At 45.9% G+C, this 71,756-nt stretch overlaps 9 non-coding genes across 9 annotated transcripts; all 9 read left to right on the forward strand.

The window, feature by feature from the left end:
* Positions 1 to 21,423: 21,423 nt before the first annotated feature.
* Positions 21,424 to 21,497, forward strand: trnan-guu (transfer RNA asparagine (anticodon GUU)). The gene has a single exon. It is a non-coding gene; the product is annotated as a tRNA-Asn (tRNA).
* A 2,229-nt stretch (positions 21,498 to 23,726) lies between these two features.
* trnan-guu (transfer RNA asparagine (anticodon GUU)) lies at positions 23,727 to 23,800 on the forward strand. The gene has a single exon. It is a non-coding gene; the product is annotated as a tRNA-Asn (tRNA).
* A 2,229-nt stretch (positions 23,801 to 26,029) lies between these two features.
* Positions 26,030 to 26,103, forward strand: trnan-guu (transfer RNA asparagine (anticodon GUU)). Its single transcript has one exon. It is a non-coding gene; the product is annotated as a tRNA-Asn (tRNA).
* Positions 26,104 to 28,332: 2,229 nt separating this feature from the next.
* On the forward strand, positions 28,333 to 28,406 carry trnan-guu (transfer RNA asparagine (anticodon GUU)). The gene has a single exon. It is a non-coding gene; the product is annotated as a tRNA-Asn (tRNA).
* Positions 28,407 to 30,635: 2,229 nt separating this feature from the next.
* On the forward strand, positions 30,636 to 30,709 carry trnan-guu (transfer RNA asparagine (anticodon GUU)). Its single transcript has one exon. It is a non-coding gene; the product is annotated as a tRNA-Asn (tRNA).
* A 2,229-nt stretch (positions 30,710 to 32,938) lies between these two features.
* On the forward strand, positions 32,939 to 33,012 carry trnan-guu (transfer RNA asparagine (anticodon GUU)). The gene has a single exon. It is a non-coding gene; the product is annotated as a tRNA-Asn (tRNA).
* Positions 33,013 to 35,241: 2,229 nt separating this feature from the next.
* On the forward strand, positions 35,242 to 35,315 carry trnan-guu (transfer RNA asparagine (anticodon GUU)). The gene has a single exon. It is a non-coding gene; the product is annotated as a tRNA-Asn (tRNA).
* A 2,229-nt stretch (positions 35,316 to 37,544) lies between these two features.
* On the forward strand, positions 37,545 to 37,618 carry trnan-guu (transfer RNA asparagine (anticodon GUU)). The gene has a single exon. It is a non-coding gene; the product is annotated as a tRNA-Asn (tRNA).
* Positions 37,619 to 39,847: 2,229 nt separating this feature from the next.
* trnan-guu (transfer RNA asparagine (anticodon GUU)) lies at positions 39,848 to 39,921 on the forward strand. The gene has a single exon. It is a non-coding gene; the product is annotated as a tRNA-Asn (tRNA).
* Positions 39,922 to 71,756: the final 31,835 nt, after the last annotated feature.

Consider the following 71,756-nt stretch of genomic DNA (forward strand, 5'->3'; position numbering starts at 1 on the left):
CTTCCCTTTACTGTAAGGCTGTGCCTTCAGGTTCTTGTCTCTCCTACCAATGGAAACATCTTCCCAACGTCCAGTCTGTCCAGGCCATTCAGTATTCTGTATGTTTCAATTAGAGTGTGGGCCTGTGGATCAACATGAACCAAACCCTTCAGGATGAGATGCAGCAGGAATTAGGTTCAGCAAAGTGAGAATGGAGGGAATGTGTGTGGGAAGGAGATTTTCAGCTTCTAGGGAATAAGAGAGGAAAGAGAGTTTGCTATAAATGGGAATTGAGCAGATGGGTCATTGGGCCAAGGAGTGGGAGATGGAGTTTAATTTAGCCAAATGTGAGGAGTTGCATTTTGGTCAAGCAATCCAGGCAGAACTGACACAGTTGAGGGGAGTGTTGCTGAACAAAGACCTTGGAGTGCAGGTTCATAATTCTTTGAAAGTGGAGTCTTGGGTAGCTAGGGTAGTAAAGAAGGCATTCGGTATGCTTTCCTTTATTGGTCAGAACATTGAGTATGGGAGTTGGGAGGTCATGTGGCCGCTGCACACGAAATTGGTTGGGCCACTTTTGAAACACTGCATTCAAGTCTGGTCTCCTTGATATAGGAAAGATGTTGTGAAACTTTGAAAGAGGTTGGAAAAGATTTACAAGGCTGTTACCAGAGTTGGAGGGTTTGAACTACTGGGAGAGGCAGAATAGGCCAGGGATATTTTTCCTGGAGCATCAGAGACTGATGGATGACCTTATTGAGGTTGTAACGGGCATGGATAGGGTGAGTACCCAAGATCTTTTCCCCAGGATGGTGCAGTCCAAAACTAGGCGGTGCATATTTGAGGTGAGAGGAGAATGATTCACAAGTGTGGTTGTGAAGACTGGACCTTCAGAACAGCTGTCAAAGATGTTTTGCCCTGACTGGGAGCAGAAGTTGTAACAGTGAAATCTTTCATTTAAGAGCAAACAACTGAGTGAGTCCGTCTATCCCAGATTTTGGTGGAAAGTGGGAATTCGTTGCTGTTGGGCGAGATAACACCTCAAGATTAGGGGGAGTAGCTTTCAAACAAGGATTAGGAGGAACTGTTTTTCCTGGAGAGTAGTGAATCTGTGGAATTTTCTGCCCAGTGAAGCAGTAGAGGCCACTTCAGTATATTGAAGACACAGTTGGATGGGTTTTTGCATGGTTGGTGAATTAAGGATAGCTTTGACAATGCAGGGAGGAGGAACTGCGATGGTGGATTGATCAGCCATGATCTTAATGAATGGCAGAGTAGGCCTGACAGGACAAGTGGCCTACTCCTGCTTTTTTTACTGTGGAACTATAACCCTGCATTTCCAATGGCTAACCCAGCTTCAGGATGACAAGGATTGTATCCTGAATATTGAGGGGATAGTCAAATGGGAAGCGAGGTAAAGGTCGAGGGTTGGCACAGCTAATCAAAGTATTGATCCCAGGGTAGTCTGGTGTCAGCTCAGATTTCAGGTCCTGATTTCTCTCTCCTCTGTTGATCTCCCTGTTCGCTAAGAATAAGATGTTAGTCTGTCAGCTCTGCTGGATTTCTGCTGAAGCTTTGACACCCATTTTACACCATTTGGAACAATAAAACATTGAAGTCAATCGAGACCCAACACACCATCTCAGCCTGTCAACCATCCAGATACAGTGTTGTCATGGCAGGGAATCAAACAAGAAAAACGAAACAAAATTAGAAATAAATAGATACTTGTGCTTAATGTTTGTTCACTAGTAAGTAAACCAGAATAGGGTTCTCCCACGTTACTTATAGTGCCCTATTTTGAGGAATTCTGTCCCTTACATCTACTATTAGTACCCAGCTATAAATTACAACAACATTTACAACCACAGAAATAAAGCATCTGTTATCTCAATGTCTGTGTGATATGCAGCACAGAAATAGACATTTTATTTCTGTCATGCGTTTGTGTGTACACACAAGTCCATGGCAATGAATTTGTGTTTGCAGCATTATATTTGCTGATTCATTCTATTTTGCTCCTAAAATGAACAATCTCCAGGTAGTCAATACATGTAGTATTATGTAAATTCAACTTTGAAAATAGAACCAGGCTGACTCAAGGTTAGGATAGACAGGCTCTGATCTCACACCTTTCATGCATTGTCTGAGCTGAAACAGAGTCGTAGAGATGTACAGCACAGAAACAGACCCTGCGATCCAACTTGTCCATGCTGACTAGATATCCCAACCTATCTCGTCCAACCTTCCCACACCCAGCCCATATCCCTCCAAACCTTTGCTATTCATATATTCCATCCAGATCCCTTTCAAAGGTTGCAATTGTACTAGCCTCCACCTCTTCCTCTTGCAGAACATTCCATACACGTACCACCCTCTTTGTGAAAAGGTTGCCCCTTAGGTCTCTTTTATATCTTTCCCCTCTCACCCTAAACCTATGCCTTCTAGTTCTGCCCTCCGGTTCGGGTGGATTAGTCAGAGGGTGAATGTAGAGGAATGGGTGTGGACTCGTTGGGCCGAAATGCTTGCTTCCACCCTATGGGGATTTGTTGAAGGGAAGAGATTTTCCCAACTGTGCAGGGCAGCGCAGGTCCTGCGGCGGCCGTCTGGAGCGGGCGTAATGCGGGTCAGTCTGACACCGACCGCAGCAGGCGCAGTGAGGGCCAGCCGGATGCCGTCCGACCGCAGCAGGCGCAGTGAGGGCAGCCGGACGCCGGCCGTCTGGAGTAGGTGCAGTGAGGGTCAGCCGGATGCTGCCGTCTGGAGTAGGCACAGTGAGGGTCAGCCGGATGCTGCCGTCCCTCCGGAGCAGGTCCGTCGGATGCCGGCCATCTGGACCAGGCGTAATGCGGGTCAGTCGCACGCCGGCGTCCGGAGCCGGTGCAGTGCGGGGCTATGTGTTGGCCTAGGTCTGATCTTGTGAATCATTATTAATGTCACAACGTGGAAGTGGCCCTGTAAGTTTCAGAGTGAAATTCTTTCCGTCTGGGTAACTCTTTATCCTGGGGGCGAGAGAGAGAAGGGAGGGACCTTTGTTCACTTGAGCAACTGGAGTGAATTCAGGGAGGGAGCAAACTCAGGTATGAATCTTAATTATCCGGGTGAGTGAAGATGGAAGTATAGGATGGGGTTGTTTTCCCTAGTGCGGCAGAGTCTGAGGGGTGACTCACTGAGTAGAATTGCTTGTTCGGAGTTTCTACTCCGACTGACAGTGATGACATTTATAATCTCTTTTTACAGAGTATTTGAAGATAGAAGTTTCAAATCAACAGATGAAGGACTTATGCCCAAAACATCAACTCTCCTGCTCCTCAGATGCTGCCTGACCTGATGTGCTTTTCCAGCACACTTCTCGACTCACTGTACAGCATCTGCAATCCTCGCTTTGACATCAATATCTGAAAGTCACTCAATCCATCAGACCTCAGCTATTTTCAACTTAGATTCTGTGAGAAGGAGCAAAGCTTTTTGGTTCCTGTTTCAATACATTTTCAGCATCAGTGGGACTGGATGAGAGACCCGACTGTTGAACTGCACTGAGTGTGGAGCCTGGAAGAGTGATACGGCCAGGAACGAGGAATTCACGGCGGGGAGGAGCTATACACGTGTTTGTGTGCAGCTGAAGCTTTGGCCATGGAGAATCCCGAGGAATCTCGCCCTGTGGAGAAACCGTGGAAGTGTGGCGACTGTGGAATAGGCTTCCGTGTCCCGTCTGCCCTGGAGATTCATCAGCGCAGTCACACCAGGGAGAGGCCATTCTCCTGCACGGCCGCCACCCTGCTGAGGCACCAGCAGGTCCACACGGGGGAGAGGCCATTCTCCCGCCCCGAGTGCGGGAAGGGCTTTACCCAGGCCTCCTCCATGCTGACCCACCAGCGGGTCCACACAGGAGAGAGGCCCTTCAACTGTCCCGAGTGTGGGAAGGGATTCAGTCAAGTGGGCACCATGCGGGAGCACCATCTGCTCCACACCGGGGGGAGGCCCTTCAGCTGCCCCGAGTGCTGGAAAGCTTTCAGTGATTCCTCTGCCCTGCTGAGGCATCAGCTGGTCCACACGGGGTAATGGCCTTTCAGTTGTCCCGAGTGTGGGAAGGCCTTCAGCGATTCCTCTAATCTTCAGACCCACCGGCGGGTTCACACGGCATCTGCAATTCTTTCAGATTTTTATTGAGAGAGAGTTGGAAATTGTTTCGAGAGACCTAAAGAGAGGGGGGAGAAACAGAACAGACATGAACTGTTGATCTCCGTTTTTACTCATAACGTAAAATCATTGTAGTGCGATCACTTCCCTCAAGCATGAAGAGAGGCCATTGGTGATACGTGAGTTTGTAGCGCAACGGTAGTACGTCTGACTCCAGATCAGAAGGTTGCATGTTCAAATCGTGTCAGGCTCACAAACAATCAGCTTCTTACCTTTCAAATCAAGGAAGGATTACATTCACTCCGCATATCTGTTGAGCCAAGTCTTCTTTGTGGAAACTTTCGATCACACGTGAAGCTTTGCTGTCAGTTTGATTTGTGAACACTGTGTCAGGGAGGTGGTGTGCCCAGTGTTTGGGTAAATGCTCAGCTCTCCCCAATGTGAGAATGAAAACACAAGCTGTTCATCACTCGATTTAAACACAAAGCCGCTTCCCTCTGCTGGTGACTGCGTGGTGTGAATAACATTATACCGATATTTTTACAACATAATCAAGAGATTACCAGTTTTGTGTTTCAATCTATCAGGGGGTTCCAGCTCCTCCTGTCATAGCAGAGTGACAGCGAGTTGATGTATGTTATTTGTTAACTTCCATGGAGCAGTTTCTCATCGGCCCTTTCGTTTCTTGGTCCAGAAAGAGTTATTGCTGACTCATGAAGCTATCAAAGTTCTGGAGTTTACAGGACCACACCACATTCCTCTCTGCCTCCGCCAGGAATAACGATTGCTCCTGAGACACTCGCATTTCCTGACATTCCTTGGTATCCCCAAATACAATCCATATGTCAGGAAATCACTGGTGCTGCCCTGACATCAGATAGTCACTGTTGGAACAGAGGAATTATGGGGAGAAAATGAAGAAATCCGAAGTGCAAAGAGACTTGGGAGTTCAAGTCCAGTGTTTTCTCAATGTAAACTTGCAGGTTGAGATGCACTTTCGCCTGCAACTGCCGAATGTGTGACACCAGCCCATTTACCTATTCCCTCCTCGCTATCTAAGGGGCCAAACTTACCTTCCAGGTGAAGTGGCACTTTACCTGCACTACCCACAACTCAGTGTACTGCATTTACTGCTCACAATATAGGCTCATCTCCATTGGGGAAAACGAAGCATAAACTGGGTGACTGCTTCGCAGAACATCTACGTTCTGCCTGCCAAAAAGACCCTGAGCTTCCAGTTGCCTGCCAATACCACACCCCATCCTATTCCCTGGCCAACATCTCTGTCTCAGGTTTGCTGTGTTGTCCCAGCGAAGCTCAGCACCAGCAGAACGAAGAGCACCGAATATTCCACTTGGGGACCATACATCCCTCCTGTCCCAATATCGAATTCAATAATTCTAGGGCCTGAACGAGACTCTTTTCACTGTCCCGCGTCAGTAAAAGTCCCTGAGAACATCAGAGACACGTCGCAGCGCTGTCAGAGGAGGGGAAGCTGAAATGGAACCACACGCTGCTCATGGGCACATTTCACTTTCCCCAACTCACCGCCGCAACTCTTGGGAGAGGAAAGGGAACAAACACCAAAACGCAGTCTCCGTTTTGTGAATCTTCAGAAAATAAGAAACTTATTCATCCCTTCGGATTTTCTATCCTTGGCTGACAGGAATAGGTTTGTCACTCTTTTAGGAGAACATTGCAAGTGGATGCTTTGCAGAAAAGCACCACAATACAATCTGACAGTGACACCTGGTTAATCAGGACCTGGATGTTTTCGATCTTTGAATGTGATGTGCTCCAGAACATTGTTGTTCACAGTTTATATTACTTTTCTTCCCAGTCCCCTGTATCACTTGCTGAAAATGTTTAATCTGCGTCTTGTAATCCTTTCACTGTCTGCTAATGAGAACAGCATTTCTTTGCTTTACCTAAATTACTTTGATCTTGCATACGTCAAGCCTCAAGCTAATTTTACGGGAAACCTCCTCCAGTTCAAAAGCCACCTGTTAATGATAGCTCTGTTTTCTGTCACGTAACAAATTTCAGATCGATGTTGTTATTATCGCTTTTACTACTTCAGGTCCCGATTTCGCTCACAGGGCTAGAACAGAACAGTTATAAAATACATTTACCAATCTACGTTCATCCTATCGATTGTATTCACATCATCAACACTTCTCATCAAAATAACTCCAGAGACTTTCATCACAATTTTCTGTGAACATTTCTACTTTAGCTTTCCTGAAAGAATCCTAAATTTCTTTATGTGTTTTCTTATTTTCGGCCCTAATTATTAATCTCTCTTTACATGGAAATGGATCTTTCCCACCCGCTCTACCTCTCATCAATGTGTGCAGTTCAGTTCAGTTTTCCATTAGCCTCCGCTGTTCTGATCAAATCCAGCAGAACAGGAAGCATTGGGGTTATGGTGCAGACATGACAAGCCCAATACTCACCTTTCCTGTTGGACCCATTCCATGAGAAATATTAGACCACAACTTGGGGTCTCTGGTTGTGGCTGAAAAACGTTGCTGCCTTAGACATCCTTTGAGATTCCCCCGACCAGGTTGGAATCCTGCTGAATTTGTTTACTTCGCTGGCGATTTTCAATGACTTCCTGTTGGCTGCATCATCGCTCAAACTTCACAAAACTCTTCTCAATAAAGCCATGTTTTCTCACATCAGGGAATTTATTGCCATGCAGGAAACTCGAGTTCTGAACAAAAAACATAGCACACACAAAACGTCAGCTCCGTTTACCTTTCCACAGATGCTGCTCGACCCGTTTGCTTTCTGTAGTATTCGCTGTGTTTGTTCTACACAAATGCTGAATTCCATTAAAGAACTTCAAACCCTGTACTCTGGTAACTGACCCTGGTCAGTGGCAATAGGTTCTTCTGTCCATTCCCACCACTTCTTCTCCCATCATTGTCAACAGCCCCTGGATATCTCCAGTTAAACTTCTTCGCTGCAAAGAGAACATTCCCAAACTTGGGAATGTCTCCACAAAGTGGAAATGCCTCATCCATGAACATGATGCAAGTGTTACATGAGGGAAGAGATGTTGGCAAAAAGTTGTCAGTTAGCAGATGTTAAAATGTTCAGGAAATGAAACAGAAATCCCAGTCTCCAGCTTTGTGAATCTTGAGAAACTCTTTGCGAAGTGGAATTAGAGGAGAATGAAAGATGAACTGTCCGACTGAGCAGAGACAGTCCAGACATCATCCCCTTGTTTAAGACACCGGGAGATTGACTCTATTATTCTCGGGACATGAACTGAACAGAAACATTGAAAAAATTCTCGTTCATGCACATCAGGAAAACAAACCCCTTCTTGGCTCCAGATCAATGTGAAAAGTCAGGAACAGGCAAAACACTGAAAGGCACGATGGGCGATGGCCCCGGTGTTGGAGGGCTAATTCCTCGTGACATGGATGTGCCTGCCGATGGTGGGATCAGATTGTCCACCCCACCCACCCCCCCCCCCCCCCCCCCCCCCGCCCCCCGTCTTCACAATGAAGGGCGTAGGATTTATTATACAAAAGTAGAGGGCAATGATAATTCTGGGCACGGGAGGCTGAATTATGAATGAAAACAGCCTCCTCTAAGAGATTGTGCAAGCGGCAGTAAGAAGACTTTCACCAGTACATAAATCAATGTAATGTTTTGAAACCAAATGCTCGCGATGCGATCTCTATCACATTGGGGAGACTGGAGAGTCAAGTCACATCTCCGGGACTCACCTGCGCGCCTTTATTGGAAAAAAGCACGGACCGGACCCGGAAGCTGGTGTAGCGCAAGCTTACCTGGGTAGGTTTTTTTTCCGATAAAGGCGCGCAGGAGAGTCCCAGAGATGTGACTTGACTCTCCAGTCTTCCCAATGTGATAGAGATCGCTTCGGGAGCAATGGATACAAAAATATTAAATTTAAACTGTTAAACAAACATAACCGCGTCTACAAACAGACACTGCCAAAAAGCCCTGACCTGCTCCGCTGAGAGAGTGAGGATTGTTCACTCTTTTGTAGCTGCAGAAGAAATCATCCCAACACATGCAAACAAATCTGCATCAGGATGCTATTTCAACGAGCTACTTCACATTGCAGTGCCCAGGAGCAACGAAGATCAAGAAACAACTGTACAGCGCATTAAGACCCGTTGAAAACTGTTTCCCTGACCGGGAATCGAACCCAGGCCGCGGTGGTGAAAGCGCCAAATCCTAACCACTAGACCACCAGGGAGACGTAAATCCTCTCTTGTAGCTGTGCTGAAAATTGCCTCGCTGCCCGGGAATCGAACCCGGGCTGCGGCAGTAAGAAGACTTTATCCGATCTCGAGAACATTGGGGAGACTGGAGAGTCAAGTCACATCTCGGGACTCACCTGCGCGCCTTTATTGGAAAAAAGCGCGAAGCGGACCCGGAAGCTGGTGGAGCGCAAGCTTACCTGGGTAGGTTTTTTTTTCCGATAAAGGCGCGCAGGAGAGGATCCCGAGGAACTACAGTGATAGTGCCTCCCACCCGCCCTCCTCCTCTAACCTTATAATAAGACCCATTGTGGTAAGCAGGTCAGTGCTGCATTTTGCTTGTTCTATTCTTCAGACCTAGTTTTTCTTAAAGGTTACTTTTAGAGGGATGGCAGTGAAGACAGTGCAATGTTCCTCTTGCAACATGTTTGAGGGGAGGGATGCCATGGTCGTCCCTGATGATTACACTTGCCGTAAGTGCACCCATCTCCAGCTCCTCCAAGAGCATGTTCGCGAACTGGAGCTGGAGTTGGATGAATTTAGAATCATTCGGGAGGCAGAGTGGTCATAGATCGGAGCTTTAGGGAAGTAGTAACTCCAAAGATTGCAGACAGATGGGTGACAGTGAGGGTCTTGGAGAAAGCAGCCAATGCAGAGACCTCCTGCGGTCGTTCCCCTCAAGAACAAGTATACCATTTTGGATACTTGTTGGTACGACGACTTACCGGGGTAAGCAGTGGGGTTCAGGGCTCTGGCACGGAGCCTGTTCCTGTTGCTCAGAAGGGAAGGTTGGAGAAGAGCAGAGCAAGAGTTATTGGGGACTCGATAGTTTGGGGCACAGATAGCCGGTTTCGTGGGGGCGAGAGAGACTCACTTTTGGTATGTTGCCTCCCAGGTGCAAGGGTAAGTGACGTTTCTGATCGTGTTTTCCGGTTCCTTAAGGGGGTGGGGGAGCAGCCCGAAGTCGTGGTCCACATTGGCAGCAACTACATAGGTAGGAAGAAGCATGAGGATGTTAGGCAGGCTTTCAGGGAGCTAGGTTGGAAGCGCAGTGTTCGAACAAACAGAGTTGTTGTCTCTGGTTTGTTACCCGTGCCACGTGATAGAGAGTCGAGGAATAGTGAGAGAGAACAGTTAAATGCGTGGCTACAGGGTTGGTGCAGGAGGGAGGGATTCCAGTATCTGGATAACTGGGGTTCTTTCTGGGGAAGGTGGTATCTGTATAAACAGGATGGTCTCCACCTGAGCCTGAGGTGCACCACCATCCTTTGGGGGAGGTTTGCTAGTGCTCTTTGGGAGGGTTTAAACTAACTCTGCAGGGACATGTAGACTGCAGCTTTAGGGTGCAGGACCTTGAGTGTAGGGAGGTTAGGAACATGGCATCAATCTCGAAGGAGGTTGCCTCTAAACAGGCAGGTGGCTTGAAGTGTATATACGTCAATGTGAGAAGTATACGAAATAAGGAAGGTGAACTTGCAGTGTGGGTTGGTACCTGGGATTTCGATGTTGTGGCTATCACGGAGACATGGGTAGAACAGGGACAGGATTGGCTGTTGCAGGTTCCAGTTTTTAAATGTTTTAGTAGGGTCAGAGGTGGGGGTAAAAGAGGGTGTGTGTGGCATTGCTTGTAAAGGATAGTATTTCAGCGGTGGAAAGGACGATGAATGAAGACTCGCCATTTGAGGTAGTTTGGGCTGAGGTTAGAAATAGGAAAGGTGAGGAGTTTTCTACAGGCCTAATAGTCCTAGAGACGTAGAAGAAAGGATTGCCGAGGTGATTCAGGAGAAGAGTGTAAGTAATAGGGTGGTTGTTATGGGGGTCTTTAACTTTCCAGATATTGACTGGGAAAGCTATAGCTCTAGTACGTTAGATGACACAATATGTTGACAGGCCAACAAGAGATGAGGCCGTACTAGATTTGGTTCTGGGTAACGAACCAGGCCAGGTGTTAGAATTGGAGGTAGGTGAGCACTTTGGGGACAGTGACCACAATTGGGTGACTTTTACTCTGGTGATGAAGAGGGATAAGTGTGCACTGTAGGGCAAGATTTATAGCTGGGGGCTGGGAAATTATGATGCGGTGAGGCATGACTTAGGATGCGTGGCTTGGAAAACTAGGCTTCAAGGGAAGGGGACAATCGATATGTGGAGCTTGTTCAAGGAGCAACTATTGAGTGTCCTTGATAAGTATGTACCAGTGAGGCAGGGAGGAAAGGGTCATGTGAAGGAGCCATGGTTTAATAATGAATTGGAATCCCTTGTTAAAGTGAAGAGGGCGGCCTATGTAAAGATGAGGCGTGAAATTCAATTGGGGCGATTGAGAGTTATAAGTTAGCCAGGGAGGATCTAAAGAGAGAGTTAAGAGCAGCAAGGAGGGGACACGAAAAGTACTTGGTTGGTAGGATTAGGGAAAACCCAAAGGCTTTCTATAGGTATGTCAGGAATAAAAGAATGACTCGGGTAGGAATAGGTCCAGTCAAGGATAGTAGTGGGAAGTTGCGCATGGAGGCCGAAGAGATTGGGGAGACACTGAATGAATACTTTTCATCAGTATTCACTCAGGAACAGGACATTGTTGCCGATATGAATATTGAAAATTGATGGCTTTGAAGTATGTAGGGAAGAGGTATTGGAATTTCTGGAAAGGGTGAAAATAGATAAGTCCCCTGGGCCTGATGGCATTAATACTAGGATTCTCTGGGAAGCAAGGGAGGAGATTGCAGAGCCATTGGCCTTGATTTTTATGACCTCGTTGTCTACAGGAATAGTGCCAGAAGACTGGAGGATAGCAAATGTGGTTTCCTTGTTCAAGGAGCAGAGTAGGGATAACCCTAGTAAGTATAGGCCGGTGAGTCTCACTTCTTTTGTGGGCAAAGTCTTAGAGAAAATTGTAAGGGATAGGATTTATGAACATCTGGATAGGAATAATGTGATCAAGGATACTCAGCATGGTTTTGTGAACTACGAAGAGCAGAAGAGAAAGATGTATATAGTGTATTTAAGGAGAACAGGTACCTAATAAACCCAGTCCGCTGATTTCTCAATGATGCTTCCAAGTTGACTTCAAAAATTCGGTTTGTCCTTCCCTTTTTTTCCTATTTTATTTTGCGAGTTTTAAAAACTTTCACAATCCTCTAACTTGAGTATAGGAGTTGGGAAGTTTCGTTGTGGCTGGACAGGACACTGGAATATTGTGGAATACATTTGGAATATTGTGTGCAATTCTGGTCTCACTCCTATCAGAAGGATATTGTGAAATTTGAAACGGTTCTGAAGCACCAATGAGTCCACAGTGAGGAGAGGCCCTTCTGCTGCCCTGAGTGCGGGAAGGCCTTTAGTGATTCCTCTGCCATGCGGACGCACTGGTTGATCCACACCTGGGACAACTGTTCTCAAGCCCTGAGTGCGAGATGGCCTTTAGCAGTTCTTCCCACCTGCTGAGACACCAGTGGGTCCACACCGAGGAGAGGCCGTTCTTCTGACCCGAGTGCATGAAGGGCTTTGCTCTTTCTTCTGACCTGCTGGCCCACTCGTGGGTCCACATGGGGGAGAGGTTGTTCAGTTGCTCTAAGTGCAGGAAGGCCTTCATCAAACCTCAGACCTGCATGTCTTTGGACAGGACCACCCAGAGAAAACCCACGCAGACACTGGCAGAATGTGCAAACTCCTCACAGACAGTCACTCAAGGCTGGATCAAACCTGGATCTGTGGCACAGTGAGGCTGCGGTGGTAACCACTGAGCCACTACCTATTGCAACCCGAAGTAGGCAAGCAGGAGGTGGGGAGAATACAGCAAGCCAGGCAGCACCAGGATGTGGAGTAGTCAGCATTTTGGGTATTAACGCTTCTTCAGGGCTGAAACGTTGACTTCTCTATGAGAAACGATTTACGAAATGTTGCTGGGGGTTGGAGGGTTTGAGCTACAGGGAGAGTCTGAATAGGCTGGGGCTGTTTTCAGTGGAGCATCGGAAGTAGAGAAGTGACCTAATAGAGGTTACAAATTCATGAGAGGGATGGACAGGGTAAAAGACAAGGTATTTTCCCTGGGATGGAGGAGTCCAGAACTAGAGGGCATAGGTTTAGGGTGAGAGGCAAAATATATTAAAGGGTCAACTTCTTCATGCAGAGGGTGGTACATACATGAAATGAGCTGCCAGAGTATATGGGTCAGGTGCTGTCAAATGGGACTAGATTAATTTAGGATATCAGGTCAGCATGGAAAAGTTGGACTGAAGGCTTTGTTTCCATGTTGTATGTGTCTCTGACTACTGGTCCCGATGTAAGTTTAAAAGAGAGTCCAAGTAACTTTGAATACTTCAATCTTGTTGAACTCACCTCCTCAAATATTTCAAATGACTCCCTGCGAGCGATACTGTTTAAACATGCTGAGTTGGACAAAATATCCTATCAAGTTCAACACAAACCCAGAGTTGAAGATGTCAGAAATCACACGATACCGAGGGGACCAAAACTGATCACAATATTCCAGGTGCAGCCTCATCAACGTTCTGTATAACTACACTATATCTTGCCAACATCTATACTCAATTCCCTAACTGATGAAGGTTAGTGTGATTAAACCTTTCTTCACTGCCTTGTGCAGCGATGTTATCAGAGATATAGGATCGACTTTAAACTGATCCACAATCCTGCGACTGGGAGCACTGAAGCAGAGTAGTGCAGTATGAGTGTGCTGGGCGCATAACCGAGGGGTCAAGACCATGTGATGCTATTGCTCAATGTCTCCATAAGCTGCTTTCCTTGGCAAAGGTGCTCTGTTCTGTATCTTGCCTTTGCATCTGCTTCCCAAAGCTTCTTCAGTAGAGCAGTGGCAGCTAGAGCCCAGGAGCTCAACAACCCCCCGGAGCTGGAGAAAACTCCGAGTTCCAAAAGGGGGGCTGGATTTGCTCAAGGCTTGTATCTATTAACTTATTTAAATGGTACCTACTGTATGGGGCTTTGGTTCACATTAAAACCGGAGGGTCATGTCAGAGTGTTTGTTTATATTTAGCAGTTGTAGTTCGTAAAATACATTCCCTGGAGGAGCACCTTCTTTGATGCTGCATTTCTTGCTTTCTGCCCTTCCCCCATTTATTATCTCCCATCTTGATTGTGTATTTTTTTGGTCAAATTTGATTTCATATTTATCAGGCTTGGTATTCACTGTGTGCTACTAATTTGTTTGTTCGAATATTGTCAGTCAAAATTAATGTTGTAATTTCATTTCTGATGTCAGAGTTTGACATTGAATGTGCAGGTGTGAATACCAGTAAGTTGTGAAAATAAATCAAAAACTTGTGGTTTTACAGCAAAAAGAGCAGTTCACCGCTATCAATGGCATTGTCTCATTTCAAGGGGATGAGTTGAGCCTGACCAACAAACCGTTTCAAACAGTCACCCAATTTTATTAATATTTTCGTTATCTTCATTAAAGATAATAACTCCAGCATGCTAAAATTTATACAATTTGTTTATAAAATTTATTTATATGTCCATTGCTCTGCCACATTGGGGAGACTGGATGCCAACTTGCAGAACATTTCAGGAAACTGCTCTCGGACTCCAAACCTAAACGACCCCACCGCCCTGTGGCTGAATACTTTAACTTCCCCTCCCAATCCGTCAAGGGCATGCAAGTCCTGTGCCGCATCCCCCTCCAAGCTCTAGCTACCTGACGCTTGTAGGAAGAACACTTCATCTTTCGCCTTGGGATCCAGCAACTACATGGGATCAATATCGATTTCACCAGTTTCCATATTTCTCCTCACCCTCACTCCCACACCACGCGCCTTGTCCCAGATCCAACCTTCCAACTCGGCATTGGTCTCTTGAGCTGTCCTACATTTTCATCTTGCTTCCCACCTATTCGCTCCACCCTCCTGTCTTACCTCTCACGATAAATCAGCACCTCCATCGACCTATTTCATTCACAGCTACCTCCCCTCCATCCCCATCCCCTTCCCAATTATCTCTCAGCCCCGTTGGACCAACCTTCATTCCTGATGAAGAACTTATGCTCTGAACCAAGACTGTGGTGAAGGAACATCCTTAATAAGAAAGAGTTCCCAATTCAGATTTATTCCCCATTTGTTCCCCCGTTCTTCGAGAATTAAGAAATGTCTTTTTCTTCCACTAGAAAGTGATCTTACACTTTGCGGTGTCTGAAGTGTTATACCACTCCACTTTGTTGCCCACCTTTTAAGAATCCTTTCAACATCTTTTTCAGACAATGGTGGCGGTGACCAAAAGCAATCATTTCACTCCTCTTCAATGCCCCATTTCTCCTCCTATGAACCACTTTTACAAGTTGTCTGAGTGTACTTGGTTTTCAAAATGTAATTTGGCCATTGAAGTAAACAGGGTTAGTCTTTATCGATCGCTAGCTTTGTTTGCACTAACTGAAATTATCCACCAATTTGCTGTTTTTTTGTTCCACCAAAGCTGGAAACAATGATCTATATTTATTTTGCACTCAGGTGTGAAAAATCATCCCAAGAATCGTCATATTATTATAGTTGATTGAAGGTATAACAGGAGGAATTGTGTGGCAGTTTCAGACTAAAATCTTGGCTGGAAAGAATGTAGATTGATGATGAAAGTCAAAAAGCAGAATCTCTGGCCACAATCTATCATTCTGGCTTGATTAATTGGTGGCTCTTCAAAAGCCATCACCTCAACCACCAAGAGCAGGTAAGTGTGAACACAGCATTCCAACTGTGAAATATATCGCATTGCTTCTTTGTTATTGATCAAAAACCTGGAACTCGCTCCTGAACATTATTGCAGACCAAATCATAATGTGAAGCAATTTAAGTGGCAGCTCAGCGCCACATTTTCAAGGACAGTTTGGGAAGGGTTGTTGGCAGACCCAATGATATTCACATCTCATGAAATAATAAGCAAAGAGGCATGGATAGAGGATTGGCTAACCAATGATACAATTGGGATAAGGGGCATGTTCAGGATAGCAAATTGTAATCAGTAGTTTGCCACAGGGATCAGTGCTGGGGCCAAAATTATTTACAATATGTATTATTTACAATTATTTACTTGGATAAGTAAAGTGAATGCATTATTGTCAAGATTGCAGAAAAGATGGTTGATAGGAAGGCAGGTGGTGAGAAGACATGAAATATCTGCAGAGGTATATAGACAGGTTAAGCAAATGGCAAATGGAATAGAATTTGGGGAAAAGAGGTTGTGCACTTTGCCAGGACGAACAGTGCTGAATGTTAAATGGAGAAAGCTGTTGAATTGAGGGATTTGGAAGCCCATACCCATGCATCGCTTCATCCAAGTTCAGTGAGTAATAGGGAAGGCAAATGGGAGGTTGACCTTTAAATAGAGTATAAAAGTCGGGAGGTTATAGTGAACCTCTATCAGGCAACAGTCAGGCCAAAACTGAACACTGGGTGGGTCCTTTACCCAAGGAAAGATATACTGACTTTGGTGGCAGTCCAGAGAAGTTTGACCAGGATGAAAAGAATATCATATGAAGAGAAGTGAATTGGTTGGGCCTATACTTATTAGAAGTGAGAAGATTTAGAGGTAACCTTATTTTCACATAAACGATTCTGAGGAGACTTGACAGGCTTGATGTGGAAAAGTTTACCTTTGTGGGTGAGTCTAGCACCAGAGGGAATAACCTGCAAATGAGAGATTGCATGTTGAAGACAGATAGGAATTTTTACTGGGGGCAGTAAATCTGTGGAACATGTTACTACAGGGGGTTGTTGAGCTTGGGTCGTTAAGTACATTCAAGGCTGTCAGTTTTTGTTTAACTAGTGAGGGAATCGAGGATTATGTGGAAATAGCAAGAAAGTGGAGTTGATGTTTACCAGAGCTAACGTGATCTGAATAAATGGCAGAATTGATTCAATGAGCTGAATTGAATAGTTAATAATAAAGGGGCCAGTAAATCCTTCCTGAGATATGGAGCCCAAAATTGCGTTCAATACTCCAAATGCGGCTTGACCGGAGCCTTACAGAGCCTCAGAAGTACATCCCTGCCTTTATATTCAAGTCTGATCAAAATAAATGCCATCATTGCATTTGCCTCCCCAACTAGTGATTCAACCTTCAAGTTTACCTTGAGAGAATCCTGGAATAGAACTCCATCGTCTCTTTGCACATCTGATTTCTGAATTTTCTCCCCATAATCCTTCTGTTCCAGAGTAGCAGCAGAGATTTTCTGACAAACCGATTTTATTCAGGGATACCAAGGTAGCTCTGGAATTTCCAATATCTCAGAAGGAATAGTTATTCCTGGACAATGCAGAGAGGAATATGGTGTGGTCCTGTAAACTCCAGAACTTTCCAAACTACCTGAGTCAGCAATAACTCTTTCTGGACCAAGAAACAAAAGGGCCACTGAGAAACTGCAAAATCATAAGCCCTCAGAAGCAGAAATTAGGCAATTCAGCCCATTGAGTCTGCTCCACCATATAATCATTCTTAAGTATCAAGGGTTACGGGGAGAATGGGGATGAGAAAGTTATCAGCCAGGATTGAATGGTGGAGCAGATTCAATGGGCTGAATGGCCTAATTTCTGCTAGTTAACTATCCCTGGGAAGAAGGATGTATAACAACAAGCTGTTTCCTGGGACAGATGAGATAAGTTTTTAATAAACTCGTGACAAAAGGACAAGTTAGTCTGTCTGTGGAAGGATGGCCTTGACACCAAGAGGTTAATTGCAGGACAGGCTGTTTCAAACAGACAGCTAAACCTCAAGGCTAAGAAGGTATGCTACACACTGGAGGTCTCTAGCAATGTGGGGAGGTGGTGTTAGAATCTAAAGAAATATCACACCACAGATTTCAAAGTGAGGAATCTCCACCAGAATTTAAACCCAGAAAGATGCAGCAGCAGTACTTGGAAGAACAACACTGCAGTGAATCCCTGAACACTTCCAGAGACAGATATTGTCGGTGGAAAGTCAGTTAAATTCTGCCATCAATTGGGTGATCCCCAAGTTGGGAGTGAGGTTGAACTTGGTGACTTGATGGGGGGGGGGGGGTTATCTTTGGTTGCTACATACAATAAAGTGTAAATCATTGTTTCAGCAGTTGATTCTCTGCGCAGTTTCTGAGTCAGGAGCCAAATTAAGGCAATTCACCCACAGCCACAGTGAGGCTAGGATTAATATTGACTCCATTGCATTCAGCAGGACATCACAGCAGCATTCAAGATCTCAAACAGAAACACCCAGAGGAACATGTTGCCCTACATTAGGTAAAATTAGCCTGAAAAGTGGTGTAACCTGTTCTAGTGATAAAAATAAATCCCCAACACTTTAAAATCAATTATCAGCAATTTTTTTATCCAATCGTTACAGTTAAAAAATAAACACAACTATTAACAAACTGGTTATAGGCCAGGAGCAGACAGGTGGCATTAGTTTAGTTGGGGATCATGGACTGGTTGGTCTGAAGGGTATGTTTCTGGCCTACATGACTCCATAGCACTGAATGAATGGAGATCCATCCCAAAGATGATAAAAATTTCGAGCACCACTTTACGCAAATATGTGGACCCCCCTCCTGAGGGCAGTAGGGCACTGAGGTTCAGTAGTTCAGACAGTCAGCCAGCAAGTTCTCTCTGGGAGACTTGTCTCAAGAAAAGAAGCGGTTTCCTGTCACATCAGTTAGATTATCCAGTTTGGAGCAGGTCCGATATGTCCAACAAAATAGGTAGACAGGGCAGTGAAGAAGGCTTAAGCCTCACTGGCCTTCATCAGTCAGGGCATTGAGTATAGAAGTTGACAAGTTATGTTGCAGTTAATCAGGATATTGGTGAGGCCACACTTGGAGTATTGTGATTCGTTTTGATCACCTTGCGAAACAAAGATGTTATTAAACTTGAAAAGAGTGCAGAAGACATTTACAAGAAACCAGGACTCAAGGTCTGAGTAATAAGGAGAGGTTGGACAAGCTAAGACGTTTTTATTTCGAGCATAAGAGCATCGGGGGTGGGGGGGGGGGTGTTGGGGCGGGCTTATAGAGGTGAAGAGATCCTGAGAGGCATGGAGAGGGTGAATGCACTCAATCTTTTTTCCCAGGATTGGGGAATTTCGAATATCAACATGCATTGAGAATCCCCATGAATACACGCAGCCTGCGTGGGAGTGCTCAAGGGCTCTAATTGCAGAGAGAACTTTAATTCTTTGGCGAAATGTGGACTAGTGTTCTCGCTGTAGACGAGCCTTTCATTGGATTGTTGAATCTGGCGGGTAACAACGACCCCTGCCCCGTGGAAACTCTATGGAAGCAAATTGATTTCCTCAAACTGACTGGAGTGTCACCAGGATTGGGCAGAAGCCAATCGGTTGCCGAGTGCTGGAGAGGGGATTCCTTGCAGCGCCAGGGACCTGGGTTTGAACCCACCCTCATGGTGACAGTGTGGATTTTGCCCTTTCCTACCCCTCCCTCACTCCCTGTCTACGTGGGTTTCCTCTGGGTGCTTCGTTTTCCTCGCATGTTCCAAAAATGTACAGGCTAGAATGGATTGGGCGTTCGAAATTCAGGGATAAGCTGTGGGGGTTATCGGGTGGGTCGGGGAGGGTATGTTCTTCCGAGTGTCAGTATGGACTTGGTGGGCCAAACGGCCTGTATCCACAGTGATTCCCCCAACGTGTCTCCAGCCTGGCTTCCAGCTCCATCTCTCTGTGCCGAAGGTCCTCCAGTGTGTGTTTTCCCTAGTTTCCAGCACCCAGAACGTCCCACCTTCTGCAAATCGAAAGACAAGTCCCACCCTGCCCTCTCCCATGTGTGTTGTGTAACTGCTTAATCACTTTTAGTGGCCCAGCAAAGGCTAATAGCCAATTTGGCAAACCAGGAGGATGGCCTCAACCGCGACCTTGGGTTCATGTCACATGACAGGTAACCCCACTTCACTGTTATGCTCTCTCTCTCTCTCTCTCTCTCACTCACACACACACACACACACACACAAACACACACTTACACACTCACACGCTCGTGCAGAGCCTTTCCGGTAGACATGCTCTCTCTCAGACACACAATAATATGTCCCTCCACTCACACCAATGCATACATCTTCGCACATGATTATAATCCATCTCAGACACACACTTTACCCAGCATGCACACGCACTTACACACACACTCTCTCTCTCATGCACACACTCACGCATTTGGAGTGAATTTGCATTTGCAGGATTATATATTTGGAAGTAGAACCAGTCTGACTCAAGATTGGGTTACAGACAGACTCTAACCTCACAGCTTTCATGCATTGTTTGACGTGAGGTGCTACCTCCTTTTATAAAACATTAAGTTTCCTGGAAAACGTGACTTAAAAGAAGTTCTGGAATGTACAGATTAATTAGCCGAAATCTGCAATCCATTTTGAAAGATGAATGATTTAACAGAAATCTAGGTTTCTTCAATTCATCACTTATGTTGCATGACACTATAATCTTTTTGCACTATATTCTGTGCCTTGTGATCCTACTCCACAGCTACCTGATGAAGGAGCAGCACTTCGAAACCCAGTGCCTCCAAATAAACCTGTTGGACTATACCCTGGTGTTTGTGAGATTTTAAAACTTTATTTCCAGTGAATACAGCCCACACCTCAAACTGTTGCCAGTAAACTTTGCAATGCAAATGAAACAATGAACCTGTAGTCCTGAAAAATATACAATTTCTAACAAGATTAGCTACTCATTCACTGATCCTTCTGAGACATGACACTAGTGCTGGAGGCTGAAAGAAATGAGCAGCTTTAAAACAAAAACCTGTTGGACCTCGCAGAGTCTGAACCTGGCGGTATGTTCAGGTAACCTTTACTACGACCTTATTTTATTACAGCTTCAGAATTCCCCAGGAAAAAAGGTATACAATAAGTGCTTTTAAAAGAAAACACCTCCAGCTCAAAGTGCACCCAGCCCCCCGACCCCACTTTCTTTGTTGGTCAGCTGAAATGTCCGTTTGTTACTGGATCCCTGGTACAGCAGGTAAAGCATGCAGCTGGGATGACTGAGTGGACCCTTTCCTGCAACGGCAGTTTCCTTCACTAAAAAGGGACAGGAGTGAATCAGATGGTGTTTTTCTCCCCCACTGCGGCTCCTGGGAGTGGAAAGGAAACAATCACTAAAACCCAGTCTTAGCTTTGTGAATCTTCAGAAAATAAGCCAACGTTCATCCCTTCAGATTTTCTATCCTGAGCTTTGTCACTCTTTTGTAGGACATTACAAGTGGAAGTTTTGCAGAAGAGCACCACAATGCAATCTGATTAATCAGGACCTGGATGTTTTCAGTCTTTGAATGTGTGAGTTGTACTCCAGAACTTTGGTGTTCACAGTTTATATTACTTATCTTCCCAGTCCCCTGTATCACTTGTCGAAAATGTTTAATTTGCGTCTTGTAATCCTTTCACTGTCTGCTAAAGAGGCAAGTGTTTGCGTGTTTTCCCTAAGTTATGTTGACCTTGCATACCTCGAGCCTCAAGCTAATTTCACGAGAAACCTTCTCCAGTTCAAAAGCAAACTGTTAGTGATGGCTCTGTTTCTTGTCACGTATCCAATTTCAGATCGATGTTGTTAATGACCCTTTTATTCCTTCAGATCCACGTTTCGCTCACAGGGCTAGAACAGAACTGTCACCAAATACATTTACCAATCTACATTCATCCTACCGATTGTCCAGAGACAGTCCAGCCATCGACCCCTTGTTGTAGAGGCCGGGAGGTTGGCTCTGATGTCCTCGGGGTATGAACTGATCTGAGACATTGAAAGAATCGTCGTTCCTGCACATCAGGAATTCAAACCCCTTCTCTCCTCCGAGCCAATGAGAGAACTCGGGAACAGGCAAAACACTGAAAGGCTGGAAGGGCGACGGCCCCGGAGCACAAAGCTAGTTCCTCGTGACATGGATGTGTCTGCAGACTGTCCCCGGTGTCTCCACAATGAATGTCCCAGGCTTTATTATGTAAAAGTAAAACTGATAGACGACAATTGTAATTCTCGGTGGGGCCGGCTGAATTATGAACTCACTAACAGCCTCCCCTAAGCGATGGTGCAGCCCACACTCGCACCTGCCTCAGGGGCGCAATTGGTTAGCGCGTTCGGCTGTTAACCGAAAGGTTGGTGGTTCGAGCCCACCCAGGGGCGGTGTGTTTGCTGCCCGTTCTTGGCTTTGAAACCGTCCGCTTTTAATGGGGTCAGGAAAATGTTCCCCAAACAGAAATCCTTTCCCCAAAGGGGTTTCTGGATTGAATTAATGTCTGACGTGAGGGAATGCGGATGCTGAGAAGCCGAGACAAAAAGAGAAACTCGACAGTCCCTGTCGGAGAAAACGGAATTCTGAAACGCTGTCTCTGATTCTCATTCCACCGATGTTGCCTGACCTTCTCAGTTCCTCCTGCAGTCTCGCGTTTTGTTTTTGACTGAAAGTTCATTTCATCTTTTGCGATGAAACACCTAGACTCGCCGTGTGCAGATATTTAACCCTTTCGAATCACTGTGAAATGATTGGATTCAAACAAACTCTGCGATAATTCACTCTTTCTCTGCTCCACAGGCAGACAGACCTGGGAGGTGAAGCTGTCAGTGTGGTTCTGTATTCGTGGGCGGAGTGGTTAATGCGATGGACTTGAAATCCATTGCGCTTTCCCCACGCAGGTGTGAACCCCGCCGACTACAAAATGAGAAATGTCGCCGAAAAGAAAGGGAGCTTGCTCCCCGGCTTCTTCTTTAAGATTCAAATCAGTGGAGGGGGAAAAATATTTCACTCACATTGGGAGTGGTGGGAAACTGTAACCCACTGCCTGTTCGAGTGGAACAAGCAGATACACGCAGAGCTTCTTTTGAGGCTATGAGCCAAGTGTTTGGAAATGAGACTAGAACAGTGAGGGGCTGGAAATCGTGATCGAAATGAAGCAGGCACCTGAGGACACGGGTGTTTCCTTTGCCAGTGAAAGATACTGCTTCACAAAGTTGTGACTGTGGAAGGGAAGCAGTGACGCTGATTATCTTTGGTTGTTGACCTTGTGACTGTTCCCATTGCTGCGCATGTCCGTGTTAACGTCAGAACTCTGCAGCATGGTGGCGTAAGATACGCAAAGGGCCGGGGCGCAATGGATGACGCATCTGAGTCCACCTAACTGTTTGAAATGCAGCTCACAGCTTCTTCACACACCCCAATTAATCTTTCTCATTGTCCTGAAGCCGGCAAACGGTTTGAATTCCCGATCTGCGGGAATGAGAATCTTCTCATTGTCTCGCGTCAATAAATATCTCTGAGAACATCGGAGTCAAGTCACAGCGTTGTCAGATGAGAGGAAGCTGAAATAACCCCACACGCTGCTGACGGGCACGTTTTACTTTTCCCAACCCACCGCCCCAACCACTGCGGCTCCTGGGAGTGGAAAGGAAACAATCACCAAAACCCAGTCTTGGCTTTGTGAGTCTTCAGAAAATAAGCAAACGTTCATCCCTTCGGATTTTCTATCCTGGGCTGACAGGGATGGGTTTTGTCACTCTTTTGTAGGACATTACAAGTGGAAGTTTTGCAGAAAAGTACCACAATGCAATCTGATTAATCAGGACCTGGATGTTTTCGGTCTTTGAATGTAAGTATTGTGCTCCAGAACATTGGTGTTCACAGTTTATAATACTTATCTTCCCAGTCCCCTGTATCACTTGTCGAAAATGTTTAATTTGCGTCTTGTAATCCTTTCACTGTCTGCTAAAGAGGCAAGTGTTTGCGTGTTTTACCTAAGTTATGTTGACCTTGCATACCTCGAGCCTCAAGCTAATTTCACGAGAAACCTTCTCCAGTTCAAAAGCAAACTGTTAGTGATGGCTCTGTTTCTTGTCACGTATCCAATTTCAGATCGATGTTGTTAATGACCCTTTTATTCCTTCAGATCCACGTTTCGCTCACAGGGCTAGAACAGAACTGTCACCAAATACATTTACCAATCTACATTCATCCTAACGATTGTCCAGAGACAGTCCAGACAACGTCCTCTTGTTGTAGAGGCCGGGAGATTGACTCTGATGTTCTCGGGGTATGAACTGATCTGAGACATTGAAAGAATTGTCGTTCCTGCACATCAGGAATTCAAACCCCTTCTCTCCTCCGAGCCAATGAGAGAACTCGGGAACAGGCAAAACACTGAAAGGCTGGAAGGGCGACGGCCCCGGAGCACAAAGCTAGTTCCTCGTGACATGGATGTGTCTGCAGACTGTCCCCGGTGTCTCCACAATGAATGTCCCAGGCTTTATTATGTAAAAGTAAAACTGATAGACGACAATTGTAATTCTCGGTGGGGCCGGCTGAATTATGAACTCACTAACAGCCTCCCCTAAGCGATGGTGCAGCCCACACTCGCACCTGCCTCTGTGGCGCAATTGGTTAGCGCGTTCGGCTGTTAACCGAAAGGTTGGTGGTTCGAGCCCACCCAGGGGCGGTGTGTTTGCTGCCCGTTCTTGGCTTTGAAACCGTCCGCTTTTAATGGGGTCAGGAAAATGTTCCCCAAACAAAAATCCTTTCCCCAAAGGGGTTTCTGGATTGAATTAATGTCTGACGTGAGGGAATGCGGATGCTGAGAAGCCGAGACAAAAAGAGAAACTCGACAGTCCCTGTCGGAGAAAACGGAATTCTGAAACGCTGTCTCTGATTCTCATTCCACCGATGTTGCCTGACCTTCTCAGTTCCTCCTGCAGTCTCGCGTTTTGTTTTTGACTGAAAGTTCATTTCATCTTTTGCGATGAAACACCTAGACTCGCCGTGTGCAGATATTTAACCCTTTCGAATCACTGTGAAATGATTGGATTCAAACAAACTCTGCGATAATTCACTCTTTCTCTGCTCCACAGGCAGACAGACCTGGGAGGTGAAGCTGTCAGTGTGGTTCTGTATTCGTGGGCGGAGTGGTTAATGCGATGGACTTGAAATCCATTGCGCTTTCCCCACGCAGGTGTGAACCCCGCCGACTACAAAATGAGAAATGTCGCCGAAAAGAAAGGGAGCTTGCTCCCCGGCTTCTTCTTTAAGATTCAAATCAGTGGAGGGGGAAAAATATTTCACTCACATTGGGAGTGGTGGGAAACTGTAACCCACTGCCTGTTCGAGTGGAACAAGCAGATACACGCAGAGCTTCTTTTGAGGCTATGAGCCAAGTGTTTGGAAATGAGACTAGAACAGTGAGGGGCTGGAAATCGTGATCGAAATGAAGCAGGCACCTGAGGACACGGGTGTTTCCTTTGCCAGTGAAAGATACTGCTTCACAAAGTTGTGACTGTGGAAGGGAAGCAGTGACACTGATTATCTTTGGTTGTTGACCTTGTGACTGTTCCCATTGCTGCGCATGTCCGTGTTAATGTCAGAACTCTGCAGCATGGTGGTGTAAGATACGCAAAGGGCCGGGGCGCAATGGATGACGCATCTGAGTCCACCTAACTGTTTGAAATGCAGCTCACAGCTTCTTCACACACCCCAATTAATCTTTCTCATTGTCCTGAAGCCGGCAAACGGTTTGAATTCCCGATCTGCGGGAATGAGAATCTTCTCATTGTCTCGCGTCAATAAATATCTCTGAGAACATCGGAGTCAAGTCACAGCGTTGTCAGATGAGAGGAAGCTGAAATAACCCCACACGCTGCTGACGGGCACGTTTTACTTTTCCCAACCCACCGCCCCAACCACTGCGGCTCCTGGGAGTGGAAAGGAAACAATCACCAAAACCCAGTCTTGGCTTTGTGAGTCTTCAGAAAATAAGCAAACGTTCATCCCTTCGGATTTTCTATCCTGGGCTGACAGGGATGGGTTTTGTCACTCTTTTGTAGGACATTACAAGTGGAAGTTTTGCAGAAAAGTACCACAATGCAATCTGATTAATCAGGACCTGGATGTTTTCGGTCTTTGAATGTAAGTATTGTGCTCCAGAACATTGGTGTTCACAGTTTATAATACTTATCTTCCCAGTCCCCTGTATCACTTGTCGAAAATGTTTAATTTGCGTCTTGTAATCCTTTCACTGTCTGCTAAAGAGGCAAGTGTTTGCGTGTTTTACCTAAGTTATGTTGACCTTGCATACCTCGAGCCTCAAGCTAATTTCACGAGAAACCTTCTCCAGTTCAAAAGCAAACTGTTAGTGATGGCTCTGTTTCTTGTCACGTATCCAATTTCAGATCGATGTTGTTAATGACCCTTTTATTCCTTCAGATCCACGTTTCGCTCACAGGGCTAGAACAGAACTGTCACCAAATACATTTACCAATCTACATTCATCCTAACGATTGTCCAGAGACAGTCCAGACAACGTCCTCTTGTTGTAGAGGCCGGGAGATTGACTCTGATGTTCTCGGGGTATGAACTGATCTGAGACATTGAAAGAATTGTCGTTCCTGCACATCAGGAATTCAAACCCCTTCTCTCCTCCGAGCCAATGAGAGAACTCGGGAACAGGCAAAACATTGAAAGGCTGGAAGGGCGACGGCCCCGGAGCACAAAGCTAGTTCCTCGTGACATGGATGTGTCTGCAGACTGTCCCCGGTGTCTCCACAATGAATGTCCCAGGCTTTATTATGTAAAAGTAAAACTGATAGACGACAATTGTAATTCTCGGTGGGGCCGGCTGAATTATGAACTCACTAACAGCCTCCCCTAAGCGATGGTGCAGCCCACACTCGCACCTGCCTCTGTGGCGCAATTGGTTAGCGCGTTCGGCTGTTAACCGAAAGGTTGGTGGTTCGAGCCCACCCAGGGGCAGTGTGTTTGCTGCCCGTTCTTGGCTTTGAAACCGTCCGCTTTTAATGGGGTCAGGAAAATGTTCCCCAAACAGAAATCCTTTCCCCAAAGGGGTTTCTGGATTGAATTAATGTCTGACGTGAGGGAATGCGGATGCTGAGAAGCCGAGACAAAAAGAGAAACTCGACAGTCCCTGTCGGAGAAAACGGAATTCTGAAACGCTGTCTCTGATTCTCATTCCACCGATGTTGCCTGACCTTCTCAGTTCCTCCTGCAGTCTCGTGTTTTGTTTTTGACTGAAAGTTCATTTCATCTTTTGCGATGAAACACCTAGACTCACCGTGTGCAGATATTTAACCCTTTCGAATCACTGTGAAATGATTGGATTCAAACAAACTCTGCGATAATTCACTCTTTCTCTGCTCCACAGGCAGACAGACCTGGGAAGTGAAGCTGTCAGTGTGGTTCTGTATTCGTGGGCGGAGTGGTTAATGCGATGGACTTGAAATCCATTGCGCTTTCCCCACGCAGGTGTGAACCCCGCCGACTACAAAATGAGAAATGTCGCCGAAAAGAAAGGGAGCTTGCTCCCCGGCTTCTTCTTTAAGATTCAAATCAGTGGAGGGGGAAAAATATTTCACTCACATTGGGAGTGGTGGGAAACTGTAACCCACTGCCTGTTCGAGTGGAACAAGCAGATACACGCAGAGCTTCTTTTGAGGCTATGAGCCAAGTGTTTGGAAATGAGACTAGAACAGTGAGGGGCTGGAAATCGTGATCGAAATGAAGCAGGCACCTGAGGACACGGGTGTTTCCTTTGCCAGTGAAAGATACTGCTTCACAAAGTTGTGACTGTGGAAGGGAAGCAGTGACACTGATTATCTTTGGTTGTTGACCTTGTGACTGTTCCCATTGCTGCGCATGTCCGTGTTAACGTCAGAACTCTGCAGCATGGTGGCGTAAGATACGCAAAGGGCCGGGGCGCAATGGATGACGCATCTGAGTCCACCTAACTGTTTGAAATGCAGCTCACAGCTTCTTCACACACCCCAATTAATCTTTCTCATTGTCCTGAAGCCGGCAAACGGTTTGAATTCCCGATCTGCGGGAATGAGAATCTTCTCATTGTCTCGCGTCAATAAATATCTCTGAGAACATCGGAGTCAAGTCACAGCGTTGTCAGATGAGAGGAAGCTGAAATAACCCCACACGCTGCTGACGGGCACGTTTTACTTTTCCCAACCCACCGCCCCAACCACTGCGGCTCCTGGGAGTGGAAAGGAAACAATCACCAAAACCCAGTCTTGGCTTTGTGAGTCTTCAGAAAATAAGCAAACGTTCATCCCTTCGGATTTTCTATCCTGGGCTGACAGGGATGGGTTTTGTCACTCTTTTGTAGGACATTACAAGTGGAAGTTTTGCAGAAAAGTACCACAATGCAATCTGATTAATCAGGACCTGGATGTTTTCGGTCTTTGAATGTAAGTATTGTGCTCCAGAACATTGGTGTTCACAGTTTATAATACTTATCTTCCCAGTCCCCTGTATCACTTGTCGAAAATGTTTAATTTGCGTCTTGTAATCCTTTCACTGTCTGCTAAAGAGGCAAGTGTTTGCGTGTTTTACCTAAGTTATGTTGACCTTGCATACCTCGAGCCTCAAGCTAATTTCACGAGAAACCTTCTCCAGTTCAAAAGCAAACTGTTAGTGATGGCTCTGTTTCTTGTCACGTATCCAATTTCAGATCGATGTTGTTAATGACCCTTTTATTCCTTCAGATCCACGTTTCGCTCACAGGGCTAGAACAGAACTGTCACCAAATACATTTACCAATCTACATTCATCCTAACGATTGTCCAGAGACAGTCCAGACAACGTCCTCTTGTTGTAGAGGCCGGGAGATTGACTCTGATGTTCTCGGGGTATGAACTGATCTGAGACATTGAAAGAATTGTCGTTCCTGCACATCAGGAATTCAAACCCCTTCTCTCCTCCGAGCCAATGAGAGAACTCGGGAACAGGCAAAACATTGAAAGGCTGGAAGGGCGACGGCCCCGGAGCACAAAGCTAGTTCCTCGTGACATGGATGTGTCTGCAGACTGTCCCCGGTGTCTCCACAATGAATGTCCCAGGCTTTATTATGTAAAAGTAAAACTGATAGACGACAATTGTAATTCTCGGTGGGGCCGGCTGAATTATGAACTCACTAACAGCCTCCCCTAAGCGATGGTGCAGCCCACACTCGCACCTGCCTCTGTGGCGCAATTGGTTAGCGCGTTCGGCTGTTAACCGAAAGGTTGGTGGTTCGAGCCCACCCAGGGGCGGTGTGTTTGCTGCCCGTTCTTGGCTTTGAAACCGTCCGCTTTTAATGGGGTCAGGAAAATGTTCCCCAAACAGAAATCCTTTCCCCAAAGGGGTTTCTGGATTGAATTAATGTCTGACGTGAGGGAATGCGGATGCTGAGAAGCCGAGACAAAAAGAGAAACTCGACAGTCCCTGTCGGAGAAAACGGAATTCTGAAACGCTGTCTCTGATTCTCATTCCACCGATGTTGCCTGACCTTCTCAGTTCCTCCTGCAGTCTCGTGTTTTGTTTTTGACTGAAAGTTCATTTCATCTTTTGCGATGAAACACCTAGACTCACCGTGTGCAGATATTTAACCCTTTCGAATCACTGTGAAATGATTGGATTCAAACAAACTCTGCGATAATTCACTCTTTCTCTGCTCCACAGGCAGACAGACCTGGGAAGTGAAGCTGTCAGTGTGGTTCTGTATTCGTGGGCGGAGTGGTTAATGCGATGGACTTGAAATCCATTGCGCTTTCCCCACGCAGGTGTGAACCCCGCCGACTACAAAATGAGAAATGTCGCCGAAAAGAAAGGGAGCTTGCTCCCCGGCTTCTTCTTTAAGATTCAAATCAGTGGAGGGGGAAAAATATTTCACTCACATTGGGAGTGGTGGGAAACTGTAACCCACTGCCTGTTCGAGTGGAACAAGCAGATACACGCAGAGCTTCTTTTGAGGCTATGAGCCAAGTGTTTGGAAATGAGACTAGAACAGTGAGGGGCTGGAAATCGTGATCGAAATGAAGCAGGCACCTGAGGACAAGGGTGTTTCCTTTGCCAGTGAAAGATACTGCTTCACAAAGTTGTGACTGTGGAAGGGAAGCAGTGACACTGATTATCTTTGGTTGTTGACCTTGTGACTGTTCCCATTGCTGCGCATGTCCGTGTTAACGTCAGAACTCTGCAGCATGGTGGCGTAAGATACGCAAAGGGCCGGGGCGCAATGGATGACGCATCTGAGTCCACCTAACTGTTTGAAATGCAGCTCACAGCTTCTTCACACACCCCAATTAATCTTTCTCATTGTCCTGAAGCCGGCAAACGGTTTGAATTCCCGATCTGCGGGAATGAGAATCTTCTCATTGTCTCGCGTCAATAAATATCTCTGAGAACATCGGAGTCAAGTCACAGCGTTGTCAGATGAGAGGAAGCTGAAATAACCCCACACGCTGCTGACGGGCACGTTTTACTTTTCCCAACCCACCGCCCCAACCACTGCGGCTCCTGGGAGTGGAAAGGAAACAATCACCAAAACCCAGTCTTGGCTTTGTGAGTCTTCAGAAAATAAGCAAACGTTCATCCCTTCGGATTTTCTATCCTGGGCTGACAGGGATGGGTTTTGTCACTCTTTTGTAGGACATTACAAGTGGAAGTTTTGCAGAAAAGTACCACAATGCAATCTGATTAATCAGGACCTGGATGTTTTCGGTCTTTGAATGTAAGTATTGTGCTCCAGAACATTGGTGTTCACAGTTTATAATACTTATCTTCCCAGTCCCCTGTATCACTTGTCGAAAATGTTTAATTTGCGTCTTGTAATCCTTTCACTGTCTGCTAAAGAGGCAAGTGTTTGCGTGTTTTACCTAAGTTATGTTGACCTTGCATACCTCGAGCCTCAAGCTAATTTCACGAGAAACCTTCTCCAGTTCAAAAGCAAACTGTTAGTGATGGCTCTGTTTCTTGTCACGTATCCAATTTCAGATCGATGTTGTTAATGACCCTTTTATTCCTTCAGATCCACGTTTCGCTCACAGGGCTAGAACAGAACTGTCACCAAATACATTTACCAATCTACATTCATCCTAACGATTGTCCAGAGACAGTCCAGACAACGTCCTCTTGTTGTAGAGGCCGGGAGATTGACTCTGATGTTCTCGGGGTATGAACTGATCTGAGACATTGAAAGAATTGTCGTTCCTGCACATCAGGAATTCAAACCCCTTCTCTCCTCCGAGCCAATGAGAGAACTCGGGAACAGGCAAAACACTGAAAGGCTGGAAGGGCGACGGCCCCGGAGCACAAAGCTAGTTCCTCGTGACATGGATGTGTCTGCAGACTGTCCCCGGTGTCTCCACAATGAATGTCCCAGGCTTTATTATGTAAAAGTAAAACTGATAGACGACAATTGTAATTCTCGGTGGGGCCGGCTGAATTATGAACTCACTAACAGCCTCCCCTAAGCGATGGTGCAGCCCACACTCGCACCTGCCTCTGTGGCGCAATTGGTTAGCGCGTTCGGCTGTTAACCGAAAGGTTGGTGGTTCGAGCCCACCCAGGGGCGGTGTGTTTGCTGCCCGTTCTTGGCTTTGAAACCGTCCGCTTTTAATGGGGTCAGGAAAATGTTCCCCAAACAGAAATCCTTTCCCCAAAGGGGTTTCTGGATTGAATTAATGTCTGACGTGAGGGAATGCGGATGCTGAGAAGCCGAGACAAAAAGAGAAACTCGACAGTCCCTGTCGGAGAAAACGGAATTCTGAAACGCTGTCTCTGATTCTCATTCCACCGATGTTGCCTGACCTTCTCAGTTCCTCCTGCAGTCTCGCGTTTTGTTTTTGACTGAAAGTTCATTTCATCTTTTGCGATGAAACACCTAGACTCGCCGTGTGCAGATATTTAACCCTTTCGAATCACTGTGAAATGATTGGATTCAAACAAACTCTGCGATAATTCACTCTTTCTCTGCTCCACAGGCAGACAGACCTGGGAGGTGAAGCTGTCAGTGTGGTTCTGTATTCGTGGGCGGAGTGGTTAATGCGATGGACTTGAAATCCATTGCGCTTTCCCCACGCAGGTGTGAACCCCGCCGACTACAAAATGAGAAATGTCGCCGAAAAGAAAGGGAGCTTGCTCCCCGGCTTCTTCTTTAAGATTCAAATCAGTGGAGGGGGAAAAATATTTCACTCACATTGGGAGTGGTGGGAAACTGTAACCCACTGCCTGTTCGAGTGGAACAAGCAGATACATGCAGAGCTTCTTTTGAGGCTATGAGCCAAGTGTTTGGAAATGAGACTAGAACAGTGAGGGGCTGGAAATCGTGATCGAAATGAAGCAGGCACCTGAGGACAAGGGTGTTTCCTTTGCCAGTGAAAGATACTGCTTCACAAAGTTGTGACTGTGGAAGGGAAGCAGTGACACTGATTATCTTTGGTTGTTGACCTTGTGACTGTTCCCATTGCTGCGCATGTCCGTGTTAACGTCAGAACTCTGCAGCATGGTGGCGTAAGATACGCAAAGGGCCGGGGCGCAATGGATGACGCATCTGAGTCCACCTAACTGTTTGAAATGCAGCTCACAGCTTCTTCACACACCCCAATTAATCTTTCTCATTGTCCTGAAGCCGGCAAACGGTTTGAATTCCCGATCTGCGGGAATGAGAATCTTCTCATTGTCTCGCGTCAATAAATATCTCTGAGAACATCGGAGTCAAGTCACAGCGTTGTCAGATGAGAGGAAGCTGAAATAACCCCACACGCTGCTGACGGGCACGTTTTACTTTTCCCAACCCACCGCCCCAACCACTGCGGCTCCTGGGAGTGGAAAGGAAACAATCACCAAAACCCAGTCTTGGCTTTGTGAGTCTTCAGAAAATAAGCAAACGTTCATCCCTTCGGATTTTCTATCCTGGGCTGACAGGGATGGGTTTTGTCACTCTTTTGTAGGACATTACAAGTGGAAGTTTTGCAGAAAAGTACCACAATGCAATCTGATTAATCAGGACCTGGATGTTTTCGGTCTTTGAATGTAAGTATTGTGCTCCAGAACATTGGTGTTCACAGTTTATAATACTTATCTTCCCAGTCCCCTGTATCACTTGTCGAAAATGTTTAATTTGCGTCTTGTAATCCTTTCACTGTCTGCTAAAGAGGCAAGTGTTTGCGTGTTTTACCTAAGTTATGTTGACCTTGCATACCTCGAGCCTCAAGCTAATTTCACGAGAAACCTTCTCCAGTTCAAAAGCAAACTGTTAGTGATGGCTCTGTTTCTTGTCACGTATCCAATTTCAGATCGATGTTGTTAATGACCCTTTTATTCCTTCAGATCCACGTTTCGCTCACAGGGCTAGAACAGAACTGTCACCAAATACATTTACCAATCTACATTCATCCTAACGATTGTCCAGAGACAGTCCAGACAACGTCCTCTTGTTGTAGAGGCCGGGAGATTGACTCTGATGTTCTCGGGGTATGAACTGATCTGAGACATTGAAAGAATTGTCGTTCCTGCACATCAGGAATTCAAACCCCTTCTCTCCTCCGAGCCAATGAGAGAACTCGGGAACAGGCAAAACACTGAAAGGCTGGAAGGGCGACGGCCCCGGAGCACAAAGCTAGTTCCTCGTGACATGGATGTGTCTGCAGACTGTCCCCGGTGTCTCCACAATGAATGTCCCAGGCTTTATTATGTAAAAGTAAAACTGATAGACGACAATTGTAATTCTCGGTGGGGCCGGCTGAATTATGAACTCACTAACAGCCTCCCCTAAGCGATGATGCAGCCCACACTCGCACCTGCCTCTGTGGCGCAATTGGTTAGCGCGTTCGGCCGTTAACCGAAAGGTTGGTGGTTCGAGCCCACCCAGGGGCGGTGTGTTTGCTGCCCGTTCTTGGCTTTGAAACCGTCTGCTTTTAATGGGGTCAGGAAAATGTTCCCCAAACAGAAATCCTTTCCCCAAAGGGGTTTCTGGATTGAATTAATGTCTGACGTGAGGGAATGCGGATGCTGAGAAGCCGAGACAAAAAGAGAAACTCGACAGTCCCTGTCGGAGAAAACGGAATTCTGAAACGCTGTCTCTGATTCTCATTCCACCGATGTTGCCTGACCTTCTCAGTTCCTCCTGCAGTCTCGCGTTTTGTTTTTGACTGAAAGTTCATTTCATCTTTTGCGATGAAACACCTAGACTCGCCGTGTGCAGATATTTAACCCTTTCGAATCACTGTGAAATGATTGGATTCAAACAAACTCTGCGATAATTCACTCTTTCTCTGCTCCACAGGCAGACAGACCTGGGAGGTGAAGCTGTCAGTGTGGTTCTGTATTCGTGGGCGGAGTGGTTAATGCGATGGACTTGAAATCCATTGCGCTTTCCCCACGCAGGTGTGAACCCCGCCGACTACAAAATGAGAAATGTCGCCGAAAAGAAAGGGAGCTTGCTCCCCGGCTTCTTCTTTAAGATTCAAATCAGTGGAGGGGGAAAAATATTTCACTCACATTGGGAGTGGTGGGAAACTGTAACCCACTGCCTGTTCGAGTGGAACAAGCAGATACACGCAGAGCTTCTTTTGAGGCTATGAGCCAAGTGTTTGAAAATGAGACTAGAACAGTGAGGGGCTGGAAATCGTGATCGAAATGAAGCAGGCACCTGAGGACAAGGGTGTTTCCTTTGCCAGTGAAAGATACTGCTTCACAAAGTTGTGACTGTGGAAGGGAAGCAGTGACACTGATTATCTTTGGTTGTTGACCTTGTGACTGTTCCCATTGCTGCGCATGTCCGTGTTAACGTCAGAACTCTGCAGCATGGTGGCGTAAGATACGCAAAGGGCCGGGGCGCAATGGATGACGCATCTGAGTCCACCTAACTGTTTGAAATGCAGCTCACAGCTTCTTCACACACCCCAATTAATCTTTCTCATTGTCCTGAAGCCGGCAAACGGTTTGAATTCCCGATCTGCGGGAATGAGAATCTTCTCATTGTCTCGCGTCAATAAATATCTCTGAGAACATCGGAGTCAAGTCACAGCGTTGTCAGATGAGAGGAAGCTGAAATAACCCCACACGCTGCTGACGGGCACGTTTTACGTTTCCCAACCCACCGCCCCAACCACTGCGGTTCCTGGGAGTGGAAAGGAAACAATCACCAAAACCCAGTCTTGGCTTTGTGAGTCTTCAGAAAATAAGCAAACGTTCATCCCTTCGGATTTTCTATCCTGGGCTGACAGGGATGGGTTTTGTCACTCTTTTGTAGGACATTACAAGTGGAAGTTTTGCAGAAAAGTACCACAATGCAATCTGATTAATCAGGACCTGGATGTTTTCGGTCTTTGAATGTAAGTATTGTGCTCCAGAACATTGGTGTTCACAGTTTATAATACTTATCTTCCCAGTCCCCTGTATCACTTGTCGAAAATGTTTAATTTGCGTCTTGTAATCCTTTCACTGTCTGCTAAAGAGGCAAGTGTTTGCGTGTTTTACCTAAGTTATGTTGACCTTGCATACCTCGAGCCTCAAGCTAATTTCACGAGAAACCTTCTCCAGTTCAAAAGCAAACTGTTAGTGATGGCTCTGTTTCTTGTCACGTATCCAATTTCAGATCGATGTTGTTAATGACCCTTTTATTCCTTCAGATCCACGTTTCGCTCACAGGGCTAGAACAGAACTGTCACCAAATACATTTACCAATCTACATTCATCCTAACGATTGTCCAGAGACAGTCCAGACAACGTCCTCTTGTTGTAGAGGCCGGGAGATTGACTCTGATGTTCTCGGGGTATGAACTGATCTGAGACATTGAAAGAATTGTCGTTCCTGCACATCAGGAATTCAAACCCCTTCTCTCCTCCGAGCCAATGAGAGAACTCGGGAACAGGCAAAACACTGAAAGGCTGGAAGGGCGACGGCCCCGGAGCACAAAGCTAGTTCCTCGTGACATGGATGTGTCTGCAGACTGTCCCCGGTGTCTCCACAATGAATGTCCCAGGCTTTATTATGTAAAAGTAAAACTGATAGACGACAATTGTAATTCTCGGCGGGGCCGGCTGAATTATGAACTCACTAACAGCCTCCCCTAAGCGATGATGCAGCCCACACTCGCACCTGCCTCTGTGGCGCAATTGGTTAGCGCGTTCGGCCGTTAACCGAAAGGTTGGTGGTTCGAGCCCACCCAGGGGCGGTGTGTTTGCTGCCCGTTCTTGGCTTTGAAACCGTCTGCTTTTAATGGGGTCAGGAAAATGTTCCCCAAACAGAAATCCTTTCCCCAAAGGGGTTTCTGGATTGAATTAATGTCTGACGTGAGGGAATGCGGATGCTGAGAAGCCGAGACAAAAAGAGAAACTCGACAGTCCCTGTCGGAGAAAACGGAATTCTGAAACGCTGTCTCTGATTCTCATTCCACCGATGTTGCCTGACCTTCTCAGTTCCTCCTGCAGTCTCGCGTTTTGTTTTTGACTGAAAGTTCATTTCATCTTTTGCGATGAAACACCTAGACTCGCCGTGTGCAGATATTTAACCCTTTCGAATCACTGTGAAATGATTGGATTCAAACAAACTCTGCGATAATTCACTCTTTCTCTGCTCCACAGGCAGACAGACCTGGGAGGTGAAGCTGTCAGTGTGGTTCTGTATTCGTGGGCGGAGTGGTTAATGCGATGGACTTGAAATCCATTGCGCTTTCCCCACGCAGGTGTGAACCCCGCCGACTACAAAATGAGAAATGTCGCCGAAAAGAAAGGGAGCTTGCTCCCCGGCTTCTTCTTTAAGATTCAAATCAGTGGAGGGGGAAAAATATTTCACTCACATTGGGAGTGGTGGGAAACTGTAACCCACTGCCTGTTCGAGTGGAACAAGCAGATACACGCAGAGCTTCTTTTGAGGCTATGAGCCAAGTGTTTGAAAATGAGACTAGAACAGTGAGGGGCTGGAAATCGTGATCGAAATGAAGCAGGCACCTGAGGACAAGGGTGTTTCCTTTGCCAGTGAAAGATACTGCTTCACAAAGTTGTGACTGTGGAAGGGAAGCAGTGACGCTGATTATCTTTGGTTGTTGACCTTGTGACTGTTCCCATTGCTGCGCATGTCCGTGTTAACGTCAGAACTCTGCAGCATGGTGGCGTAAGATACGCAAAGGGCCGGGGCGCAATGGATGACGCATCTGAGTCCACCTAACTGTTTGAAATGCAGCTCACAGCTTCTTCACACACCCCAATTAATCTTTCTCATTGTCCTGAAGCCGGCAAACGGTTTGAATTCCCGATCTGCGGGAATGAGAATCTTCTCATTGTCTCGCGTCAATAAATATCTCTGAGAACATCGGAGTCAAGTCACAGCGTTGTCAGATGAGAGGAAGCTGAAATAACCCCACACGCTGCTGACGGGCACGTTTTACGTTTCCCAACCCACCGCCCCAACCACTGCGGTTCCTGGGAGTGGAAAGGAAACAATCACCAAAACCCAGTCTTGGCTTTGTGAGTCTTCAGAAAATAAGCAAACGTTCATCCCTTCGGATTTTCTATCCTGGGCTGACAGGGATGGGTTTTGTCACTCTTTTGTAGGACATTACAAGTGGAAGTTTTGCAGAAAAGTACCACAATGCAATCTGATTAATCAGGACCTGGATGTTTTCGGTCTTTGAATGTAAGTATTGTGCTCCAGAACATTGGTGTTCACAGTTTATAATACTTATCTTCCCAGTCCCCTGTATCACTTGTCGAAAATGTTTAATTTGCGTCTTGTAATCCTTTCACTGTCTGCTAAAGAGGCAAGTGTTTGCGTGTTTTACCTAAGTTATGTTGACCTTGCATACCTCGAGCCTCAAGCTAATTTCACGAGAAACCTTCTCCAGTTCAAAAGCAAACTGTTAGTGATGGCTCTGTTTCTTGTCACGTATCCAATTTCAGATCGATGTTGTTAATGACCCTTTTATTCCTTCAGATCCACGTTTCGCTCACAGGGCTAGAACAGAACTGTCACCAAATACATTTACCAATCTACATTCATCCTAACGATTGTCCAGAGACAGTCCAGACAACGTCCTCTTGTTGTAGAGGCCGGGAGATTGACTCTGATGTTCTCGGGGTATGAACTGATCTGAGACATTGAAAGAATTGTCGTTCCTGCACATCAGGAATTCAAACCCCTTCTCTCCTCCGAGCCAATGAGAGAACTCGGGAACAGGCAAAACACTGAAAGGCTGGAAGGGCGACGGCCCCGGAGCACAAAGCTAGTTCCTCGTGACATGGATGTGTCTGCAGACTGTCCCCGGTGTCTCCACAATGAATGTCCCAGGCTTTATTATGTAAAAGTAAAACTGATAGACGACAATTGTAATTCTCGGCGGGGCCGGCTGAATTATGAACTCACTAACAGCCTCCCCTAAGCGATGGTGCAGCCCACACTCGCACCTGCCTCTGTGGTGCAATTGGTTAGCGCGTTCGGCTGTTAACCGAAAGGTTGGTGGTTAGAGCCCACCCAGGGGCGGTGTGTTTGCTGCCCGTTCTTGGCTTTGAAACCGTCGGCTTTTAATGGGGTCAGGAAAATGTTCCCCAAACAAAAATCCTTTCCCCAAAGGGGTTTCTGGATTGAATTAATGTCTGACGTGAGGGAATGCGGATGCTGAGAAGCCGAGACAAAAAGAGAAACTCGACAGTACCTGTCGGAGAAAACGGAATTCTGAAACGTTGTCTCTGATTCTCATTCCACCGATGTTGCCTGACCTTCTCAGTTCCTCCTGCAGTCTCGTGTTTTGTTTTTGACTGAAAGTTCATTTCATCTTTTGCGATGAAACACCTAGACTCGCCGTGTGCAGATATTTAACCCTTTCGAATCACTGTGAAATGATTGGATTCAAACAAACTCTGCGATAATTCACTCTTTCTCTGCTCCACAGGCAGACAGACCTGGGAAGTGAAGCTGTCAGTGTGGTTCTGTATTCGTGGGCCGAGTGGTTAATGCGATGGACTTGAAATCCATTGCGCTTTCCCCACGCAGGTGTGAACCCTGCCGACTACAAAATGAGAAATGTCGCCGAAAAGAAAGGGAGCTTGCTCCCCGGCTTCTTCTTTAAGATTCAAATCAGTGGAGGGGGAAAAATATTTCACTCACATTGGGAGTGGTGGGAAACTGTAACCCACTGCCTGTTCGGGTGGAACAAGCAGATACACGCAGAGCTTCTTTTGAGGCTATGAGCCAAGTGTTTGGAAATGAGACTAGAACAGTGAGGGGCTGGAAATCGTGATCGAAATGAAGCAGGCACCTGAGGACAAGGGTGTTTCCTTTGCCAGTGAAAGATACTGCTTCACAAAGTTGTGACTGTGGAAGGGAATCAGTGACGCTGATTATCTTTGGTTGTTGACCTTGTGACTGTTCCCATTGCTGCGCATGTCCGTGTTAACGTCAGAACTCTGCAGCATGGTGGCGTAAGATACGCAAAGGGCCGGGGCGCAATGGATGACGCATCTGAGTCCACCTAACTGTTTGAAATGCAGCTCACAGCTTCTTCACACACCCCAATTAATCTTTCTCATTGTCCTGAAGCCGGCAAACGGTTTGAATTCCCGATCTGCGGGAATGAGAATCTTCTCATTGTCTCGCGTCAATAAATATCTCTGAGAACATCGGAGTCAAGTCACAGCGTTGTCAGATGAGAGGAAGCTGAAATAACCCCACACGCTGCTGACGGGCACGTTTTACTTTTCCCAACCCACCGCCCCAACCACTGCGGCTCCTGGGAGTGGAAAGGAAACAATCACCAAAACCCAGTCTTGGCTTTGTGAGTCTTCAGAAAATAAGCAAACGTTCATCCCTTCGGATTTTCTATCCTGGGCTGACAGGGATGGGTTTTGTCACTCTTTTGTAGGACATTACAAGTGGAAGTTTTGCAGAAAAGTACCACAATGCAATCTGATTAATCAGGACCTGGATGTTTTCGGTCTTTGAATGTAAGTATTGTGCTCCAGAACATTGGTGTTCACAGTTTATAATACTTATCTTCCCAGTCCCCTGTATCACTTGTCGAAAATGTTTAATTTGCGTCTTGTAATCCTTTCACTGTCTGCTAAAGAGGCAAGTGTTTGCGTGTTTTACCTAAGTTATGTTGACCTTGCATACCTCGAGCCTCAAGCTAATTTCACGAGAAACCTTCTCCAGTTCAAAAGCAAACTGTTAGTGATGGCTCTGTTTCTTGTCACGTATCCAATTTCAGATCGATGTTGTTAATGACCCTTTTATTCCTTCAGATCCACGTTTCGCTCACAGGGCTAGAACAGAACTGTCACCAAATACATTTACCAATCTACATTCATCCTAACGATTGTCCAGAGACAGTCCAGACAACGTCCTCTTGTTGTAGAGGCCGGGAGATTGACTCTGATGTTCTCGGGGTATGAACTGATCTGAGACATTGAAAGAATTGTCGTTCCTGCACATCAGGAATTCAAACCCCTTCTCTCCTCCGAGCCAATGAGAGAACTCGGGAACAGGCAAAACACTGAAAGGCTGGAAGGGCGACGGCCCCGGAGCACAAAGCTAGATCCTCGTGACATGGATGTGTCTGCAGACTGTCCCCGGTGTCTCCACAATGAATGTCCCAGGCTTTATTATGTAAAAGTAAAACTGATAGACGACAATTGTAATTCTCGGCGGGGCCGGCTGAATTATGAACTCACTAACAGCCTCCCCTAAGCGATGGTGCAGCCCACGCTCGCACCTGCCTCTGTGGCGCAATTGGTTAGCGCGTTCGGCTGTTAACCGAAAGGTTGGTGGTTCGAGCCCACCCAGGGGCGGTGTGCTTGCTGCCCGTTCTTGGCTTTGAGACCGTCCGCTTTTAATGGGGTCAGGAAAATGTTCCCCAAGCAGAAATCCTTTCCCCAAAGGGGTTTCTGGATTGAATTAATGTCTGACGTGAGGGAATGCGGATGCTGAGAAGCCGAGACAAAAAGAGAAACTCGACAGTACCTGTCGGAGAAAACGGAATTCTGAAACGTTGTCTCTGATTCTCATTCCACCGATGTTGCCTGACCTTCTCAGTTCCTCCTGCAGTCTCGTGTTTTGTTTTTGACTGAAAGTTCATTTCATCTTTTGCGATGAAACACCTAGACTCGCCGTGTGCAGATATTTAACCCTTTCGAATCACTGTGAAATGATTGGATTCAAACAAACTCTGCGATAATTCACTCTTTCTCTGCTCCACAGGCAGACAGACCTGGGAAGTGAAGCTGTCAGTGTGGTTCTGTATTCGTGGGCCGAGTGGTTAATGCGATGGACTTGAAATCCATTGCGCTTTCCCCACGCAGGTGTGAACCCTGCCGACTACAAAATGTGAAATGTCGTCGAAAAGAAAGGGAGCTTGCTCCCCGGCTTCTTCTTTAAGATTCAAATCAGTGGAGGGGGAAAAATATTTCACTCACATTGGGAGTGGTGGGAAACTGTAACCCACTGCCTGTTCGGGTGGAACAAGCAGATACATGCAGAGCTTCTTTTGAGGCTATGAGCCAAGTGTTTGGAAATGAGACTAGAACAGTGAGGGGCTGGAAATCGTGATCGAAATGAAGCAGGCACCTGAGGACACGGGTGTTTCCTTTGCCAGTGAAAGATACTGCTTCACAAAGTTGTGACTGTGGAAGGGAATCAGTGACGCTGATTATCTTTGGTTGTTGACCTTGTGACTGTTCCCATTGCTGCGCATGTCCGTGTTAACGTCAGAACTCTGCAGCATGGTGGCGTAAGATACGCAAAGGGCCGGGGCGCAATGGATGACGCATCTGAGTCCACCTAACTGTTTGAAATGCAGCTCACAGCTTCTTCACACACCCCAATTAATCTTTCTCATTGTCCTGAAGCCGGCAAACGGTTTGAATTCCCGATCTGCGGGAATGAGAATCTTCTCATTGTCTCGCGTCAATAAATATCTCTGAGAACATCGGAGTCAAGTCACAGCGTTGTCAGATGAGAGGAAGCTGAAATAACCCCACACGCTGCTGACGGGCACGTTTTACTTTTCCCAACCCACCGCCCCAACCACTGCGGCTCCTGGGAGTGGAAAGGAAACAATCACCAAAACCCAGTCTTGGCTTTGTGAGTCTTCAGAAAATAAGCAAACGTTCATCCCTTCGGATTTTCTATCCTGGGCTGACAGGGATGGGTTTTGTCACTCTTTTGTAGGACATTACAAGTGGAAGTTTTGCAGAAAAGTACCACAATGCAATCTGATTAATCAGGACCTGGATGTTTTCGGTCTTTGAATGTAAGTATTGTGCTCCAGAACATTGGTGTTCACAGTTTATAATACTTATCTTCCCAGTCCCCTGTATCACTTGTCGAAAATGTTTAATTTGCGTCTTGTAATCCTTTCACTGTCTGCTAAAGAGGCAAGTGTTTGCGTGTTTTACCTAAGTTATGTTGACCTTGCATACCTCGAGCCTCAAGCTAATTTCACGAGAAACCTTCTCCAGTTCAAAAGCAAACTGTTAGTGATGGCTCTGTTTCTTGTCAGATGTGCAGATTTCCGCTGGGAAGGCGAGAGAATGAAACGAATAGAGACACACATTGACTTAAGTGTAGAACCAGCAGAGCGAAGGTGGGCCACATGGCCTCCGTCTGCGCTGCGACACATGTTGTGATTCAGTGTGAAATCACAGTTCGACCAACAGAATGTGGGAATTTAGTAAAAACGTTTCTATTTACACAGCCTCCATACGTCTGCGAAACAGCATTTTACACGACAGCAGCGGAGGTCTTTGACATCAGTCTCGAACGTGCATGCCGCGTGCCAGATGAAAACCTGAAGTGCTCTGTGGGCAGCGTTCACACAAGCAGAGTGGCGCAGCGGGAGCGTGATCGTTGGATCGAAACCGTCCTCTACTATTGTTCAATGCTACCTCGAGCTGCTTTCCTTTGGATCGGCGCTCTCTTCTGAATGGCATGTAACATATCCGTGCACTCGCCAACTCCACTCCATTCAAGGGGCATGGTTTTAGAAGTCTCAGTGGCATTCTGTTCTTCAGCGGTTTTCTCTGAACTGAATCGCAAAACCAGTTCTCTGCGATGCCAATCAGCTGGTCAGGTTGAAACAAATGCCTTGCGTTTTCGTCCATTCCCTGCAGTGATTCGCCACCCTGGTTCAGACGTGAATGACAAGCATGTCAAATACCTCATCACGACTCAGACACAGTTCCCCAACGATTCGGACGGATTCCACCGATTGTGAGTAACCTCAGAGAGAGAGAGACAGGCAGTCGCCGTGGACTCGATGGGCTGAACGCCTTGTGTCTACTCGAGAATGGTGCTACGTGTTTATGCCGTCCCACTGCCTGTCTCTGGGACAGAGAGGCTGAGGGAGCAAAACTGGTTCATTTTTAACTGTCCCTTCCGTGTTGGACTGCCTGCAGTCCCTCAGCTCAGGGCCGTGGGGAGGACTCTCAGTGAGTGAAGGTTTCACTCCGATTCTCTTCATCTGGGACACTTGGGGCTCAGATGTTAACTGCTGCGCGGTAGCAACAAAGAAAGCGATGCCCACTTTGCAATAGACTTTCCGTAAGATTGCTGCGTGAAGACGATTTCTGAACACCAACAAGGATGCACAACAATGTGAATTTACCTGGGCGAAGAGTCCTCGGTGTCCATTTCTTTCTGTCCTGCCAGCACAGCATCTTTCTATCTCTCCGATAACAGACCTTTGGAGAAAGTTCACAATCAAAGTTGTTCATGTTCCCCGCGTTAGTATAACTGACACCTCTCACCCCAAGGGTTTCAGGGAGAGAGGGAGAAAGAGAGAGAGAGAGAGAGCAGAAGAGCGAATGGACTCTACCCTCCACCAACCCTAAATCCGCCCCCCCCCCTCCTCCCAGAACAACGTGCAAGTAGAAATAAACTGGTTTAATTATCTACCAGTGGAGATAGTCCAGTTCCTGGGGATGAGACAAACATCAGCGCCCCGGGGACAGAATGGCAAGCAGATTTTCTGGAAACGCTTTGCTGCTTGCAATTCTTGGAGCAATGTGGAATGTACTTCACACTGAGCAAGTTTCAGCTGGCTCAGAGTCTCCAATGTACATTGCTGTGTTTGCCGCCAGCACAGGGAGAGAACAATAGGAAGGACGTAGGAGTGAATAACGATCCGCGTGAGAGGGCGAATAGCTGCTCATGGAGACTGTTAGTGGCTAACAATACGTAGTGTGTCATAGCAGACGAGGTGATAACAAGGAGTCGTTTGTGTGGTAGGGGTCAAGGACATGGGGGAGTTCAAGCCCTAAAGTTCTGGAACTCGATATTGAAGACCGGAGGGCTGTAAGGTCTCCAAGTGGAAAATGAGGTGTTGTTCTTTCATCTGGAGCTACAACACTGCTGCAAGCCTGAGACAGAGATGTTGGCCAGGGAACAGGGTGATGTGTTAAAGTGGCAGACAACCGCCAGGTCAGGGCCTTTTTCCTCCGGGCAGAACCGGGATGTTCTGCGAAGCAGTCACCTAGTTTATGCTTCATGCTACATTGGGGAAACGACACTGCGAGCAGTGAATGCAGTGGACTAGGTTGTGGCAAAAGTGCTGCTTCACCTGGCAGGTATGTTTGAGCCCTTGGATATTCTGGAGGGGGCAGGTAAATGGGCAGGTGTTACACATTCGGCGGTTGCAGGCGAAAGTGACTTGGCACAATGGGAGGTGGGTGTGAGGTGTTGCGAGTGAAGGAAGAGTGGACCCGAAGTGTAACCCCTGGCACAACGGGTGTGTGTTGGGACCATAACCCATTCTCTCCTATTCACTCAATGTCGTCTTTAGCAGCTTTCCCGTATAAAAGCGCTCTGTTCTGCACCTCGCCTTCTCATCTGCTTCCGAAAAAAGCTTGGGGCATAAATATTTCACAGTGATATACTGATCCAATGTGCACAGTCGAGTTGATACACTTGTGGAGATCTGCGTGGTCTTCTCCTGTTCTCTGTATCCTATGGTGAGGAGGGTAATGCTTGTCACTGGCCGCTCGGGTGTCAGAGACGAGTTTTAACCTTTCCTTCCGTGTTGGATTGCCTGCAGGCCCTCAGCTCAGGGTCGTGGGGATGACTCTCAGTGAGTGAAGGTTTCACTCGGATTCTCTTCATCTGGGACACTTGGGGCTCTCAAAAAGCACCTTGATGAAACGAGGTTGGGCTGTCTGGAGTACGAACGAGGCTGAAAACACGGAAGTGAAATGGTTGGAGATAGTGTTGAACAGGTTGACGTGAGCTGTGCGGTGTTTGAGGAATGTCAGCAATGAAGGTAGTTTGCAAAATTGGGTCAGCTTTCCTCAGAGAACCGAAGTTTTCCAAGTCATGTGGGACCGAGAAAAAGGAAGATAAAATGACATTATAAAGGACGTTTTCGTGCAGAGAGTGGTTCGGGTCAGATTTCCACTGTTGCGCTGGCTCCCTTGTGGAGCTCTGAGTTGTTTCGTGCTCTTCTGTCGGTGTGTTCTGACCTCATGTGAAACCTCTTCCCTCAGGTGGTAATGAACTGGTGAAGTTGAAACACATGACTTGCTGTTTTTGTCCATTTCCTGCGGTAAAGTAACAGACGCCCGTGTAACAAAATACTTTCTGCAGGATTGCTGTGTCAAGGCAAATTCTGAACACCAAACAGGCTGCGCAAGAAGGCACTCGTATCAATTTACCTGAGGGAAGACTCTCCGGTGTCCATTTCTGTCTGTCCCGATAGCACATCACCTTTCCATTTCTCCCATAACAGACCTTTGGAACAAGTTCAAAGTTGTCATTTGATGCATTCGTGTCAATGACGTCTCCTACCCCCTGTGATAGTGAGAGGGAGCAGAAGAGCGAATGGGCTCTGCCTTCCACCAGCACAGCTTGTAAGTAGAAACAAAATGGATCAATTATCCGCTAGTGGAGAGAGCCCGGTCCCTGGGGACGGGACAAACAGCAGTGTCCTGGGAACAGGGAGACAGATTGAAAAGCAGATGTTCTTGAAACTCGTTGCTGCTTGAAATTCTGGGAGCAATGTACAATGTATTTCATACTGAGCAAGTCTCAGCTGCTTCTGGAGCTGGCTGCGCCCATGGCATGTAGCTCGTTGGTCTCAGGGTATGAACAGGTTGACGTGAATGGTGCCGTGCCTGAGTGTCAACAATGAAGGTAGATTGGAAAGTTGGGACAGATCTCCTTGGACCTGTGGTTCTGTGGAGGAGGATCATAAGACACAGAATATAGAATAAAAGATTATAGTGTTATGCAACATAAATGATATATTGAAGAAACCTAGATTGCTGTTGAGTCTTTCATCTTTTAAAACGGGTTGTAGATTTCGATTCATTCATCTGTAAATCCCAGAACTTTTTAAAAGTCACATTCTCCAGGTAACCTAAGGTTCAATAAAAGGTGGTGACACCTCAGGTCAGACAATGCATGAAAGCTGTGAGGGTAGGGTCTGTCTGCATTCTTATCTTGAGTGAGACTGGTTCTATTTCCAAATATGTAATCCTGCAAACGCAGATTCACCCCAAAGACTTCTATATGTGAGTGCATGCATGAGAGAGAGTGGGTGAGTTTGCGTGTGCATGCTGGATATGATGTGTGTGTGTGTGTGTGTGTGTGTGTGTGTGTGTGTGATGGAATATAAGCATGTGAGATGGTGTGTGCGTGAGTTTGAGTGTGGGGATGTATTACTGTGTATCTGAGAGAGAGCAGGTCTATCAGAGAGGGTCTGCATGAGCGTGTGAGTATGTAAGAGAGTGTGCTTGCGTGTGTGAGTGTATTGTGTAGGTGGGTCTCCTGTAGTGTGACATGAACCCAGAGTCTCGGCTGAGGCCATCCTCATGTGTTCTAAACTTGGCTATCAGCCTCTGCTCGGCCACTAGATCAAAGAGGGCTGAGGCACGAGAAAGGACGGGCGGGGGCACTGGTGGTGGTGGAGAAGGGAGAGAAATGGAGAGGGGCAGAGGTTGGGGAGTAGAGAATGACCGGGGTTCAGAGGGTTGGGGAGAGAATCGGGGTGCAGTGTGAAACGGGGAGAAAGGGCAGGGGGCAGTGGTTGGGGAGAAAATGGACAAGGGGCAGAATGTGAAGCGAGAGACAGCACAAATCCCACCTTTCCCAGGACTGGTGTCAGTGTCCCACGAACTGGAATCCACTCGTCCCATAGCAGATTTAAGGCAATCCTTTTTCAATATAAGCATGGCTAAGGCATATCATCCCTGCAGGCCATCACATCGACCTTCCCAACAGCATCCCACCCAGACCCACTCGATTAAGCCAGTTCCCCATGGCTATTTTCTGATGAAGTTTTTGCCCAAAACATCGAATATCCTGCTCCTCAGATGCTGCCTGACCTGCTGTGCTTTTCCAGCACACAGTCTCGACCCTAATCTCCAGCATCTGCAGTCCTCACCTTCGCACTGTAAGGGATGTATGTTATATTCTTAGTCTTTTAAATCTTTTAAAATCTTTTCCCCTCACCCTAAACCTATACCCTGTAGTTTTGGAATACCTCTACCCTGGGGAAAGGACAGAAACATTGAGCAGCCAGACAAAATGCAAAAGGAATAACATGTCAAGGCACAGGGGAAAAACATTTCGACAAAAAATTGCTTTGGTATTTTTCTCTCGTATTCGCAGTTGGACACTTAAAATTTGTCATGATGTGGAGGTGCCCGTGATGGACTGGGGTGTACCAAGTTAAAAATCACACAACAGCAGGTTACAGTCCAATCGGCTTGTTTGGAAGCACTAGCTTTCGGAGCGCCGCTCCTTCATCAGGCGGTGGTGGAGTATAAGATCATAAATTCTGTGTCTTACGATCTTACACTCCACAATCACCCGGTGAAGGAGCAGCGCTCTGAAAGCTAGTGCTTCCAAATCAGTCTGTTGGACTCTAACCAGGTGTTTTGTGATTTTTAACTTTAAAATCTGTAACAACTTCCTGCATACTGAGCATGCTCTGCGGTGTCAGCAAAGCACTGCGCACATTCCTTGGTGCCCGCAGAAACTGTGCGTCAGCTCCTTTCCATTCACCAATGAAGAACCTTGGAGGACCGGAAAGAGACTGGTCCTCCTGCCAATCAGAGCCGGCCATTGTCGAAATGTGGCGATTGGACCGTGAGCTCTGAAGCTGCTGCTGCTCCTTCCTCTGTGAACTTTACCCCAGACTGTAACTTCCTTCCTCTGTCTAACTTTTGTAAGTACAACAGTCTGTTTATGACCAATTTTTCCATTTTTTGTTTCATTCTGGGGTTCAATTGTTTACATGCAGCAACTGAAAGGAAAGAGTGAATTGAGGCGTGGGGGAGGGGACAGACTCTGGAAAAGTTGATCCAGGTCTGTGTCTCAATTTGCAAACACATGGCAAATGAATTGACACAATCTAAAGCTTTTGATATTAAAAAACGCAGAGAAGAGGCGCATTGTTTAAATGGTGATTTGTTGAGATGTGGCGAAAGTGAGATGATGGAGATCAGAGTTGAAAAGTGTGGCGCTGGAAAAGCACAGGAGGTCAGTCAGCAACTGAGGAGGAGGAGAGTCAATGTTTTGGGCACGAGCCCTTCATCAGGAATGATGTGTGGATGGACAGAGGGGCCTCAGCGTCCTTCTACACCAGTCACTGTCTGTTGTCAGACAGGAGCAGCAAGCAATCAGCAAGGCCAGTGATATATTAGCAAGAGAAGTTGGGTTCACAAGTGGCGATGTCTTCCTGCAGTTAGATCAGTCACTGAATGTATTCAACGCTGAGTTCATTTGACTTTGAAGAACAAAGTGGATGGGTATTGGGGAAGGTGAGAAACTGGTTTTAAGACCAGTATAGAACAGTTACAGGGTCATACAGGACAGAAACAGACCATTAAGTCCAACTAGTCCATGCTGACTGTGTTCTGAAACTAAACTAGTCCCACCTGCCAGTGTTTGGTCCAGACTCTCTGAACCTTTCCTATTACAATTGCAACATTTAAGAGGCATTTGGATGGGTATATGAATAGGAAGGGTTTGGAGGGATATTGGCCGGGTGCTGGCAGGTGGGACTAGATTGGGTTGGGATATCTGGTCAGCAGGCACGGGTTGGACCGAAGGGTCTGTTTCCATACTGTACATCTCTATGACTCTATGTACTTATCCAAATGTCTTTTAAACACTGTAACTGTACCTGCATCCACCACCTCCTCTGGACATTGATACCACATGAGAACTATTCTCTGTCTTAAAATAAAAAGGTGCCCCTCATGTCTTTTTAAAACGCCATCCCATACTCCTAATTTCTTCGTCTCCGCCGCATCTGCTCCCAGGAGGACCAGTTCCAATACAGTAAAACCCAAATGGCCACCTTCTTCAAAGACCGCAATTTCCCCCCAGACGTGATCGATGATGCCCTCCACTGCATCTCCTCCACTTCCCGCTCCTCCGCCCTTGAGCCCCGCCCCTCCTATCGCCACCAGGGCAGAACCCCACTGGTCCTCACCTACCACCCCACCAACCTACACCCGGACTAACCAACCCAACCACCCGTGGCTCAACACTTCCACTCCTCCTCCCACTCCACCAAGGACATGCAGGTCCTGGGGCTCCATCGTCAGACCATAGCAACACGACGGCTGGAAGAAGAGCACCTCATCTTTCGCCTAGGAACCCTCCAACCACAACGGATGAACCTAGATTTCTCCAGTTTCCTCATTTCCCCTCCCCTCACCTTGTCTCAGTCAAATCCCTCAAATTCGGCGCCGCCTTCCTAACCTGCAATCTTCTTCCTGACATCTCCGTCCCCACCCCCTCTCCGGCCTATCACCCTCACCTTGACCTCCTTCCACCTATCGCATTTCCAATGCCCCTCCCGCAAGTCCCTCCTCCCTACCTTTTATCTTAACCTGCTGGACACACTTTCCTCATTCCTGAAGAAGGGCTCATGCCAGAAATGTCGATTCCCCTGCTCTTTGGATGCTGCCTGACCTGCTGCGCTTTTCCAGCAACACATTTTCAGTTCTGCAAGGAAGTGTACAAACAACTGAACAGGAACACGACAGGCAACTACCAGAAGATCTGACCAAAGAGCACAACCGTGAACTGACAGCATTCATCAAGACTTCTGATCCAATCCTTCCAGAAGCTCAGCATCCACAGACGAGTTGAATCCGTGAACATGTCAGTATTCTACACCAGCATTCCTCACGATCATGGCATCACGGTAACAGCCTCAGTACTCAATACCAACAACTGCCAATCTCTGAGCACTGTCCTACAACTCATCCGCTTCATTCTCAACCACAACATTTTCACCTTTAACAACCAGTTCTTCATCCAGACACATGGAACAGCCATGGGGACCAAATTTGCACCCCAGTATGCCAACGCTTCATGCACAGTTTCGAACAAGGCTTTTTTTCTGCACAGGACCTCCAACCAACAATATACACTAGATATATGAATGACATTTCTTCCTCTGGACCCAAGGTGAGGAGTCACTGAAACAACGATCCTGTGGTATTAACAAGTTTCATCCCACCATCACACTCGTCACACTATTTAGTATCTGTCTCATTTTTGAACACATGCAGCTCTATCAAGGATGGATATCTCAGCACTTCTCTACACCGCAAACCCACGGATAACCTGACAGTGCTACACTTCTCTAGTGAAACATATTAAAACAGCCATTCCCTCTGGACAAGCCCTTCACATAAACAGGATCTGTTCAGGTGAGGAGGAACATGACAGACACTTTGAAGTACACAAACGTGCTCTCATTAGAACGGGGTACAATGCTCAACTCATCAACTGCCAGTTCCAATGTGTCACAGCAAGAAACTGTAATGACTTCCTTTAGGAGACAGACATGAGCTGCAACCAAAATGGTACCCTTTGTTGTCCAGTACTTCTCAGGAGCCAAAACACTACGCCACATTCTTCGCAGCCTGCAACACATTATTGATGAGGATGAGCACCTCGCCAAGACCTTCCCCATGACTCCACTTCTCGCCTTCAAACAACCACTAAACTTTACACAGATAATTGTTCGCAGAAAATCACCTAGCCTTCAGGACAACACGATACAACTCTGTCACGGCAGATGATGAAAGACGTATCAGAGTGTTGACACGCTTACCACCATTACACATGGGGACACCACCCACCATGAGTGCAGCAGGTACTCATGTGACTCAGCCAGCATTGTTTACCTCATACGTTGCAGGCAACAATGCCCTGAGTCTTGGTATATTGGTGAGACCGAGCAGAGGCTACAGCAACAAATGAACGGACACTGCACAACAATCACCAGCTAGGAGTGTTCCCTCCCAGTTGAACCTTGGACCTTCGGGTGACCATCCTTCAAGGTAGACTTCAGGATAGGCAAAAAAGGAAAGTGGCTGAGCAGAGACTGATAGCCAAGTTCAAAATCCATGGAGGTGGCCTCAACCAGGACTGTAGGTTCATGTCACACTACAGGTGACGCCACTACACTCTCTCTCTCTCTCACTCACTCACTCACTCACATACACCCTCACACAGACTTATACCCCATTATACTCTCTCACACACACATGATCACTCGGTTTCTCCTGCGCGCACACACACACAAATTTGTGGGTTGAATTTGTACTTGCAGAATCGCATTTTATTTTGCAGAAAAACGCATAAACGTAAGATTCTGTAATACCACGATAGAAATAGAATCCGTCTGACCTAACATTGGGACACAGACAGACTTTAACTTAACACCTTCAATGCATTATCTGATTGAGATGACACCTATTGTTAAAAGCTATCTTGAGAACGTAACTTTTGAAAAGTTCTGGGATTTACAGATGTAGGAATCAAAACTAACATGGTCATTCTAAAAGATGGTAGAGGTCAGCTGAAGTTGTTTAATATTACATCTCATGACACTGCAATCCTGTTGCTATAAAGTCTGTGTGTTATGATTCTGCTCCACAACCAACCGATGAAGAAGCAGCGCTTCGAAAACTAGTGATTCCAAATTAACCTGTTGGACTAAAACCTGGCATTGTGTGAATTTTAACTTTGAAAATCTGTCAGTAATGCCAACATCTCCGTACTGCGCATGCTACTCGGTGTCAGCAACCCAGTGCGCATGTTCCACGGTGTCAGCAAAACATTACGCATACTCACGCAAAAGGCGGAAACACTCCGTGATCTTGTTTTGATGGACCAATGAGAAGCTCTGGAGGACCGGATGGAGACTGGTCCTCCTGCCGATCACAGCAAACCCATTGTCTGGATGCGGAAGTAGGACCATGAACTTCTGAAGTTGCTGCTGCTGTTCCTCTCTCTCTGAATGAAGATTGAGCTTCACCCCAGACTGCAACTTCCTTCCTCTCTCCAACATCTGTGAGTACAGCACGCTCTTTTCTCAACCCCTTTTCCATTCAGGAACTGAAGGGAAACGGAGTGAATCCAGGGAGGGGAGAGACTCTGGGAAAGTTAGTCCAGGTCTTTTTTCAATGGAAAATACAGGAGAATTGACATTTCAGGCTCGAGCCTTGCATCAGAAATGATGTGTGGATGTACAAAGGAGTCTCTGCGTCCTTCTAATCCAGTCAGTGCAAGTTGTCAGACAAGTGCAGCAATAGTGAGCAAGGCAAGTGGGATATTAGCAAGAAGAATTGAGTTGAGAAGTGGGGACGCCTTCCTGCAGTTTGGGAGTAACTGAATATATCCAAGGCTGAGTTCATCTGATTTTCGAACAACAAAGAAGTGATGGTTATGGGGGAGGCAAGACCAGTACAAATCAGTTATAGAAACAGACCCTTCAGTCCAACTAATCCACGCTGACTATGTTCTCAAACTAAACTGGACCCACCTGCCTGTGTTAAACCTATATCCCTCTGAATCTTTTATATTGGAGTCATAGAGATGTACAGCACAGAAACAGACCCTTCGGTTCAATTTGTCCATGCCTACCAGTTATCCTAATGTAGTCTATTTGCCAGGCCCGGGCCCATATCCCTTCTATTATAGACCAATCCAAATGCCTTTTTAAATTCTGTAATTATACCAGTCTCCACCACTTCCTCTGGCTGGTCATTTCATATATGCACTATTGTGTGAAAAGGCTCCCCTTAGAGGTTCACCTACCTCCCAACTCCTTTACTCAGTGCTGTAATCGATGAAGGAAAGCATACCTTCAAGGAACTATGAACCTGCACTCCAAGGTCTCTGTTCAGCAACACACCCCAGGACTTTACCATAAAGTGTATAAGTCCTGCTCTGATTTGCTTTTCCAAAATCCAGTGCTTCACATTTATTTAAAATCAACTTCATCATTCATGTACTAATTCAAATGTCTTTTAAATGTTCTAACTGTATCTGCATCCACCCCTTTGTCTGGAAATTCATTCCACACACAAACCACTCTCTTGGGGACGGAATAAATGGCGACCCTCATGTCCTTTTATAATCTTTCTCCTCTCTTTCTTTCAAAATTTGCTCCGTAGTCTTGAACCCCCAGCCTAGAGAAAGGATTTTGGCCATTCACCTCATCTATACCCCTCACGATTTTATAATCCTCCTCTGCTCCAGTGGAAAAAATTCCAGCCTATTAACCTGAATGTAGGTATATTCATGGCAGGTCAGGCAGCATCCGAGGAGCTGCCTGACCTGCTGTGCTTTTCCAGCACCACTCTAATCTAGACTCTGGTTTCCAGCATCTGCAGTCCTTGTTTATACCCTTTAGATCATATCTACTTATGATCTGTTCAATGCTGGTGCAAACCTGACAGGCTAAATGGCCTATTCCTGCTCCCAATTTGCACACTCCTAGTCCAGGACAGCAAGAGACCATAAAACACAGGAGCAGAAATTAGGCCTCTCAGCCCATCAGGGCTGCTCCACTATTAGGTTCTGGCTGATCAGTTTCTCAATCCCATTCTCCCACTTTCTCTCTGTAACCCTCGATCCCCTTGATACTCAAGAACCATCTATCTACATCTGAAATCTACTCCGTGACCTGGCCTCCACAGCCTTCTGTAGCAATGAATTCCACATATTCACCACTCACCGGCTGAAAATGTTTCACCTTATCTTTGTTCTAAAAGATATTCCTTTTACTCTGATGCTGTGCCCTCAGGTCCTAGACTCTCCTACCAATAGGAACATCTTCCCCTGAACTCTGTCCAGGCCAGTCAGAATTCTGTCTGTTTCAATTTGATCTCCACCTTCCCCGAGTGAGAGTCTGTTAATCAGGATGAACCACACCCTTCAGGATGAGTTACAGCAGGAATTAGGTTCAGCAAAGTCAGAATGGAGGAAGTGTGTGTGGGATGGAGATTCTCAGCTTTTAGGGGATGAGAGAGGAAACAAAGTTCAATATAAATTAGAATTGATCGGATGGGCTGATGGGCCAAGGAGTGGCAAAATGAGTTTAATTTAGATAAATGTGAGGAGTTTCATTTTGTAAGGCAAATCAGGGCACGACCTACATAGTTAAAGGGGAGTGTTGCTAAACAAAGTGTCCTTGCAGGTTCATAATTCCTTGAAAGTGGAATTGCAGGGAGACAGGATAATGAAGAAGGCATTTGGTACACTTTCCTTTATTGGTCAGAGCATTGAGTACAGGGGTTGGGAGGTCATGTTAGGCCACTTTTAGAAAACTGTGTGCAATTCCAGTTGCCGCCCTCTGGAAGAATGTTGTGAAACTTAAAAGGATTCAGAAAAGCTTTACAAAGATGTAGGCAGAGTTGGAGGGCTTGAGCGATAGGAAGATGCTGAATATGCCAGGGATAATTTCCCTGGAGCATTGGAGGCTGATGGGTGGCCTTAAAGAAGTTTATAAGGGGTATGGATAGATTGGACAACCAAACTCTTTTCCCCATGGTAGGTGACTCCAAACCTAGAGGGCATAGGTTTCACGTGAAAGGGGAAAGATCTAAAACGGACCTGAGGGGCAACTTTTTCACACGGGGTAATGCATGTTTGGAATGAGCTGCCAGAGGAAGTGGGGAGGCTGCTACAATTACCCATCCAGATGCCTTTTAAACGTTGTATGTGAATAAGAAGGATTTAGAGGGATACAGGCCAAATGCTGGCAAATGGGATTAGATGAGTTTAGGATATCTGGTCAGCAAGGATGAGTTGGACTGAAGGCTGTGTTTCTGTGCTGTATGACTTTAATCATCTTGCGTGAAAACAGAAGTGTTGTTGTGAAGAGTGGACTTTCAGAGCAGCTTTCAAAGATGTTTTGCCTTTACTGGAAGCAGAAGAAGTTACAATGAAATATTTCATTGGTGAGACAGCAACTGAGTACATGAGTACTTCTAGGATTTTGGTGGAATGTGGGAATTCATTGCACTGTGGGGGTGAAGAGCTTTAAGGCTGACCAGCAGTAAGGACAGTGTGCTGATTGGGGTGCCCAGTGAAGGGCTAGGTGGAATTTTGAGTTAAACTGCTCATTTCTGTCAGCCTTCGATGTTTTGTTTCCAATGCTGTCCATCAGGAGCGGTGAATGAGTAACTGGTATTGTTAGAAGCCTTACAGTTTTCAGTACTGCAGGAATAGCATTGTTACATCAGCATTGTAAAGGTTACAGGCAGCAGCGGGAGGCGTGGGCTGTGTTCACTAGAAATGATTAAGCGTATGTTTAGATAACATACATACAAGAGGGCGGGGGGGACTTGTCTTTTGATTTGCAGAAGGTGGGAGATTCTGGGAGCTGTGATCTGAGGCAAACACAACTGCGGTAAATCATAGAAGTCCTACAGTGTGGAAGCAGGCCACTCAGCCCATCAAGTCCATTCTGACCCCTCCAGAGAGCATCCTGCTCCCGCCCCCACCCATCAGGGAATCAAGGGTAGTCGGGATAATGCAAGTAAGAAGAGCTGAGATGATGGATAGATCAGCCACGATTTTAATAAATGGTGAAGCAGCTCAACAGGCCAAATGGCCTACTCCTGCTTCTATTATGACAAAACTATAACCCTGCCTTTCCCATTGGCTAAGCCACCTAACCTGTACATCCCTGGGCACTATGGGCAATTTAGTAAGGCCAATCCGAATCAAGGTAGATAAGCAATCTAGTGATGTGGAAAATGGACATCAGAGAACAATAGAAAGGAACAAGGAGACTAAATGTACCAGCAATTAAAACTGGATTCAAAACATTACAAACAATAAAACTAAAAGGTCAGTATCTGACTGTGTGCTTGTTATGAAGGGGTAGAGGTACTGTACCTTGAAGAGAGTTAACAAATCGAGCAGAACAAAATGTTCTAAACAAGATGGGAATGTAATATTTGGTCAACACAAATAGAGCAACTGGGTCGCCATGAGGCACAAACAAATTTAAATTTGGCCAATCAGTTTAAATTTTGCCCAAAATACCAAAGTCCAATCAAGTTTGAATTAAGTATTTTGATAATATTAACACCAGTAAAATGATCCGATGTTTGGACTATAAAACCGGGCATTTTTGTGAGTTTTAAAATTCTCTGTTGGACGTAAAGAGTAAAGTTGTTAAATTTTCACTTTAAATATTTACCTTTGGGATAGTTCTTTGCCTCTCGAACGTTAACATATTACTGCATGGGGTGAATTATCTCTATACTGCTGGTTTAATTTAGCAGAGGGGGTTACCCGTGTCGTAATAGCGCTGCAACGTAACAAAAATGAATGAATTGACTACTCACATTGAAGAGAATAATTATGATCTGAGACTCCTTACAGAGACATAGCTTCAGGGTGACAAGGAGTGGATCCTAAATATTGAGGGGAGATGTGGCATTCAAGTCGAATGGGAAGCTAGGTAAAGGTAGAGTGGTGACACTGCTAATCAAAGCACTGACCACAGGGCAGTCTGGTGTCAGCTCGGATTTCAGGTCCTGGTTTCTTTGTCCTTGGTTGATCTTCCTGTTCCCACACAGTTGTTGTCTGTTCTCAGCTGTGCTTCATTTCTGCTGAAGCTTTAACCTCCTTTGACACCTTCTGGAACAATAAATCATTCACTCAATCAAAGTCCAACCTACAATCTCCCAGCCTGTAGATCATCCACACACAGAATATCATCATACCAGAAAATATAACAGAAAAGGCGAAAAATTAGAATTAAATAGGTGCTTGTGTCTGTTCATTGGCAAGTAAACTAGAAATAGGGGTCTGCCAGGATTCTTATAGTGCCCTAATTGAAGAATTCTCTCTCCCTTACATCTAAGTATTTGTACCCAGCTGTGATTTATAACAATATTTACATCAACAGAAATAAAGCATCTGTTGTGCAATACAGTATGGAACGAGACTTTTTCTCTCTCTCATGTGCGCGACACACACACACACACACAGGTCTATGGGGTGAATTTGTATTTGCAGATACATGGTGCATTTTTTGAGCAAAATGCACAATCTGCAGGCAGACAATACATAGAATATTTTATAAATTCCACTTTGGAAATAGAATCAGTCTGACTCAAAAACTGGGATGCAGACAGACTCTGGCCTCACACCTTTAATGCATTGTCTGAGTTGAGTTGTCATCTTTTCTAATAAAACCTTAAATTATCTCGAGTAGGTGTCTTATCAGAAGTTCTGGGATTTACATATTAATGACACCAGCAACTCATTCTAAAGGATGAAAGACTTTACAATCCAGGGTGCTTCAATGTATAATTTCAGTGGCGTGACTCTGTAGTGTTTTGCTGTAAACTCAGTGTCTTATGATCTTATACTCCACAACCACCTGATGAAGGAGCAGCGCTCCAAAAGCTAGTGCTTCCAAATAAACCTGTTGGACTGGTGTCATGTGATTTTTATCTTTGCCCAGGTTAGGGTGAATTGGCCCTGCTAAATTACCCACAGTGTTCAGGGTTTTGCAGGTGTGGGAGAATTGTTAGAAGCGATTTGATTCCATCTTCTCGTGACTGTCTGTGTGAATTTTGGTATGTTCTCCCCCTTCTGTCTGCGCGGGTTACCTCTGGGTGCTCCGGTTTCCTCCCACAGTCCAAACATCTGCAGTTTCAGATGGATTGGATTCTTATGGTACCTAACTTGAGGAATTCTCTCTCCCTTACATCTAACTATTAGTACCCAACTCTGATTTATAACAACATTTACAGAAATAAAGCATTTGTTATCAAAATAGACATAGAGACAAACAGCATAGACATCGACATTTGCTTTCTCTCATGCACGCACACATGCATACAAGTGTATAGGGTGAATTTGTATTTGCAGAATTATATTTAGAGATACATAGAACATTACAGCACAGTGCAGACCCTTTGGCCTTCAATATTGCATCGACCTGTGGAACCAATCTGAAGCTCATCTAACCGACACTATTCCATTCTCGTTCATATGCCTATCCAATGACCATTTAAATGCCCTTAAAGTTGGCGAGTCTACTACTATTGCAGGCAGTACATTCCACACCTCTACTACTCTGAGTAAAGAAACTACCTCTGATCATCTGTCCTATATCTATCACCCCTCAATTTAAAGTTATATCCCCTCGTGCTAGCCATTGCCACCCAAGGAAAAAGGCATTCACTGTCCAACCTATCTAACTCTCTGATTATCTTCTGAGTCACTTAAGTCATCTTTCAACCTGCTCCCTAAAGAAAACAGCCGCACGCCCCTCAGCCTTTCCTCCTAAGACCTTCCCTCCATACCAGGTAACATCCGAGTAAATCTCCTCTGAACCTTTCCCAAAGCTTCCACATCCTTTCTATAATGCGGTGACCAGAACTGTACGCAATACTCCAAATCTGGCCGCACCAGAGTTTTGGACAGCTGCAGCATGATCTCATGGTTTCTAAACTCAATCCCTCTACCAACAAAAGCTAACACACCGTATGCCTTCTTAACAGCCCTATCAACCTGGGTAACTTTCAAGGATCTACGTACTTGGAAACAGAGATCTCTCTGCTCATCTACACTACCAAGAATCTGACCATTAGCCCAGTACTCTGCATTCCTGTTGCTCTTTCCAAAGTGAATCACCTCACACTTTTCCACATTAAACTCCAACTCTCAGCCCAGCTCTGCAGCTTATCTATGTCCCTCTGTAACTGGCAACATCGTTAGTCAGTATCCACAACTCTACCGACTTTAGTATCATCCGCGAATTTACGAACCCACCTTCTATGCCCTCATCCAGGTCATTTATAAAGTGATGAAGAGCAGTGGACCCAAAACAGATCCTTGTGGTACCTCACTAGTAACTGAACTCCAGGATGAATATTTCCCATCAACCACCACCCTCTGTCTTCTTTCAGCTAGCCAATTTCTGATCCAAAAATTTGATTTTGTTCAAAAAATGCGCAATCTGCTGGCAGTCAATGCAGGCAGTACATGCATATAATATTTTGTAAATTTCACTTTGGAAACAGAACCTGTCAGATTCAAAATTGGGATACAGACTGACTGTGACCTCATACCTTTAATGCATTGTCTGAGCTGAGATGTCACCTTTCGTTACAAACCTTAAGTTATCTCGAGAAGGTGATTTGTAAGAAGTTCTGAGATTTACATATTAATGATCCCTACAACCCATTCTGAAAGATTAAAGACTGATGGTTTGCCACGTCTGTATGTTGAGTTTCTCTCTGGTGTTGGTGTCAATGCCTTGACCCCGTGCCTGGTCGTTTCTAAAGACGCTGTAGTGAAGGTTTATCCTGAATTTATAGTTTTTCTTTGCTTCCCAAAATCAGATCTGCTCACACTGAGCAGTATCCCAATGTTGTGAAAGATGTAAACTTTCAGGTAGAGTTATTCTAAAGAGATGTTTTTACTTTTTTGGCCCTGTAAGATCCTGAATTAGCAGCCTTCAGGAGAATTAGAGTGGAGTGAGAATGGATTGGGGGGGGGGGGGGGGGGGGGGAGGGTGGGATGGTGCTTTCAATTTTGTGGAATAACAAAAGAAAAGATTTGTTCTGCAGAAAAAGAATTGCTTGTTGTGAATTTCTACCTGGACTGATGTCAAAGTGAAGATTTGAGACGGCCCAGGGAATCCCTTGTGGACTCAGACCTGTAAAGCCTCTCTCTTGGTTCGTCCCGGAAATCATACTGTTTGGAAGTCTGGAATAAAAACTTGTTATGGACAGTTTAGTATAATTTTAGTTATCCCCTTTATTCACTAATAGCATCACTGTGACAACATAACATTGATACCTATAAGCTAAACTAACTAGGTTCTAATAATCTAGGGGAGTAGGTTACCAGCTGTCCAGATGCCCAGCAGGCGACTCCAATGTATTGATACAAAGTGGCTTCCTTTCTACAAAAGTTTGAAAAAGGAATTGCATGTTCTTAATTAGACAGATAACAGTGAACGACAATAATTCATAAGGAAGAAAAGCTCATTGACAGATCTGTGAAGCTTGACTAATCACTCCTACAGGCCTGAAGCCATTCGCTGGGTGGGAAAAACAGCTGAGTTAGGCACCTGCGAGCAAGATAAACTCCTCTCATAAAGAGGTACCAGTCTCAGCTAATTGGAGAGTTCACAAGATAACCTCGCACAGCTCACATGTCAGATACAGTTGTTTTATAAAACGGCTTCTTAGTAAGGAGGGCAAATGTTCAATCATAAAATGGTTTCCCGACACATTGTGCAAGAATCTCTTCAATATTCGACTAGAATAATTTCTAAGCTAGGAGCAGACTCCTGCTTTTTAAGCCCTAAATCATTCTGTACCTGAGGCTGAGATGTTACCGTGAGGTTTCATTTAAACTGATTCATTCGTCTTCGAATGGAACATGCCTTCTTTTCAAGTTTGTGATTGAAATTCAAATAAGACATAAGATCTGATTAGTTAGAATTGACAGTGGGGCAGTCTGTAAGGTCTGTAAAAACAGCAAGTTAGTTAAAGCTTTATCAGAATTTCCTTTTACAGAGTTTGCATTTCATAACCAGAATTGGCTACTCAAAAGCATCAAAAATTCTCAAAATGCAATTAAATTCAATCCATAGCAGCTAAGCACTAAGAGTTAATTTTCTACTGGATTCAACAGCCTCAGCACTAAACTGGTGTCCTTTTGAACTCTCAGGTCAGGGTTTTGTAACAGCAAAGATTTATTTTCTCTGTGACTGCCCTGCTTGCAAGGGGTATAAGAATCCATTATAACTGACAGCAACTGACCGTTAATTACAAAGCTTTTGATAGTACCGAGTTTCGTTTCAGGGTCAGAATCAAACACGGTCATTAATTTCACAAGGGAATGGCTGTGAATGTTATCACTTGGTGTCCTGTTCATACAGAATCGCCGATGCTAAGGCAAACGTTCTTATTTGTCTGACAGCATCCTGTTATCACTTGGTAAACCCAGGTGTCCCTATCTTTTGCATTCTTTCAGATCCCCCCCTTTTTTGAGCCTTGCTGTCTGTCTATTTTCTAGTGCAATAAATGTGTTCTATAATTCAGCATTACATTGAGTCTAAATGTTTAAAGACAAGTTTTAAGGCTATAGACCTTCTCAGTGACAATGATGACTTTTGTAATCTCTTTTTACAGGGTATTTGATCTGAAAACTGAAGTTTAAAAAACAACAGATGAAGGGCTTATGCCCAAAACACCGACTCTCCTGCTCCTCAGATGCTGCCTGACCCTGATGTGCTTTTCCACACTTTTCGACTCTGACTCTCCAGCGTCTGCTGTCCTCAATTTCAAGTCAATGTCTGACAGTCGTTCAGTCCTTTGGGACTGTAATGAGTTTTGACTAAGATTCTGTGAGAAGGAGCAAAGTTTTTTGGTCCCTGTTTCAGTACGTTTTCAGCATCAGTGGGACTGAATGAGAGACCCTACTGTTACAGTGCACTGAGTGTGGAACCTAAAACAGTTATCCAGCCTGGAAAGAGGAATTCACGGTGGGGAGGGACTGTACACGTGTTTGTGTACCGCTGAAGCTTCAGCCATGGAGAAACCCGAGGAATCCCGCCCCGTGGAGAAATCTTGGAAATGTGGCGACTGTGGGAAAGGCTTCCATGTCCCGTCTGTCCTGGATGCTCATCGGCGCAGTCACACTGGGGTCAGGCCATTCTCCTGCCCTGAGTGCGGGAAGGGGTTCAGCAGTTCCTCCACCCTGCTGAGGCACCGACGGGTCCACACAGGGGAGAGGCCCTTCAGCTGCTCCGAGTGCGGGAAGGCCTTCAGCAATTCCTCTGACCTACTGAAGCACCAGCGTGTCCACACCGGGGAGAGACCATTCGCCTGCCCAGAGTGCGGGAAGGGGTTCAGCAGTTCCTCCGCCTTGCTGACCCACCAGCGGGTCCACACAGGGGAGAAGCCCTTCAGCTGCCCCAAGTGTGGGAAGGCCTTCACCCAGGCCTTTTCCCTGCTGAGGCACCAGAGTGTCCACACAGGGGAGACGCCATTCACTTGCCCAGAGTGCGGGAAGGGGTTCAGCGATTCCTCTGCCCTGCTGACCCACCGGCGGGTCCACACTGGGGAGAGGCCTTTCAGCTGCCCTGAGTGTGGGAAGGCCTTCACCCATGCCTCCAACCTGCTGACCCATCGGTGGGTCCACACCAGGGAGAGGCCCTTCAGTTGCCCCGATTGTGGGAAGGCCTTCAGCAATTTCTCCCACGTGGTGATCCACCGGCGGGTCCACTCCGGGGAGAGGCCATTCACTTGTCCTGAGTGCGGAAAGGCCTTCAGCAATTCCTCTGACTTACTGAAGCACCAGCGGGTTCACACCGGCGAGCGGCCCTTCAGCTGCCCTGTGTGTGGGAAGGCCTTCACCCAGTCCTGCAACTTGCAGAGGCACCAGCGGGGGCACCAGCGTTCCCAACAATCGGATTCTGCCGGTGAGGCTGCTGTGGGTCACCCCCAGGACTGAACCTCCTGCCCAGTCTGACAGTGGGAGAGTTGGTGGGCTTGTTTTGTTTTCTGCTGGACAGCACCCACTCCCACAGTGGCTCAGTGTTGAGTAGCATTGCCTCCCAGTGCCAGGGACCCGGCTTTGATTCCACTATTGGGGCAACTATCTGTGTGGAGTTTGTACATTCTCCTCCTGTGCCTGTGTGGGTTTTCTCTGGGTGTTCCGGTTTCCTCCCACAGTCCAAAGGTGTGCAGGTAGGGTGGATTGGCGAAGCTAAATTGTCCCAGTGTTCAGGGATGTGTAGGTGTGGTGTATTAGTCAGGGGAAATGTCGAGTAATAGGGTAGGAAAATGGGTCTGGGTGGGTTACTCTTCAGAGGGTCGGTTTGAAATTGTTGGGCTGAAGGGCCTGTGTCCACACTGTAGGGATTCTGTGATTCTATGAACTTTGATCCATTGGGCGCTGCTGCTCGTTGAGCCCGGGACTGCACGTTCCCACTGAAACAATCTGCACAAACCTAAGCCTGCAAGGCCATTGGAGCAGAAGTTAGGCCATTCAGCCCATCGAGTCTGCTCTGCCGTTCGTGAGAGACACAAACAAACTGCAGATGCTGGAATCCAAAGTAGGCAAGCAGGAGGCTGGGAGAACACAGCAAGCCAGGCAGCACCAGCAGTGAAGTCAGTGTTTCAGGTATTAACCCAAATCATTGACTTCTCTACCAGAAATGATTTACCAGGATGTTGCCGAGAGGTTGAATAGACTGGGGCTGTTTTCGCTGGAGTGTCAGAGGTTGAGGGTGACCTTATATGGGTTTAGAAAATCGTTAGGGGTATGTATAAGGTAAACAACAAGGTCATTTCCCCGGAGGTTGCGCAGTCCAGAACCAGAGGGTTTATGGTGAGAGGGGAAAGATTTAAATGGGACCTAAAGGGCAACCTTTTCATACAGAGGGTGATGCATGTATGGAATGAGCTGCCAGAAGAAGTGGTGGAGGCTAAAACTCAAACCAAATCAGGGTTAACAAAAGGAGAACCGTCCTTTCGTTGTACAAGCGTTTTAGAAAAAAAGTCTGAAACCCTTTTCCTCGATTGTTGCCTTAGCCAGTATCTGTTAGCCATTAGCAAAGTCCCTAACCCCAGATAGATCAGAACCTCTGCCTTTTACAACCTCCCTTCAAAAAAATCCAAGAACAACATCATCTTAAAGGAGCAGCATTGTCACAACAGAGAGCACCTGAACTGAAACATTTGTATTGAAAGGCCATACAGTTAGCAGGCTAAGACAACAGTTTTTCAATTTAAACCAGGCCCTTTGGCTTCCAAAAACCTGTTAAGATTCAATCTGATGGTTTTGAAAACAGAGAAACAATCCTATCATAAAAAAAGATAAGGGTACAAAAGGGGGCAGTTGGACAGAAGCCTGAGCTAAACAAGGAACAAAGAAAGCTACAGCATGGGAACAGGTTCTTTGGCCCTCCAAGCCTGTGCCAATCCAGATCCTCGATCTAAACCGGTTGCCTATTTTCTAAGGATCTGTATCTCTCTGCTCCCTGCCCTTTCATGTATCTGTCTAGATACATCTTAAATGACACTACCATGTCCGCCTCTACTACCTCCAGTGGCTATGTGCTCCCGGCACCCACTAGCGTCTGCACAAGGAACTTGCCACGCATATCTCCCTTAAACATTTCCCCTCTCACCATGAACTTGTGACCCCCCCTAGTAACTGAGTCTCCCACTCTGGGAATAAAAGCTTCTTGTTCTCTACTTCGATGAGATACACTATTGTATGGAAACAGGCCCTTCGGCCCTTCAAGTTCACACCAACCACCTGAAGAGTAACCCACCCAGACACATTCTCCTCCCCTTTATTTACACCTGACCTGGCAATTCACGTGACCCACACATCTTTGGATTGTGGGAAGAAACTAATGCACCTGGATGACAAACAGAGACGGGGAGAATGTGCAAACTCCACACACTCGCCCAAGGGGGGATTAAACCCAGAGGCCTGGTGCTGTGAGGCAGAAGTGCTAACCACTGAGCCACCATGCAACCCCATGGTTTGTAGATCTCATTCAGGTCCCCCCCTCAATCCCCATCTTTCTAATGAAAATAATCCTAATCTACTCAACCCCTCCTCATAGCTAGTGCCCTGTTTACCAGACAACACCCTGGTGAACCTCCTCTGCACCCTCTCCAAAGCACCCACATCCTTTTGGTAATGTGGCAACCAGAACTGTATGAAGTATTCCAAGTGTGGTCAAACCAAAGTCCTATACAACTGTAACATAACCTGCCAACCCTTGTACTCAATCCCAGGGAAGAAAAGCATTCCATATGCTTTCGTGACCACTCCATTGACCTGTGTTGCCACCTTCAGGGTACAATCGACTGAACACCCAGATCTCTAACTCCCCCTCGCGAGAGCTAAGAGTCCTCAGTTCTCTTGAGAGAGGGAAATTGGCTGTCAGTCATCTCTGTATTAGAGAATGCATCATTGAAAAAAAATACTGAGAAGGGCATTCCTGAGAGAAGATTCAACAGAAGGCGGCACAGAGTATTCCAAAAGACACGGAACCTGGCTGTAATCTGAGAGACTAAATTCTATTTTTTGTTCCGAGAAGGAATCATATTTATTGGATCAGCATATCACGAGAAACTTGTTTTATTCCGGAACAGTCAGTAGTTAGAAGGGATTTATTAGGTTTGTTAATAGTTTAGTTCATCTGTTCACCGTTACTGTTGGATTAATAAATGGATTTTTGTTGATTTAAAGTGTCAGGGATTTATTTTTAAACATTAGAGCAGGTTACACCACTTTTCACATTAATTTTACAGATTATAGGGCGATGCACTTCTCTTTGGGTGTTTCTGTTTGAGATCGCTGGTGGGATGGGAGTTGGTGTCAGCTTTCGCTTTCTAACAGTATTGATGTGATGTCATGCTGAATGCAGTGGAGTCAATATTAATCCCAGCGTCTTGCTCTGGTTGTGGCTGAATCGCCATAATTTGGCCACTGATTCAGAAACAACACACAGAACCAACTGCTGAAACAATGATTCACACTTCATTGCACAGAGCAACCAAAACTAAAAACCCTCAAGTAAGCAAGTTCAGTCTCACCGCTGCCATCCTCCCCCAACCCCAGATATCACCTGAGTGCTGGCAGAATTTAACCGAGTTTCCATCGACAGTACCCATCTCTGGAAGCGTCAAGGGGTTTGACGCAATATTGTTCTTCCAATACTGCTGCTGCATCGTTCTGGAACGAGAATGTAGAACAATACAGCACAGTTCAGACCCTTCAGCCCTCGATGTTGGAATAGCTTTTTATCCAACTTGAAGATGAGACTAGCCTGCACACCCCTCAATTTACTGCCGTCCATGTGCTTGTTCAGCAGTCGCTTAAATGTCCTTAAATGTATCTGACTCTCATTCTAAGCCTGGAAGTGAATTCCATGCACCTATCATTCTGAGTAAAAAACCTACCTCTGACATCTCCCCTAAATCTTCTTCCAATTACCTTAAAATTATGCCCTGTCATGACAGACATTTCTGACCTGGGAAAAAGTCTCTAGCTATTCATTCTATCTATGCCTCTCAACATCTTGTATAGCTCTATAAAGTCACCTCTCATCCTTCTTTGTTCCAATGAGAAAGGCCCTAGCTCCCTCAACCTAAGACATACCCTCCATTCCAGGCAGCATCGAGGTAAATCTCCTCTGTACCCTCTCTCAGCTTACACATCTTCCTGTTGTGGTTCTGTTCGCCGAGCTGGGAATGGGTGTTGCAGACGTTTCGTCCCCTGTCTCGGTGACATTCTCAGTGCTTGGGAGCCTCCTGTGAAGCGCTTCTGTGATGTTTCCTCTGGAAATTTTCCCTACACATCTTCCCTAAAATTAGGTGACTAAAAGTGAACACAATATTCCAAGTGTGATCTAACCAGTACTCCATACAGCTGCAACATAACCTTGCAGCTCTTAAGCTCAATCTCCCTGCTAATGAAAGCCAACATACTGTACACCTCCGTAACAACCTTATCCACCTGGGTGGCAACTTTGAGCAATCTGTGGACTTGGACTCCAAGATCCCTCTGTTCCACCACACTGTCAAGAATCCTGCCTTTAACCCCATAGGTTGAACAAACAAAGGAGTTTGGTGAAATGAGAATCATTAGATAAATGCTATTGAGCGAACTGATAGTGCTATGGGCTGGCAAATCTCTGTGTACAGATGGACTTCATCATAGAATTTTAAAAGGTGGCTAATGAGTTCATATTTGCATTAATGTTAATCTTCCAAGATTTATTAGATCAGGCAAATTTTCCTCAGACTGGAGAGTAACATATTTAATACTTCTGTTCTAGAAGGGAAAGATACATCATGGAAAATGAATCCCTTGAGTCAATGGCAATTAAACGTTTGTTTTTGAATCAATTAAGGAGATTATAACCACCATGTCAAAAAACTCGTGGTAATTGAAAAGAATCAGCATGCTAATATGAAAACAAAATGCTGTTTCACCAATTTATTCATAGAATTCCGAGAGTGCGGAAAGAGACCATTTGGCCGATCAAGTCCTGCACCAACCCTCAAGTGCATCCCACCCAGATCCAGACTGCCACCCTACTCCAGTAACCCTGCATTTAGCATGGCTAACTCACCTAGCTTGTACATCCAAGGACATTACACAATCCAGCATGGCTAATCCACCCAACCTACACATCTTTGGACTGTGGAGCCCCCAGTGGAAACTCACAAAGACATAGACACAACATACAAACTCCAAACAGATAGTCGACTCAAGGCTGAAATCAAACAGGTGTCTCTGGCCGTGAGAGGGAGCCACTGTGCTACCATGCCGTCCTAAAGGAATTCTTTGAAAGAGTATGGAAATTGAAGCCTGTGGATATACTGAACTTGAATATCCTAAAGGTGTTTGACATGTTTTCACGAAAAGCAAATTGCACAGAGGAGCTCATGGTGTAAAGTATAGTTATAGAACATCAACTGACTGGCAGAAAACAGGATATGCAAAAATGGTTCTTTTGTCAAATTGGTTGTATATTTGAAAGTATGGTGGGGTTCCAACAGGCATCTCTGCTGGCTCCTCAACTTTCTACAATTATATAGATGACTTACAGGAGGGGATCAAAGGTATGTGGTTACATTTGCAGGAAACACAAAAATAGATTGAGAAGTACATTGTGGGGATGACATATCAAGGATGCAGATTGTTAGATTGGTTAAATAAATAAGCAAAACTCTTGCAAGTGGTGTACAATATGGTAAAATGCAATTTATTACCTATTTGGAGAACAACCGCATAATTCTGAGATGCAGAGGGATCCAGGGGCCTTGCAAAGTCACAAGTTAGAATGCAAGCACAGCAAGTGATTAGAAAGGCCAATGACATAAATGTAAGGAGATTATGCCTCAGTTACAGAGCACTGGTGGGACTACATCTTGAACACGGTGCTCAGTTTTGATATCCTTACCTAAGGAAGAATGAAAATGCCTTAAAGGCAATTCACAGAAGGTAAACTGGATTGACACCCACAATGAACAGACTGTTTTATGGGAAATCATTAGTCAGGCAGGTCTGACTTTCAACCAGAGTTTGGAATAGCAAGGGGTGATTTGATTGAAGTTTGTATGAGCCTGAATGGTCTTCAAAAGATGGATGTTGAAGGATGTTTACTTACTGTTGTGAACGAACAATTAGATCACCCATTTATAGAGTCATAGAGATGTACAACATAGAAACAGATCCTTCGGTCCAACCCGGCCATGCTGACCAGATAACCCAACCCAATCTAGTCCCACCAGCCAGCACTCGGCCCATATCCCTCCAAACCATTCCTATTCATATACCCATCCAAATGCTGGGGGATTGAACATTACCAAGAATGACTATTGCAGTGGTCAGAGCTTGAACAGTTCATTTACAGAACAAATCTAAACGGTCTTTACCCTGTAAAGGTGTTGTGTGCCAGTTTGATACCAGTTGTGCTGTGTGCTACCCTGGTAAGCCTTGCCCTATCCAAATAGGTCACACTGCAAAAGAGAAGATAGGGAAATGTTATCTTTCGGTTACAATTTGTTTTTTCAAAGTCACAATAGAATATTTGGCAGGGATGAAGTGGTCTGTTATGTGCTGACTTCAGCAAAAGACTTTTTGACCCCTAATGGCACCAATGTCTTCCCAATTATGGGATGGGTGGAACTGTTCTGGGACAATAACCGCATCTCTTACTGAAAGATCCATCTATTGAACAGCCTCAAGGAAGTCACAAAGATAGGCAGGCCTCTTATTTGCAAGGTCCCTCCCTTACCTACACTAAACTTGGTTATTATTTTGAATAAATTAAGTACTCCTCGTGCTGTAACTGTAGGAACATAGTCTCCCCTGAGTTTTGCACAGAATGGAAGCATCCAAAAGCTCTACAAAACAGGAATATCACACTTTGGGATATGCAGCTCTCAGTGACTTTTTTTTGTAGAAGGATTTTCAGGAGTTATTAGCCATCAAAACCGTATTGATATTATTTGTGGTCTCACCCTTTTGGGTAATGAGACAACTGCTGCTTTATTGAGATCAGGATTTAAAATTTGAATTTAGGCTGTTGTTAGGAGCAACAGGTGTATGTAGGTTTTTATTAACCACAAAATGGCATTTCAATTTTAAATAATATTTTAAAATAATATAACAAAATGGCTTCAGGTTATGATTTGACATTGAACTTGAATTGCTGCTTTGCTGAGTTGGTTGGATTTAGAAATAAAAGAGAACAATGGAGTTTGCATAATGTGAATCATAAGTAATTTGGTATTCGAACTAATCTTGAACTAGCAAGCATGGGATGATTTTGCACGTAAAACAATCTGTTTCCCAGGAAATATCATTGGACTAACCTGCTGTCAATCATGTCACCTTATTACATTTTATTGGTCTTTTCTTGTCATTAAGGCTGTGCTGTCTCAAAAATAAATAATGAGTAATTTTCAAAAGGAATTGTGTAATTTTGCCACGGAACATAAAGTTTTTAACCTGTGTTGCTGGACAAATCTGTGCTAGGCTGCCTTATTTCATTCAGCTCCCAGTGATTCTTTTGACCGATCTCGGGGGTCCAGACCTTCACCCTAACCTGCAGAACCCCGAACACTATGGATACACTTACCTCGGCCAGTCCACTCTAACCTGCACATCTCTGGACACTGGGGGTAAATTAGCATGGTCAACATACACTAACCAGAACATCCTTGGGCATTAATCAGTAATTTAGCATGGCTGAGCCCCCCTAACCTGCACATCACTACACTGTGTGGGGAATGAAGCTCGGCCAAGGCCGGGGCTGCCACGAGGTTGGAATTCTCTCCCGGAAATGACAGTTGATGGTGCCCTCACCAAGATGGCCGCCCGCGCTCCCCGCCCCAAGACAGCGCCTGACCCTCACAAAGATGGCGGCTGGTTGCCAGGCAACCCTAGAGCTCCTTCCCCGGTGAAGTAAACACTGGGCCTGTGGGGCTTTTATTCGCGGCCTGCGGCCTCCCCCTAGGAGTTTATAAACTCCCCAGTCTCCCTCCTCCCGCGGTTCCCAATCCTACCCTGTCTCACTGTCTCCTCTCCCCGGGGGCAGGAGCCAGGTCTTGGCGCTCGGACCTGGCGACCTCCCCGGGATGTTTCTGAAACCTGGTCCTGTTCTGAAGAAGGATCCCCGGACCCGAAACACGTCCTCACATTTCTCTCAACACGAGCTGCCGGACCTGCTCAGCTTTTCCAGCGGTTTCTGTTCTTGTTCCTTCAGCCGCCGGCGCCATTCCTCTCCCACACTCAGTAACACTGGCTTTGTCCGGCCGCGGGACCTACACTGCACATGCGCCAACACGCAGGGGGCGTGGTCCAGACAACGTCGTCACCAACTGAGGGGGCGTGGTTGGGGGAGCCCTCCAAACAATCGGAGACAATGGGGGCGGGGCGATCGTTTTCCGGCCCCCAGCCGCCAGAAAGGTGTTATTTAAAAAAGTTTCAAAGTAGTTTTTTAATAACTTTTCAGCCAGTTGTGAAATGTTATTCTAGACCTCTGGAAGGGTCAAACATTAGGAAAGTTTCAAACATAAACAAAGGGATAGTAAAAACGATAAATAAAAATAGGTAAGTTAACTTACAAAAGAAACCTCGCACTAAATATCAAAAAGGACAGCAAAAGCTTCTGTTGGTATGTTAATGGGAACAGAGTCGCTGAGCTAAGTGTGGTACCTTGGAAGATGAGAACTGTTAGTTCATTGGGGACACTGAAGTGGCAGAGATGATCTCAGTTTTTACGTTGGGAGACAACAGAACTATTCCTGTTAGAATTGGCAAGTCAGAGGCTGTAGAAAGGATAGAACTTAAACAATCAACATTGAGAGGGTAAAGGTACACAGCAAGCTATTTGGATTGAGGACAGACAAGTCGACTGGTGCTGATGGCCTACATCCTGGGTCCTGAAGGAAGTGGCAGTGGAGATAGTGAATTCATTAGTTACAAAATTCCAAAAATCTCTGAACATGGGAAAGATTCATTGCGTTTATTTAAGACTTGATATATATATGTTCTTGATTGTCAAGGGGATCAAAGGTTACGGGAAGAAAGCTGGAGAATGGAGTTGAGAAACATCTCAGCCATGATTGAATGGTGGAGCAGACTCGATGCACTGAATGGCCTAATTTCTGCTCCTGTGTCGTATGATCTTATGGTTCCATTGGTTTGGAAAAATGCTAATGTAACACTTGTATGCAAAATGGGAGGGAGGCCATATGTGGGAAATTGCAGACTAGTTCGTTGAACATTTGTTATAGAGTCATGGAGATGGAGGACCGGAAAATTTGTGGCTGTAAGAGCTGCTCCTTTTTTGAGGTATTTTGAGTTTTGGAGGCGATTTCCTTGAATTCCAGGAACAGCTATTAATGTTTTATATGTTGATGCATTGTTTTGGAACTTTGGAGTAAAAAAAATCAAGACAACAGCAATTTTAAAATGGAGAAAGACAGCCAAAGGCAGTGAGCACATGGTCTGTAAGGGAGAGAGAGAGAGAGAGAGAGAGAAAGAAACGTATATTACTAACGGACACAGCAGTGAATCTGCATAGTTACTGCCTCTGCTGTTTGAAATCATGTCTCTCTGAACATCTTGGAAAAATTTAAAAACAGCAAAATTCACAGCTGATCTTGGAGGAAAATGTGTAGGAGAGCTCACAGCACAGGAACAGATTAGTGCACACTTTTTAACGTGTAACCTTGCTGTAAGTCTGCAGTAGTGAATAGAGTGGGTTTTTTTCTCGATTATATGGTTAGAGATTTTAGAAGTTCACCAGCGAGTCCACAACAGGGGAATGGCCAATCACCTGCTCCAAGCACAGGAAGGGATTCATCAATTCCTCCAGCCTGCAGACGCACTAGCGGGTCCACACCAGGCACAGCATGCTCACCTACTCTCAGTGTGGGAAGGGCATCACCCCCTCCTCTAACCTACGGAGGCACCAGTGAGTTCATGTGCCAGCAAAGGGTGATTGAAGGAACAAGGGCTGAGTGCCATTATCGACTGGACTATCAACCCAGTTCTGGGGACTCCTCGGGACACCTGGGTTTGAATCCCGCCACAGCAGATGGCGGAATTGGAATTCAGTCAGAAATCTGGAGTTCAGAATCTAATGATGAAATCATTTTCTGGGGAAAGAAAACCATCTGATTCACTCATGTTAGAGTCTGTCTGCAACCCAATCTTGAGTCAGACTGGTTCTGTTTCCAAAGTAGGGATTTCAAAGTTTGTGAGAAGATTTGTAGCTCGGGTGCTCGTTGTTGTGGTTCTGTTCGCCGAGCTGGGAATTTGTGTTGCAGATGTTTCGTCCCCT

This window comes from Hemiscyllium ocellatum, assembly GCF_020745735.1.
Source record: "Hemiscyllium ocellatum isolate sHemOce1 chromosome 27 unlocalized genomic scaffold, sHemOce1.pat.X.cur. SUPER_27_unloc_9, whole genome shotgun sequence".
NCBI classification, from domain to species: domain Eukaryota; kingdom Metazoa; phylum Chordata; class Chondrichthyes; order Orectolobiformes; family Hemiscylliidae; genus Hemiscyllium; species Hemiscyllium ocellatum.